Source organism: Benincasa hispida, chromosome 9 (genome assembly GCF_009727055.1).
Source record: "Benincasa hispida cultivar B227 chromosome 9, ASM972705v1, whole genome shotgun sequence".
NCBI lineage: Eukaryota > Viridiplantae > Streptophyta > Magnoliopsida > Cucurbitales > Cucurbitaceae > Benincasa > Benincasa hispida.
Window position 1 is genome coordinate 13552458 of NC_052357.1, and position 60948 is coordinate 13613405.

A 60948-nucleotide genomic window follows, 5' to 3' on the forward strand; every position below is an offset into this window, starting at 1 on the left:
CCCAGCCTTATTCGTATACTATAGACCATTTTGGCTACTTACTGAACTTGATCCACTCTTATGTCTCTACATAAAATTCATGTATTCATATGATAGCCATGGATCTTTAGTTTATTGGATTTAGTCTTTACAAGTCCAACTCACATATTCAACAACAGTTTTATTAAATAAATGTCAATAACATCTTTATTGATAATAGAAAATGTTTAACAAGACGTTAGAGAGAAGGAAAATAGTAAACCCCAGATGTTTTCTCTCGAGCGACGAACCGGATTACCAAAGTCACGCTCTTGAGTCTTACCCTAAGAAGTCGGCCTGGTTACATACAGACCTTATAAATCATTTAAAAATGCAATGTAGCAATATTGAGGAAGATCAAATGATAGAAAGAAGAACATCTGCTGAGGAGTGTCCAGCTTTTGCCAAAGAGTCAGCTAAGTCATTACTTGTCGTAAATGTGATGCACTTGTTTGCCTTGGATTTTACATGTATTCATATGATAACCATGGATTTTACATATATATACAAATATATATATACAAGGTTGAGTAATGAGAGAATAAATATAATAAACTAGGGCATTAGATACCCATTACTTCTCCCACTTGCCCTAGTTCTATCTATTTCGCAGTCCTAGTCCCACTGGATGACCCTCGAACACTTTGACTGAGAGGGCCTTTGCAAATAGATCAGCCAAATTGACTTCAGAGGCAATCTACGTGACAATCACGTCTCCTCGGTGTACGATCTCCCTGATGAGATGATGCTTGTGCTCGATATATTTTCCACGCTTATGGCTTCTAGGTTCTTTTGAGTTAGCAACTGCACCATTATTATCACAATAAAGAGTGATAGGTATATGTATGTTTGGAAAACCTTCAAAATCGGTCAAGAACTTTTTGAACCATACCGCTTCTTTAACTGTTTCACTGGCAGCTACATACTCAGCTTCTATGATAGAATCAGCAATACAACTTTGCTTGATACTCCTCTAAACTATAGCTCCTCCACTTAGAGTGAATACTGACACCGAAGTAGATTTCTTAGAATTTATATCGGACTGAAGTCAGAATCAGTGTATCAAGTAAGGATCTGATCCTTAGCACCATACATGAGCATATAGTCCCGCGTTCTCAGAAGATACTTGAGAATATTTTTAATGGCAGTCCAATGATCATTATTAGGATTGGACTGATATCTGCTGACAATTCCAACTGCATAGCATATTTCGGGACAAGTACACAACATGACATACATTAAACTCGCTACTGCTGATGCATAACCTCAACCTTTTGAGGTGTCTTAGGACACTGTTCCTTAGACAGATGAATTTCATGCCTGAAAAGCAACATAACTTTCTTGGACTCTTGTATTTTATATCAAGACAACATCTTGTCTATATAAGATGCCTAAGACAAGGCTATCATTCTGTTTCTTACGGTTCTAAATGATTCGGATCCCAAGAACATACTGTGCTTCTCCTAAACCCTTCATTTGAAGTTTCGTGTCTAGCCATGTCTTAATGTTAGCTAGAAATTCTGCTTCATTCCCAATGAGTAGAATATTATCAATATATAGAACTAGAAAAGCTATAGTATTGTTGACAATCTTCTTGTACACACAAGGTTCGTCAACATTTTGTTCAGAGCCATAAGATTTGATCACAATATCAAATCTTATGTTCCAGGATCGAGACGCTTGTTTGAGCCCATAAATGGATCTATTAAGCTTGTAAACCTTTTGCTTTTGACCCTGTGCAATAAAACCCTCTGGTTGAGACATATAGATACTCTCTTCAAGATAGCCATTCAAAAAGTTGTCTTGACATCCATTTGCCAAATTTCATATTCATAAAAAGTGACAATGGACAAGAGTATCTTAATAAACTTGATCATGGCAACCAGACAGAAGGTTTCTTCATAGTCTACCCCTTTTCTTTGGGAAAACTCTTTTTCCACGAATCTAGCTTTGTAGGTCTATACCTTACTAGCTTGGTCCCATTTTCTCTTATAGATCCATTTGCAATCAATGGGTTTCACCTCTTCTGGTTGATCTAGAGATCTCAGACTGAATTGAAGTACATTGACTCCATTTCAAGGTCCATGGCTTTTCAATAGTTTTTATCCATATTAGCCACTGCTTGATTAAAAGTCAATGAATCCTCTAAGCCATCATCAGGTATGACGACCTGAGCTTAAATTCAACCCATGTACCAGTCAAGCTATTACACAACCCTCCCACTATGTCGAGGCATTCTCAACTCTTGAGAAGGATATGAAGTACCAGTTCCATTAACAACTCATGTTGAAGAGTCTGCTCGATCAACAACTCTTGTTGATCTATCTGTAGTTTCTTTGGTTATCTCACTTAATACTAGCTTACTGCGAGCTTAATGATTTTTAACGTGGTCTTCCTCTAGAAATGTTGCATTTGTCGACATAAATACTTTATCTTCCTGAGGATCATAAAAATAACCACCTTTTGTCTCTTTGGGATAGCCTACAAATAGGCATACCTTCGAACGGTGTTCCAAATTCTTTGGGTTTTCTACCAATATATGTGTCGGATAGCCCCAAATCCTGAAGTGACACAAACTATCTTTACGTCCTCTACACAACTCAAGGTGTTTCTAAAACACTTTTTAAGGGAACCATGTTTAATATATACACCGCAGTCCCTATTGTGTGACCCCAAAAAAAACATACCAATTAAGCACAACTCATCATAGAATGAACCATGTCTAACAGGGTTCTATTTCTCCTTTCTGCAACACCATTTTGTTGAGGTGTGCCAGGTGCTGTGAGTTGTGACTGAATTCCGTGTTCTATCAAATAGTCTTGGAAAAGTCCATGTACTCACCACCTCGATCTTATCAAAGTGTTTTAATCTTATTACCTAATTGGTTCTCAACCTCTACCTCATATTTCTTGAACTTTTCAAGTGTATCGAACGTATGATGCATTAGGTAAATATGGCCATATCTTGAATAATCATCGATGAAGCTGATAAAATATTCGTACCCTCCTCTCGCTTTAATATTCATCAGACCACAAAGGTCTGAATGTACCAGCTCTAAGGATTCTTTGGCTCTAAGACATTTTCCAGTAAAAGATCTTTTGGTCATCTTACCCTCAAGACAAGATTCAAATGGCGGTAAAGTGTTGTCTTCCAACTGGTTTAGAAGTTCACTCTCAACCAATCTCCCAATCCTATTAAGATTAATATGACCTAGTCTTAGGTGCCAAAGATAGGCATTTGGAGAAATTTTTCATTTCTTATTTTAAGTTTCAGCTGTTTTAAACATCTCTATATTTAAAACGGCTTTTACCTCAGTTGGTTTTAACACATATAGGTTATTCTCTAGATTTACATAACATACTATACCTTTTGAGATAATGAACATTTCATTATATTCAAAAGAAACTTTGTAATTTCGTTCTAGCAAACATGAGATAGAAATTAAATTCCTTTTCATAGAAGGAATGTAATAAACATTTTCAAGTAAAATGTGTCTATCTCCAATAAATAACTTTATATCTCCCACTGCTTTAGCCAAAACAACTTCTCCCATCCCTACCTTAAAAGTTGCTTCGCCTTCTGTAAGTCGTCTCCAGGAACTAGTTTCTTGGGCAAAAGTACATATATGATTAGTTGCTCCTGAATCTATTACTCAGGTTAACTTATCATTTTCCACCAAGCATGTCTCAATGACAAGTAAATCACATTTACTTTGTTGTGATTTCTGGACAATAGCAAAATTAGGAGATAAAGGTCATTCCTCTGTTAAAATATAGTCTAAATCATCAACTACTAGTATATTCGATTTCCAAGTTGATTTACCGTTAAAACTGCTGGAAACGAGTAAATTTAATGAATTCAACATGCTAAAAATAAATAAACAACTAATTAGTGAATTGCTTTTAAACCCAATCAGATTTTAGCAAAGTAATAATGTACCCAAATTTCTTTATTTTATTTGCAACGATATTATAGTGAGTCAGAATAAGTGCTACCGAGGGGCAGTCAAATACTCTTCACTAAAGCAAGACATTCTGGACTAAATACTATCTCCAAAATAACTCATATTTCGATAGTCATTTAGCTATCGTTTTCGGTCAAGAACTTACTAACACTTAGTAATTCTATAATTGTAACCCTCCATTTTCAGATTTCAGAGATTAGCGGCCACAATGATACTATCGAATTGGAGAGTCAAAGTTGGGAAACGACCTAAGAAATCCTCTCCATTTCTGGAGTTTGAGTTGATCCGAATCCTATGTTACCCTTCGAGGAGATAGCCGTGGTTAGCGACTAGGTAATGTCGACTTAAAGATGACAAGCAAGCGCAACATAGGAATCTCATGGTCCAAACTAACAGAAGAGACCGCATGACACATTGACACATATCCTTCACCCACGTATTATGAACTACTTCCCCTATTCACGTTGCTATTGACCCATGCAACCACTGAATGGAGGTCACTTCTAGGGTGACATGAAGCGTTACACAGATCTCACGATGTGAACTCTTAGGGACGTGAGAGCTAAGAACAAAAAATCCTATATGTTATTAATCTCCCACTGAAGTGTTCTATTTGTTTTTGGGTAAATCTTTACTTGAGAATGTTCCAGCTAATTAAACAACCTAAGTCTATGTAAATTTTCCTAGTATAACTCATATACCGGGATTTAACCTATGTTTTCTAAGTGATAAACCAATTTTATTACCTTACAACACTCACGCATGCTCATATAACTAGGGTTATGGACTTAGATGCCAATTTGATCTCCAGGTAGGAGGTGTTCCGTAAACCGTCAACTTAAGTACCCCCAACCTTAGACAAGATCTCCCGGGGTAAGTAAAGAACTCTTGTTTTATAAGTAATCAACCTATTCTAACTCTTAAAAAAGGTGATTGAACTGCATCGGTTAACCGTAGTTTGTAAACATTGTATAAAAAAATTATTAATAATAAAATAACTGTTATTTTGTGAGCCTACACTCAATCCAATAAACTAAGATCCTAGATTATTTTATGTAATTTTAAAAAGTATGTAGAGACATACGGATGGATCCAGGTTAAATAATAACCTAAACGATCTGTAGTAGCAGGATAAGGTAGGGTACCTTATCCTGGTGGCACTATGGATACGACCCACTTTGTAGATATTACAAGTGTTATAAAGTGCTACAAATGATCTGATCTTGATCATTAATGTGGAGACATGTGAGCGGGAGATCCTATACAAAGAGTTTGTATAAGACCAGACCACGAAATGGTTAGTCTCATTATATAACATCGTTAATAGTAGAGACATATATTTCACCAGGACGACCATAGGTGACATGACCCGAATCCCAAGTGAGTTGTGAACTCCTGCTCATAAAGGCAGTCCTTTTATTTATATGGATGAGAGTGACCAGATTGCCAACTCAATAAGCCTACTGTTGGCATACTTTTATATCTTGAAGCATGTGAATAAATATGAATGTGAATGAATGAATCATGAAAGCTTATGTTGCTATAAACTTAATGACATAGAAATGGAATGTAGATAGAATGTCATGCTGTGTTATCGCTTATGCACACTACTTCTAAATGTGTGTTGTTAATGATAGGCTTGTTGTATACGATAGAGTAATGTGTTGTCATAAGATTCCTTGAGCTGAAATCAAGTATAATTCCAATGCAAGTTTCTCAGAGTAATCTGAGGTCGAACAAAGGAATTGTTTTCGTTAATGTGTTACTTTCGTGATATATGCGATCGGTTTTACAATTAATAAAAGATTTGGTTTGTACATGAATTTAAATTGCGGTAAAGTAAAGTTGCTTTAATAAACTAAATTGCGATGAAAATAAACCTAAACTAATGTGATACAAGATAAAAGATACATGGTATATATGATGCTGAGTTCGAAACTAACTGTAAAGTTTATACAAAGGATTGCGATATACGATGGCAAGTCTTTATGGATGAATCAAAAGAAGAAAGAATAATTAGTACAAACGTCGCAAGTTTGTTAATTCATTAAAAAAATAACTAAGGTTCCGCTTTCCCTTGGCGTACACCTCTCGATGATCGACCGCGTTCCCATATCTCTATGGTGAAACAGGAATGAACGTGGTGAACGCAAGGTTGCTTCCATCTCTGGAAGTACTTCTCGCTTTAGTTAACGCATTCTTCCAATCCTCTCTCGATAGGCGGAATAGCATCTTCACTTCTGCTCTCACAGGTGAAGATGTCGTTTTGCATGCCTTGACTAAACATAATTATTTCCTGAACACAGGTTAATTTACTTGCTTAATTCTTGCTAATTAACCATGGGATTAAGAAAACATCATGCAGAAAATGGATTATGGATGAACGAAAATAGACAGAGAAATGATAATGGAAATGATCATAACATTCAATACTAAGATTAAGCGTCTGATACATGGTGTGAATGATAGACTTCAAAGATGAATACAAATGATGATAAAGAGATAGAAACAAATACAAAAGAGTGTCAATGTCTTGACACAGATCTGGACGGTGGTTTTGCTTACCGGCGTGTGAAATGGATGAAGAGAAGAGCTTCCCAATCAGGCTTGCTCGTCTGATAGAGGTGACCTTCGTACAAAGCTTCAATGGCAGGGATCGGAAGGATTCTTTATTCAGAGACTCACCTCTCGGCCTCGTCTCTTAATTCTTCCCCGATCTACTCTAATTAGTCGCTCAACTAGTCTTTCTCTCCGATCAGTATCAATTCTCCTGTATCGAGTATTCTTGTATATCTTTTCAATGGAATTGCATAATCTATTTATAGGCGAAGCTTTGACTCTTTACATTGTGGTCCCCACTTTATTGTTAAGGCAGTCCTGAAATAATGGAATGAATATTCCTTCTGTTATGCAATCAATCCCATCAGAAATGTACAACGGTCAGCTGTACACGTGTCAGAATCCTCCGCAATTGCGTTGCTCTTTACATCTTCGATTGTTTTCCCGCATGCGGTGCTGTTTTTTATTACCACATGTGGTTGAAATTGCGTTGATCACAAAGCTCTTGATCGATTGTCGCATGCGCCGTCATTGCATTGGTCGTCTCTTCATTATTGATTGACGGGCGCAATGCGACATAGATGCGTTGTTCAATTTATCTTTCAGCCATGAACGCATGCTGTGACTTGATTTCCTGCAAAACAGAACTGAAACATTCTTTTCTACCATTGCAATGGTGTCAGTAGGTGTATTGACGACAATTTATAATTCTCGCATTTATTAGCCAATTTTCATACTATCGACGCAACTTTTCTTTCTTTTGGCCACAATATCTAAATAAAACAGTATAAATAACTTGTATTTCTACAAGTTGGCACACCCCCAAATTTAGATATATGCTTGTCCTCAAGCATATCTTCTACTAAGGAAATATTACTCAAGCATAAACTTCTTGGCATACTTTAATGTCTTTTCTTACAGCATGTGAACAAATATGCTTGTGGATGAATGAATCATGCAAGCTCATGTTGCCATAAACTTGATGACAAAGAAATGGAATGTAAATGAAATGTCATGTTGTGTTATCGCTTATGCATACTACTTCTAGATATATGTGTTGTTAGTGATAGGCTTGTAGTATGCGATAGAGTAATGCGTTGTCACAAGTTTCCTTGCGCTGAAACCAAGTATACTTCCAACGCAAGTTTCTCAGAGTAATCCGAGGTCGAACACAGGGATTGTTTTTGTTACTGTGTTACTTTCGTGATATATACGATTGGTTTTACAATTAATAAAAGATTTGGTTTGTACATGAATTTAAATTGCGGTAAAGTAAAGTTGCGTTAATAAACTAAATTGCGATGAAAATAAACCTAAGCTAATGTGATACAAGATACAGGATACATGGTATATATGATGCTGAGTTCGAGACTGATTGTGAAGTCTATACAAAGGATCACGATATGCGATGGCAAGTCTTTATGGATTAATCAAAAGGAAAAAGAAGAATTAGTACAAACGTCGCAAGTTTGTTAATTACATTAAAGATGTAACTAAGGTTCTGCTTTCCCTTGGCATACACCTCTCAATGATCGGTCACGTTCCCATATCTCTATGGTGAAACATGAATGAACTTGGTGAACACAAGGCTGCTTCCATCTCTAGAAGTACTTTTCGCTTTAGTTAACGCATTCTTCCAACCCTCTCTCGATAGGCGGAATAGCATCTTCACTTCTGCTCTCACAGGTGAAGATGTCGTTTAGCATGCCTTGACTAAACATAATTATTTCCTTGACACAGGTTAATTTACTTGCTTAATTCTTTCTAATTACCCATGGGCTTAAGAAAACGTCATGCAGAAAATTGATTATGGGTGAATGAAAATAGACAAAGAAATGATAATGGAAATGATCATAACATTCAATACTAAGATTAAGCGTCTGATACATGGTGTGAATGAAAGACTACGAAGATGAATACAAATGATGATAAAGAGATAGAAACAAATACAGAAGAGTGTCAACGTCTTGACACAGATCTGGACAGTGGTTTTTCTTTCCGACATGTGGAATGGATGAATAGAAGAGCTTCCCTCTCAGGCTTGCTCGTCTAATAGAGGTGACCTTTGTTCAGAGCTTCAACGGCAGGGATCGGAAGGATTCTTTTCCCGAAGACTCACCTCTCGGCCTTGTCTCTTAATTCATCCTAGATCTACTCTGATTAGTCGCTCAACCAGTCTTTCTCTCAGATTAGTATTTACACTTTTTCTCTCGTATCCAGTATATTTGTATATCTTTTCAATGGAATTGCATAAGCTATTTATAACCGAAGCTTTGACTCTTTGCATTGTGGTCCCCACTTTATTGTTAAGGCAGTTCTTGAAATGGTGGAGTGAATATTCCTTCTGTTATGCAATCAATCCCGTAAGAAATGCACAACGGTCAGCTGTACACGCGTCAGATTCCTCTGCAATTGCGTTGCTCTTTACATTTTCGATCGTTTGCCCGCATACGGTGTTGTTTTTTATTACCGCATGCGGTTGAAATTGCGTTGATCGCAAAGCTCTTGATCGATTGTCGCATGCACCGTCATTGCATTGATCGTCTCTTCATTGTTGATTGACGGGCACAATGCGACGTAGATGCGTTGTTTCGTTTATCTTTGATCCATGAACGCATGCGGTGACATGATTTTCTACAAAACAGAACTGAAACATTCTTTTCTACCATCGCAATGGTGTCAGTGGGTGTATTGACAACAATTTATAATTCTCGCATTTCTTAGCCAATTTCCATACTATCGATGCAACTTTTCTTTCTTTTGGCTGCAATATCTAAATAAAACAGTATAAATAACTTGTATTTCTACAAGTTATCACACCCCCAAATTCAGATATATGTTTGTCCTCAAGCATATCTTCTACTAAGGCAATATTACTCAATTCTTATCCTAAATTTTTCGTAGATTGGTTGCTCTGAATGCTCTACCTAGGCAACATTACTTTACAACGCAATTTTCTTTTTTCCTTGATAATTCCTAACAAAGCCCTACTTTATTCTTCTATACAACAAATTTCTACTCAAAAATGCTTTTCTAGTTTTAAAAAGAATGTTTACCTCTTCTTGCAAAAACAACTTGATGTGTCTGGATGCGTTGGTCAAATTTGCGCTGATCATGGTTACACCCTTCGTTTTGGCTTGTTCCCACAGGTGTCATGCGAACGTCCAACTACGGTTGTGTGTCAATCTCAACTTTAACTCTTGAATTTCAACTAAGTATAACTTTTGCTGGTTAGAGGAGTTGTCTCTTCTTTTTTTTTTCTTCTCTATTCTTTTCTCTTTCTATTTTCATATTGCATCGTTCTTGGAAACCCACCTTCATTTTGGCTTGCTCCCACGGGTGTCATACGAACATCCAACTACGAGCAAGCTTCTTTCACGACTTAACTCTTATCAGGTTGGGATTGGTTTAGGATTTCCCTTACACTGACATTGGAATCTTGTATGAAAAAAAATTAATTTTTTTTATAATGATACTGAACACATTTATCTTAATGATCGCATCTGCTCAGACCTTCCCCACCCACAAATTTAGAGATGCGCAAGGCCTTCATTGCGTTGTTTAGACATAATAGACAAACACTTAGACAAAATTTTATAAAGAAGGTTTGAGCAGAATTTTGAAGGATAAAAGATAAAATAGTGCTATAGCCACGAATTAACTAAGTGTTAGTCAAAAAATACAAAGTGTGGGAAATGCTACTAAGTGTATGCATATAACTCATCATGGTAGCGCAATGAATAACGCGAAATAAAATATTAAGAATATCGCAAATAATGACAAAGGATGATAAAGAAGAGGCTAAGGCATAGGGAAAGAATTGCTACTCAGTTGTATTAAAAATTAACTAAGTATACAAGGAATTACAAATAATGCAATACAAAAGTTTTATCATTTACAAAGAATCAAAGAATTAGCTTTTATACAAAGAAAAATAGTGAATGTATTTGATTCAGACGAGTGCACTGTTAAAAATTAACACCACGCTTTCATTAACACAAATGCATATGTGCCGAGGATGGGCAATAACGCACGTATCATCACAACACACCCCTTAACTTAATGCATTTCTAGAGAACGGGCGCATGGTATTTCTACCAACGCAACACTACCTCAACATAGTGCGTTTTCACAAAGGATGGGCTAACAATACATACGAGCACAACACACCCCTCAACGCAATGCATTTGGGTGTAATGGACGCAAAGTGTATGTTGTTAGTACAAGATGCACCCATCATCGTGTTGCATACCAAATTTTATTTTTCCTTTTTAATTCATCACTAATGCAAGTCGAAAAGACTTTGCGGTGTTCATTGTTTTATTCAGTCATTCACAAAAAATTTAAGAACAACTCTACTAATGCATACAAATTAACGAAATCAAACATGACATGAAAATACATAAAGCATTAAAGGCTAATTCTAATAAGCAGTAAATAACGCAATTTAGAAAGCAGTAAATGAAAGCTGTAAAGAAAGCAATTAAACATAGATATAGAGATGTTGATTGAAAGAAGTTTTTCATAGTTACCGCAATAGCATCCCCGCAAGCGGTTAATCCTGCTTGCCTAAGTCGATGGTCTCCATGTGTCGATCCACATCACCCACAAAGGTAGGGCTTAATTCGTTGACCATTGACTTTTAAATGCGTTGCTCCCGTCTTCAGTTGTTAGTTCCACTGCGCCATGAGGAAAGATGGTCTTGATGCAGAATGGTCCAGATCAGCGGGACTTTAACTTCCCTGGAAACAATTGTAAACGCGTGTTAAACAGTAATACCTTTTGACCTTCGACGAATGTCCGGTTATTTATGCAGTCGTCATGCCATTTCTTGCTTTTCTCTTTATAGAGCTTGGCATTTTCGTAGGATTTCATTCACCACTCGACCAGCTGGTTCAATTGCAACTTCCGGACTTTCCCCGCACTTGCTAGATCAAAGTTCAGCTTCTTGCATGCCCACATCGCCTTGTGTTCCAACTCGAGAAGCAAATGACAAGCTTTTCCGAAGACCAGAGCATATGGGGACATGCCGATTGGAGTTTTAAAGGCAGTCTTATATGCCCACAGCGCTTCGTTGAGCTTACGTGACCAATCTCTCCTGGAGGTACTGACTACCTTCTCCAAGATAGTATTGATCTCTCTGTTAGAAATCTCTGCCTGCCCATTAGTTTGTGGGGTGATAAGCAATTGCAACTCTATGGCTGACGTTAAATTTAGTCGACAGGTTGGTGATTATGCGGTTGATGAAATGTGAGCCTTCATCGCTGATTAAAGCCCGGGGCGTCCCATATCGAGCAAAGATATTCTTTTTGAGGAATTTCGCCACCATGGCCGCATTGTTCTTAGCACATGTGATGGCCTCAACCCACTTCGATACATAGTCAACCGCGACCAGGATGTATTAGTGACCTTCTGATGGTGAAAATGGGCCCATAAAGTCGATTCCCCAAACATCAAATAATTCAATCTCCAAGATTGACGTCAAAGGCATTTCATTTCTGCTAGACATGTTCCCCATTCTCTGGCATCTATCGCACTACACAGCATGGGCATGGGCATCCTTAAACAGTGTTGGCCAAAAATAGGCACTCTGTAGGATCTTTGCGGCAGTCGCTGCCCCCCAAATGTCCTCTATCAGGGGACTCATGACAAAGCTCCAGAATGTGCTTGACTTCAAGCTCAGGAACGCATCGACGCAAAATGTGATCAGGTCCAAGTCGATATAAGAAGGGGTTATCCCAGAAATAAAATTTGACGTCATATCTCAGCTTCTTCTTCTGTTGATATGTGTAGTCTTCTAGTATTTGGCTGCAAACGATGAAGTTTACAATGTCCACATTCCAGGGAACATTAACGCATACTGACATCAGCAATTCATCAAGGAATCTTTCTTCAATATCTTTTTCTTTCCTCTGAACCTCGCAATTTTCTAATCTTGATAGATGATCAACAACTTGGTTCTCGGTGCCCTTCCGGTCTTTGATTTCTAGGACAAATTCTTGCAGGAGAAACACCCACCGTATCAATCTCGTTTTCGTATTCTTCTTAGTCATAAGATATTTGATCGAAGAATGATCAGTATACACCACAACGTTTGTCCCGATTAAGTACTGTCGAAATTTCTCCAGTGCAAATACCACCGCGAGCATTTCTTTTTCCGTGGTTGTATAATTCTCTTGCGCATCATTCAATGTTTTGCTAGCGTAATAGATAAGATGCAATACCTTGTCCTTGCGCTGACTCAAAACTACACCCACTGCATATCGGCTAGCATCACACATCAACGCAAACGGTTGTGTCCAATCTGGCGCAATCAGAATGGGTCCAATGATGAGCGTATCTTTCAATATGTGGAATGCTTTAGTGCAAGTATCATCAAAGTCATATTCACGGTCAGCCTCAAGCAGCGCACTTAGGGGCCTTGCGATCTGAGAGAAGTTGTCGATAAATCTTTGATAAAACCCCACATATCCCAGAAAACTCCTAAGCGTTTTCACGTTGACTGGTGGTGGTAGCTTGGAAATTGCGTCGATTTTGGCCTGATCGACTTCCAATCCTGCCTTCGATATTTTGTGACCAAGCACAATTCCTTCTTCAACCATAAAGTGGCATTTCTCCCAGTACAGAACAAGATTAATTTCCACACATCTCTTCAAGACTTTCTCCCGATTAGATAAACAGAAGTCATAAGTATTGCCAAAAACTGAAAAATCATCCATAAATACCTTGACTGACTCCTCCAAGAAATCTGAAAAATACCGCCATCATACATCCTTGGAAAGTACCTGGTGTATTGCAAAGTTCAAACGGCATGCGATGGAATGTAAAGGTGCCAAATGGGCACGTGAAAGTTGTCTTATCTTGATCCTTCGGCGCATTTGCAATTTGGTTGTACCCTGAGTAGCCGTCAAGAAAATAGAAGAATTCATTCCCAGCAAGTCGATCCAGCATCTAATCAATAAACGGGAGTAGAAAGTGGTCCTTTTTAGTGGCCAGATTTAATTTTTGGTAATCCATAATGATTCTCCACCCCGTAGTTGTCCCCATGGGAATTAATTCATTCTTGTCGTTGGTGACGACTGTCATTCCCCCTTTCTTCAGAAAGCACTGCACTGGGCTCACCCAACTACTGTCTGATATAGGGCAAATGACGCATGCATCCAGCCACTTCACTATTTCCTTCTTCACAACCTCCCTCATGGCAGGGTTCAAAAGACGTTGCCGCTCTATAGATCCCATTTTCCCTTCCTCAAAACAAATCTTGTGCATACAATACGAAGGACTGATCCCCCGAATATCCGCCAAGGTCCATCCCAAGGCTTTTGCGTTATTTTTCAGGATTTGGATAAGTGCATCCTCCTTCTTTTTACTCAGTGAGGCAGATATAATAACCAGTGACGTGTTATTGCCTTCTAAATAAGCATATTTTAGGTGCACAGGCAACGGCTTCAACTCTAGCACGGGTGGTTCTTTTAAAGATGGCTTAGTGCATTGCGTTGTTCGTTTAGATAACTTGATCGTTTCAAAATCTGATTCAATTTGAATTGCGGCTCAATTCTCCTCCCACATTGCACCGATTCCATAATCTTCTTCCTCTAACTCTTCTAAGGGCATGTGCCAAGGTTCTTCCTGTACCTCAACATAATGACAATTCTTCATATCACTCGTGTATTTTAACGCATTGAGAACGTTGACTTTAACTTGTTGATCGTCTACCCTGATGGTAAATTCTCCCTTCTTTACATCGATCAAGGCTCGCCCTGTTGCAAGAAATGGATGACCCAAGATGATAGGCACCTCTCTGTCAGGTTCATAATCTAATATGATAAAGTCAGTAGGGAAGATCAACTTATCGACTTGCACGAGTACATCCTCTATTTTGCCCTCGGGATGCATTATTGATCTATCGGCTAACCGCAATGTAATTGTGGTTGGTCTTGCGTTGCCAATATTTAGCTTCTTGAAGATCGACAAGGGCATTAGGTTTATACTCGCCCCCAAATCGCACAGCACATTTCAACCTTCTTTCCCCCTATTGAGCAAGGCAATGTGAAACTCCCGGGATCTTTCATTTTGGTGGGGATGTTGTTTTGAAATAGTGCACTGCATTCATATGTTAATGCAACTGTTTCATTTTCCCCGATCTTTCTTTTGTTAGCAAGTATATCCTTGACGAATTTTACATAGCTCGGCATCTGTTCCAAAGCTTCTATTAAGGGAATATTGATGTGTAGTTGTCGAAGAACTTCCAGGAACCTCTGAAATTGCTTACTTTCATCTTTCTTCTTCAGCCTGGACGGGAAAGGTAGAGGATCCCGCCGTACTTCTTGTGCAGCTGGCTGTTCATTGAGGTCTTGTGTTTGCTGTGTTTAAGTAAATGGAGGTTGCGTTGATTTTGAATTTAAGTCTTGCTAAGATACATCTCTTGTAGAAGTGCTTACTTCTGAACTGGTGATTTCGTCATTAATGGTCGATTGATCATCATTGGTGGTTAAATCTACTGGTCTTGTTATTGAATCTGGTATAGGTGGCATAGAGGTTGTTGTCTTGCCACTTCTTAATGTCACTGCTTGACATTGCTTTTTAACGTGTGGCCCCGATGCTTCCGAACTGCTGGCCAGTGTACTAGGCGTTTTATTCTTAAGTTCAACCGCAAGCTGTTCAACCTGCTCCTCCAACTCTCTAAGGGAGGAAGCTTGTGATTTCCTTATTGCCTCGCTTAGCTCGATATAATGTTTTAACAACGTTTCCAGAGAAGAGGTGTCAGAAAAGAACGATTGGTCATAGGGTTGTATACTTTACAGATTACCTGAACTGTGATCTTGATTAATGAAAATCGGAGGGTTTCCTCGATTCCCCTGATAACTGTTTTGATGATCACTTTGGCTCCCCTGGTTGTGATTCTCGTCCCAACTGAAAGTTAGGTGATTCCGCCAACCAGGGTTGTAGGTGTTGCCGAACGGTTCATTGTAAACAGAGTATACAGATTGCTGATTCCACGGGCAGACTTCCACTGAATGTCCTTCTCCACATTGAACGCAAATCATTGCAGACACGTAAGTTAATGCATTGACTTGCGCTATCCTGGAGAGAGATATCCTTGCCGACTAGCCATAGTCTGAAAGAGGGAGGTAATTGTGGTCATCTGGCCTACCAGGGTGTTTATTGTATCAGTTTGTACAATGGTACCTTCTGCTCTTTCTTACTCCAAACCTCTTTTCTCAAACCCGGTATCTAACCATTCATCTAAATTTCGCGAAATGCGTTCTAAGATGACCTTCGCTTCTGTATACAATTTGTCCATTAATCCACCTGCTGCGAAGGCATCAGCAACTGCTTGTGTTGGTTGATCCAAGCCGTTGTAAAAATTCTCCATCATAATGCAATTAGGAATCCTGATATACGGACAGCTCTTCACTAATTGTCTGAATTGCACTCAGGCGGTGCTCAAAGTTTCATAACCCTTCTGTTCGAAATTCAATACATCCCTCTATATCCTTGTGTTAATGGTTGGAGGGAAGAATCTATTCATGAACCTTTCAACCAACTGTTCCCATGCGCTGATTTCATCTGGCTCCAGTGACTGAGTCCACCTCTTTGCCTCATCCCGTAGTGTATACGGGAAGAGATACAATCTAAGTTTTTCTAGAGTCACACCAGATATGGAGAATGCGCTGCACATGTCTACAAAGCTCATTAAATGAGCATGCGGGTCTTCTTCTTGTAAACCTCCGAATTGCCCCGCATTTTGGATCATTTGCAGCATAATCGGCCTCATCTCAAAGCTTGCATTCTCCTCGACCGTGGGTCTTGAAATTCCAGGCGAAAGTTTATAAAAATTCGGCACCACATAGTTCCCCATTGGAATGTTGCAGTCGGCAGCAAGAAATACAGGGTCTTGCGCTGGCCAATTTTCCCTTTGATTCCCTTCAGATGCCTCTTTATTATTAGCCATGTTTTCTCTCCGCTTAATTCGGTTCTGATGTGCTATTGCGCGAAAGATATACCTGATCTCTGGGTCAGCTTAGAATTTCTGGATCACTCTAGTACTCATAAGCTATCAGACTGCTCTCCGCGATAAACAGCTAGTACAAAGAGATATGTCCTGCAAAATATCACAAATGTACTCAACACTAACTATTACCAATCCCCGGCAACGGTGCCATAAACTTGTTGACATACTTTTATATCTTGAACCATGTGAACAAATATGAATGTGAATGAATGAATCATGCAAGCTCATGTTGCCAAAAACTTGATGACATAGAAATAGAATGTAGATGGAATGTCATGCGGTGTTATCGCTTATGCACAATACTTCTAAATATGCGTTGTTAATGATAGGCTTGTAGTATGCGATAGAGTAATGTGTTGTCAAAAGTTTCCTTGCACTGAAACCAAGTATAATTCCAACGCAAGTTTCTTAGAGTAATCCGAGGTCAAACACAGGGATTGCTTTCGTTAATGTGTTACTTTCGTGATATATGCGACCGGTTTTACAATTAATAAAAGATTTGATTTGTACATGAATTTAAATTGCGGTAAACATAAATTACGTTGATAAAATAAAAGTGCGATAAAAGTAAAGTCCTAAACTATTGTGATACAAGATACAAGATACACGATATACATGATACTGAGTTCGAGACTGACTGTGAAGTTGATACAAAGGATCGTGGTATGCGATGGCAAGTCTTTATGGATGAATCAGAAGGAGAAAGAATAAACGACACAAGTTTGTTAATTGCGTTAAAGATGTAACTAAGGTTCCGCTTTCCCTTGGCGTACACCTCTCAATGATCGGCCGTGTTCCCATATCTCTATGGTGAAATAGGAATGAACGTGGTGAACACAAGGTTGCTTCCATCTCTGGAAGTACTTCTCGCTTTAGTCAATGCATTCTTCCAACCCTCTCTCGATAAGCGAAATAGCATCTTCACTTCTGCTCTCACAGGTGAAGATGCCGTCTAACATGCCTTGACTAAACATAATAATTTCCTTAACACAGGTTAATTTACTTGCTTAATTCTTGCTAATTACCCATGGGATTAAGAAAATGTCATGCAGAAAATGGATTATGGGTGAACAGAAATAGACAGAGAAATGATAATGGAAATGATTATAACATTCAATACTAAGATTAAGCGTCTGATACATGGTGTGAATGATAGATTACGAAGATGAAAACAAATGATGATAAAGAGATAGAAACAAATACAAAAGAGTGTCAATGTCTTGACACAGATCTGGACGGTGGTTTTGCTTGCCCGCGTGTAGAATGGATGAAGAGAAGAGCTTCCCTCTCAGGCTTGCTCGTCTGATAGAGGTGACTTTCATACAGAGCATCAACGGCGGGGATCGGAAGGATTCTTTGTCCAAAGATTCACCTCTCGGCCTCGTCTCTTAATTCTTCCCGGATCTACTCTGATTAGTCGCTCAACCAGTCTCTCTCTCCAATCAGTATCAATTCTCCCATATCGAGTATTCATGTATATCTTTCCAATGGAATTGCAAGAGCTATTTATAGGCGAAGATTCGACTCTTTACATTGTGGTCCCCACTTTATTGTTAAGGCAGTTCTGAAATGGTGGAGTGAATATTCTTTCTGTTACGCAATCAATCCCATCAGAAATGCACAACGGTCAGCTGTACACACGTTAGAATCCTCCGCAATTGCATTGCTCTTTACAACTTCGATTGTTTGCCCGCATGCGGTGTTGTTTTTTATTACCGCATGCGGTTGAAATTGCATTGATCGCAAAGCTCTTGATCGATTGTCAAATGCGCCGTTATTGCATTGGTTGTCTCTTCAATATTGATTAACGGGCGCAATGCGACATAGATGCGTTGTTCAGTTTATCTTTGAGCCATGAACGCATGTGGTGACTTGATTTCCTGCAAAACAGAACTAAAACATTCTTTTCTACCATCGCAATGGTGTCAGTGGGTGTATTGACGACAATTTATAATTCTCGCATTTCTTAGCCAATTTCCATACTACCAACGCAACTTTTCTTTCTTTTGGCCACAATATCTAAATAAAACACTATAAATAACTTGTATTTCTACAAGTTATCACCTACCATTTTAGGGATTCGTCTGATTGGGGAGCTAAGAACATAATTACACAAGACGGAATTCGCTCATTCCCTAATGTCGGGGTAAGTAGATAAATTGCTCTATTAAGGGCTGATTTCGGGGCTTGAACAATGTGGCCACACCCTTTCTTTGTCCGAGAGGGAATTGGTCATGGTTGAACTATGACTTATTGTTAATTAGAGAAGTCAGTGGTACCTAAGGAGTTAAATGTAACTACAGGAGCAAAATCGTATTTTTGGCCTAGCTGTACGTACCAGAATTTTTTAAGGGTCATCGCATTGTTGATTGGTTATATGTAATGGACACAAAAATATATCTATAGTGCAAAATTTGCAGCTGTCGGTCTTTAGTGGAGTGATCGATAGTTAATGAAAGTTGAGTAATTTAATTAAAGAGTTTGATTAATTATCCAAGCACTATTAGAGGTTCAATCTACGGGTCCATAAAGTCCCCTTTGTAGCTCAACAGAGATTTAATATAGAATTAATTTTGGATTAATTTGAAGTGTTCAAATTAATTGAGGAAATTAATTATATATGTAATTTAATTAATTATATGAGATATAATTAATATAATGTATTTGATACATTATAATATAATGAATTTTGAGAGGAATTTGAATATGATTCAAATATTAATTATATGAATGAGATTCATATAATTAAATTTAATATAAATATGATTTATGTTCAAATACCATGCATTGATGACAGATAATAAAACTAATATTGTATTTGATACAATGTAAAACTATAGGTTATATGTTGTATTTGAAATGTATAGTGTACACACACACACATATATATCTGTCTCTTATACACATCTAGATGTGTATAAGAGACAGCCTCACATCACTCATGTATGCTAATAAAACCGGTTACCAATGCTCAATAATTCGACCGTAATCCCCAGATAGGAGGTGTTCCATAGATCGTCAACTTATATACCTACAGCCTTCGACAAGATTATATACCGATTGAGTTTGTAACCCGAGTTTTACAAGTTTAACGACCTATTTTAACTATTAAAACGAGTGATTAACTTACGTGAGCATGCAGTTGTTCTTTGTTATGGATTTTAAATGTCTAACCCAATTTTATAACAGCTTACAAAATTTTAGATATGCTAAACATCCACAACATTCATCAAAGGCATTCAATATTTAATATAATATTTATATTAAATAAAAGAAACCTTGAACATGCATACTATATATTATAACATTTTATAACATACTTTCAATGCATGTAGCATGCTTCCTATGGTGGGTTTTTAAATCTACATGGCATACTTTATGCACATACAAGATTTGTTTAATTATGACATACATCACATGCATGAATAATTAAATACATACTGATATGATTTTAGTTTTTGCATTTTCAAGCAAACAAAAGACTCGCTATTACAAAAATAAATAGCAAGAACTGGCTCCAAAACGCTTTTAGACCGCTCGAATCTCCCCAAACCAGACCCGAACAGCTCGAACCGGACCTCCAAACCTTCAAAAGTGGCTGAACTGGACTGAATTAAGTCAAACCAGACCCTCTTGGCTCGAACCGGTCGGACCGGTTCAGTTTGACCGTCGGTTTGGGTTGAATCGTGCATGTTGGGCTGGGGTAAGCAGCGTTGCAACGCTCTCACCCCCAACGTTGTGTCGCTGCGGGCATTCTTCAATTTTCTGGGCAGCCACGAAGAACAGCATTACAATGCTCAAAGGCAGCGTTTGCAACGCTACCTGTACAGAAGCTCGATTTCAGATTGTAGCAGCTTGACCTTCTTCACTTCTTTCTTCAATTACAACTTAATTTCAACTCTAATGACTCCAAATAAATTATAAACTCATGAGCACACATATAAGCTCATTAATCAAGAACCAATTACAAATTTAATCAAGGAACCAAAGAGAAATTAAATGTCAAATCTCAAAAAACCAATCAGTTCATCATTTTCATATATCTCATGAAAAACACCCACCAAGACAAAATTAAACCAAATTGAATACTTAAATGATGCTCTGATACTAATTGTTAGAGTTGAAAAACAAGCAATGGAAGAAAAACAGATCATTAAGTATTCTAATTTATTAATTTTGGCTCAAATTTAAGCATGCTCATAAAATACAAAGTGAGTTTCAGGACATACCTTAGAAGAACACCTTGAATCACGATTCTCAGCTGCAATTCTTCTCTAAATCAGCTTGTGAACCACCACAAGACCTTCCCTATTGTCCTCTTGGTGCCTTGTATTGAGTTGTGGGACTCAAAATAAGCTAGAATTAAGGGAAAAGAGAGAAAAGGTTTCTAGTTTTCCGGTTGAAAACCTATCTTCAACCTTTGAAGTTTTTCAGCGTAATCCACCCAATTGTATGTTGAATTCCACTCAGATTCTTCCTTATATATTGCATGATCTGTTAGAGTTGATGCCCTAAAGTCTCATGTCCTGTAGTTTGTAAACAGTTTGAACGAACGCTTGTGATGTATAATATATGACATTTTACTCCACTTTTTGATTTTGCTCATCTAAATGTTTTATTTGCTTTATCATAAACAAATCAGCTAAAATCTCTGGTTATCTTTATGTAACTTAAGCATGTATGTGGTGACATACAAGTGGATCATATCTTAAGGAATAACCAAAATGATCTGTAGTATATGGATATAGGAGGGAAACTTTATCCTGGTAATACTACAGATGCGGCGCGCTTTGTGGAATAGTTACAAGTGTTATGACTTGTCACAGATAGTCTGATCCTGATCATTCGTGTAGGGGACATGCGAGCGGGGGTGTCCTATACAAAGAGTTTGTATAAGACATGACCACAAAGTGTTAACGTCTCCTTATATAACACCGTTCATGACAAAGACTTCACTTCACTAGGATGACCATAGGTAACATGACCTCAATCCTGAATGAGTTGGGAACTTTTACCATTGAGGGCGGTCTTTTGATTTGCATGGGTGCGATGGCCAGTTTGCTGACTCAAACCTACCACTTTGGGGATTCGTCTGATTTGAGAGTTAGGAACTCAGCTACACAGGGGCAAGTAGATAGATAGATCCCTTAAGGGCTGATTCTAGGGCTTGAACAATGTGGCACCACACACCTTCTCTTGGCCTAAGAGGTGTTCACACATAGCTGGAATATGTTGTATTATTCATTAGAGGAATCAGTGGTACTTAAGGAGTGAGATGTAACTACAGGGGTAAAACGGTAATTTGGCTATGCTGTACTTACGAGCATCTGATAAGGGTTATGTACTCATGATTGGTTATATTCGATGGACACAGAAATATATCTGTGGTAAGAAGAGTTCAGCTATCGGTCTTTAGTGGAATGCCTGGCAGTTAACGGATGGTGGATCTCGTGGCTAAAGAGTTTAGTCAGCTATTCACGTACCATTGGAGCTTCGAGCCATAGGTCCATAAGGTCCCTTTGGTAGCTTGGATAAAAGTTGAAAATCAGTTTTTGGGTCAGTTTGAAATGTTCAAATTGACAAGAGGGAGTTCGATTATATATGATACAATTCGATTGGTTAATTATATATGAGATAATTGACTAAATGTATGAGATACATTATTTTGGAGGAAATTGGATATAAATATGATTTATATCAAGTAGAGGAGAAAACACTATAGTTGATATATGATATCAAACTATAGGTTAAGAATATAATATGGTTATATTCATTATTTAATTAATTAAGCAGTTATGAGATAATTGGTCGAGTTTTTCTCCGAATTCGTACGAAAGTGGGAAGTTCGATTCAGTTCTTGTAACTGAAGAATAAAATGAAAATAGTTTTCATTTTGCAAGAGATCCGAAAAATCAATCACGGTGTGAAAGTATACGATCGCTTATCGTTGAGAGCCTATACGACAGTGGCTGTCTTCCTAAACGATCGCACCCACGCGTATTAAAAGATCGCCCGCGATTTCTAAATGATCACTTACGTTTTCTATATGATTGCTTAGTGCGCCGAGTGGAACTAAACGATCACTTACCATTTGATAGATGGTCGCTTAGCTATACTTACATGATCGTGTACCCCGACCTAAACAACAAGCACCCGACTATACGATAGTCATCCCTTTCTCCCACTTGCTTGTTCATTTTACACGATCACTTTTCCTCCTTCGCTCTACCAATTCCATCAAAGTCCACCCTTTGGATTCTCACTCCGAGAATACTGAGGGCTTCGAGTAGAGATGTCCACGGGGTGGGGCGAGGCTAGGGATGTCATTTCCCATCCCCGTCCCCGCTCCCCATTTCATTCCGCTCTCCGTGAAATTCTCCACAGGGATCGGGACGGGGATTCCCCACAGGAAATTTGCGGGGATCGGTTACCCACAGGGAATTTTTCCCCGTTACCTTTTTTTTTGTTGAAAAAGCCAATTATTTCAATCACTAATATGAACAAATTTTAATTAAATAATTAACTTTAATCACTAATTGTTTATTATGGTTAGTTTTATATATGAATATTTGAATTTAAAGATAAATTACTAAAATTTTAGCCTAAAAAAGCTAATTAATTCTTTTAGTAAGAAAGAAATAATGTAAATCAAGTTATTCACATATATAATCTAAATTTAAACTATTCATTATGTTTTTCAATAAATAATCAAATTTGAATTAAAATGTAATATTTATATAGTAATAAAATAACATAACATTAGATATATATATTAAATAAATATGTAAAAGCTAATCGGGGCGGGAATGGGGTGAGGCTGGGGCCAGAGACGGGGAATGCATCCCGTCCCTCCCCCGTTTTAGCTCACAGGGAATTTTTTCCCACACTCCCTCCCCCATTCCCTGTCTAGTTGGGGATGCGGGGCGAGGCCCCGTGGAGAAATTGGACATCTCTAGCTTCGAGCGGTGGTGTCATCCCGGTTGCTTCTTATTCGTGCGCTACTGATCACGACCGTGGTGCTGCTAGGTGACTGCTTGCTAGACGAGTAAGAACAAAAGGATTTGTTGCGTTGGACCGATTTTTTGTGAAGACATCTTCAACTGGTACGTCTCTCGGTCTCTTGTATTTTGTTAAGCATGCCAGTAATTAGTGTAATGCATATTTGTATGTTATAATGTATTCTGTGGTAATTCTGTCACAATGAAATCGGAAAGATCCGCTTCCGCTGATAGCCATTCTTGCTTAAGAGTTCCTTCATCATGCAAGAAGAAATGTTGCATGTATTGCAGCTCATGCTTAGATTTGGCTGAAAATTGTGAAGTTGGATTGTGTATAAGCAAGTTGGAAATGAAAGTGGGAAAATCCTAACTTTTCCAATTTCCAATTTTCTTCTTCTTTTCCTTTTAATTTGAAATTTCTCAAATTAAAACATAATTTCATTTTTTAATTCAATAATTAAAACTGAATTGAATTTAATTTACAAAATTAATTTAAAAATTAATTTTTCAATAAAATTAATATAATAATTAATTAAATAATTAATTAATTTAATATTTGATATTAAATTAATTCAATTAATTTAATATTTGATATTAAATTAATTTAACAATAATTCCACCATCATGAATCCCTATTCATGAATTTAATATTTAAATCATATTTAAATATTTAAATCATATTTAAATATTTAAATCATATTTAAATATTAATCGATTCCCCAATTTCGTTTAATTCCAAAATTAAACGCGTAATTATATCTCTTATAATTACTGATTCGCTTAATTCTAATTCGAACGTTTCAAATCAACTTATCACATTACTCCAAGGCTAATCCATTTACGTAGTAGGGGGACCTCGTGGACCTACAGATCATGGGCTCCAACGATCCGAGATTAATTGGCTAAACTCTTTACACCAAATTAACCCTCGTTCGTTAATTACTGGGTCACTCCACTAAAGCCCATAGTTGCACTCCCATCACTGTAGATATATTATGTCCACTCGATATAACCATGATTAGTAAGTTAACCCTTCACATGTTGTTCGTAATAACGATTAAGTCAAATGTCTGTTTTACCTCCGAGATTACCTCTTGTTCCTTAAGTCCCTCTAATCCTCTAATGAACAATTGGTTTGTGATCCGATCAACAAACCAAGTCCCTCTCAAGCCAATGAGAGGGTGAGGCCCCTTGTTCAAGACCCATAATCAACATTTAAGGTAACTATTGGGAATGTCCTAGAACTCGCAGTTCGTAAATTTTATGTTAAATATTCTATTTATCAATAACATATTATTGAGTATTTTATTCAATAAAGTTGTTGATTTTGCTTCTATTATGAAAATCCAATAAACATATCCATGGCTATAGTATGAATACTTTAGTTCTATGTGGTGACATAAACAGATTAAGTTAATAGTATATAGCCTAAATGGTCTATAAGTATATGGATGAAATTGGGTATCTCATCCTTGTAACATTATTGGATGCAGCTCATTTTGTATAGGTAATACAAATGACATGATCCACAGATCATTTATGTAGAGACATGTGAGTGGTGGCATCTTATGTAATGAGTTTGCTTATAAACGGTCACGAAATAGTCACTTTTCTTTATAACGACCGTTCACTGTTACAACTGACTATTTCATACTTAAGTAACCTAGGATAACTCGATCTTAATCCTGACCTAGTTATGAACTCCTGTTTATTCGAGATTAGCTTTTGATCTGCGTGGGTAAGAGTAGTCCAACAGCACTATTCAATAAGCCTTCCATTTTGGGGATAAGACCGGATGAATAGCTGGGGACGTAACCCTACAAGATGGAATTCACTCCTACCCATTTTAGGGTTAGCAGATAAGTTGTTCCCTTAAGTGTTGATTAAAGGTCTTGAACAATCAGGACCCCGCCTTCTCATAGTAGAGAAGGACATGATTCACAAGTAGTATTTTGAATCAAATTGTTCATTGGAGGGTTAGTAGGGACTTAAGGAAAAGGATGTATTTACAGGGGTAAAATGGTGATTTTGACTTGGCTGTAATTACGAACAACTTGTGAAGGATCGACTTACTGATTATGATTTATATGGACAGAAATATATCTACTGTGAGGAGAGTGTAACTATCGAGCTATAGTGGTGTATTTTGATAGTTAACGAATAGTAATTAATTCGGTTAAAGAGTTTTAACAAATTAATTACAGGTCGTTGGAGCTCTTGATCTGTAAGTCCATTAGGTTCCTCTACTAGCTCAATAAATTGAAATATCAAATTGAATATTGATGTATGAAATTCGGGTTATGAATTTGAAATGTTCAAATTCAATTCTAGGGTTTTCGATTGATTGTATATGATATAATTTTAAATGTTTAATTTAATTGAAATTAAACGAAATTGGAAAATCAATTAATATTTAAATTATGATTTAAATATAAAATTGATTTATTGGTGATATTGATATTTTATTAATTTAATATTTAGATATTAAATTAATATTATTTTAATTTAAAAGTTAATTAAAAACATTGAAAACTGGTTTTAATAAAATTAATTATTTTAAATTAATTTTATAAAATTAATTTAAATAAAATGATTTTTTAAAATCATTTTAGGTTAATGGGTTTTTCCAATTTTAGGAAAAACCTACTAACATGTTTGATGGAATATCATCAAATTTCAATTGATTTTGGTGATGATCTTCAAGCTGGAGCTGCCCACCATGCAATCCTATACATTTGCATGTTATTTATCTATATATTGAAGCTCCATGCATGAAGATCAGAGAGAATGCTGAAATATATTTTCTGAATTGATAACCTGAAAACCCTACTCTCGTTCTTCATCAATTCAACTTGTTCAAGTGTTTCCACCACACATTCTAGCTTGAGCACAATAGAGAAGATTTCAGTGGTAGCCCTCTCGGTGATTCAAGCTTTATCTTGGTGTTTTTCAACTGATTTCGTGGAGGAATCTTCAAAGGTAATATGTATTTCAAACCCTCTTTTGAACATCATATCAACAATATGCTTAAAACTCAAATTAAATGTAGTTTAAGTGCTTATTGATTTTGTAGTCTTTCGTTGCATGATATTTTATCCCTTCAGGAACAACCTCTCTACTATCCCTAAAATCGGGTAGGAGTGAATTCCATCTTACACCCTATGTCCTCAGCTATCTACCTGGCCTTACCCCTGAAATGGAGGTTTATTGAGTCGGCGTTGTTTAGCTAACTCTCACCTATGCAAATCTAAGGATAGTCCCGAATAAACAAGAGTTCATAGTTAGCTCAGGATTAAGGTCAAGTTATCTAATTCATCACTTTGAAATAGTCAATCTTAAACAGTAAACAGCGTTATAAAGTAAGAGTGACTGATTTCGTGGTCCGGTCTTATACAAACCCATTGCACAGTACGCCCCCACTCCTCATGTCCTAACATGTACGAATTAGAATCACATCACATGTAGCACTTTACAACTCCTTATAACAACTACAAAGTGAGCCACATCCAATAGTGTTACCAGGATAAGGCACCCAACCTCATTCATATACTATAGATCATTTTGACTATTAACTCGAACTTGATCCACTTTTATGTCTCCACATAAGGTTCAAGTACTCAGTAATAGTCATGGGTCTTTGTAGTTTATTGGATTTATTTCTAAAACGAAATAAGCAATACATATTTTCAATAACAACTTATTGAATTTTCATAAATAAGTTTTATTGTTTACAAACCATTAGTTTTAGGACATAAAACCCAGCAAGTTCAAGTTGGGTGTGGTGAAGCTGACGACTTCATTAGAAAAAAGCTAGGTGTGGTGAAACTGACGATGAGACTTCTTGAAGTATTTAAGCTCAAAAAGACAATTATTTAGGGTCAACAAGTAATTTCAAGGTTTTAAAATCTCGTACTTATTATAGTTACCAATTTTGTTGATCTTTGTAAGTTGACTGTAGCTCATGGAGGGACAAATAATTATATACTTTTTTTGAAGTGAAAGAGTTAATTGTTGTGTTTATTGAAAGTTGTGTATACAAATATCTTATTACTTTTATTATATCCATATAAATATTTGTTAGTCAACCTTCTTCAATGTCAATCGGTGCCAATATCTTGGTTTTTGGCTGACATTATAGTTTAGTTTTGTACTAGTGATAACAGGTTTATATATTAAATTGAATATTATTTTTCTAATTAATGAAATACTTTTACCAACACTTACATATATTGCAAAAGATATTTGCAATGACCATTGATCCACATTTAGCAACAATATGTTGCAAAAAACTTAACTTTTAGAGACAAATGTTTAATATCACTGTATAACACAAATAGTGACAAAACATGTGTTGCTAAAAGTACATTTTTAGTAACGTGTTAGCGTTAGTAAAAATCACGTTTTAACGATGCACAATGAGTATGTCACTGGAACTTTCGACTACATATCTACCGCAACATTCACAGCGACACGCCTCTGCGCATTGATAATACTTTTAGAACTTTTTTTTTTTTGCTTTTATTAACGTGTTTTACTCGTCACTGAAAGCTATTTTTCTTGTAGTGATTGGACAACTAAATGTATATGGACTAGAATTGAACAGACTTCAAAGGATAAAAACCAAAATGGAAAATTAGCTTAATACTTTTATCAAGCCCATTTCTCTATAAAACTCTATCTTGAGGTATCTTTGTATAAATTGTTACCCAAGTCTCAAGTGTCATTTTAAGTTAATCGAGCATAACTCAGTGAATAAAGAAATCAATTACTAGTTCAAAAGTTGATTGTTCAACCTCAACTTCTACAATTGATGAAATTGAATGTAAAATTGAAATTACAAGTTAAAACTCATAACTTCTTTGAAATTAACTACGGAAAATTTGAAAAATATTAATGTTTATACAACTTGTCACAATAAAACTAAAAAGAAAAAGCTCTTTAACTAAAAGTTTGAAGCCAAAGTTAGCTTAGTCTCCAACACTAATTGACATGACTTTCATCTCTTAAGTTGAAATTTCGATCTACTCGTGGATCCAGAAATTTTGTTGACAAGAGACTTTATATAATTTGGTAAAAATAAATGTAATAACTAGGACTTAAATTTAGGTCTAGAGAAAATTGCAAGGTAGATTTATTATTGGTTTAGCTAATAATTTTGTTACTATGCCAGATTTTTATATATATATTATATAAAAAGTATAAAGTTTGTTTGATCTATCCCTATACTTAAACCAAAAATAAATAAATAAATAAAAGATAATTCCGAAAATGTTGGGGACAAAAAAAAAACCACTTGAGTACGTAAAATGGGAGTAGGGGGATTTTTACTGTTTCGGTAAAAGAAAAATCCGAAGCGTCGTCTACGCTTTTTAGACGATTTGCAAAAGGTCAGTGGGTCCCACCCAACATATCCTTCGTAATAAAAACCTTCTTCTTCGTCTTGTCCTCTACCAAGTTGGACAGTTTCTTTTGTTTGATTTTACGTCTCTATAAAGATTTCATGGGGAATCTCATTTTTATTTTTAATTTTTTTATTTGATGTCGATGAATTTTCAATTTAAATAGTGATGTCCATTTAATTTACGTGGAGAATCTTCGATTACATAAAGAATTGAAGAGAGGTTATAGAGAAATTTTTCTCTGTTGACCCCATTTTTCTCTCCATTCCTTTTGGTTATATCTATATATATAATTCTAAAGGATTATTTTATTTGAAGTTTTATAGATATTTGAGAATAAAAAATGTCTTACTCGATGATTGTGTTTGATTATGTAAAAAAAATTATTAGAATTCTATGAAAAAATTTATATTCATATTTAATTTATGGAATTAAGTATGACATTCTTATATATTAATGAAACAATAAATATAATTCAATATATCGACAAAAATTAATTAATTAAGAAACAACTAGTATTTTTTATTATAAATCTTTGAAAAATGAATAAATTATAAATAAAATAAAAATTAAGAAAAATCTTATAAATAAAAAAAATCCTAAAAATATTTATACATTATAGCAAAAAGTATCAATTGATGGAATAAAAACAACATGCACAATGAAAGTAATTGATCAAAAAACGCTCTAATTACAATAAAAAACAGGATTAAGCATGCAAAAGAGTTAGAAATACAACCTTTGTAGTTTCCATAAAAACTTCCTCTCCGTGAGCAATTGGCACCACCAGGAAAATCCTCCCTATTGTTTGGTTGAAGAACACGGTTGTGGGACCGAATTTTTAGTGAAAGATATGGAATTTCATTAATTAATTTGGAGAGTAAAAGAGAATTTTGTGAAAAAAATATGTTAATAAAACAAGGAAGCATGAGGCTTTTTCATTTGGAAAAATAAATCTATTTATAAACCAAATCACATGAAAAATTCTTATTGGTCTCCACCTCAAACTCCATTAACATAGAAAAAATAAGTTTAAACTTAACATGAGCCACTTCATAAAAATTAATTAGTGAAAAAATCTTACAGAATATTTTTAAATATTTTTTATATTTAAAAATGTCCAAAAAAAATTAGGTCATTCATATATTAATGAATTTCATATTACTTATACTTTAATACTAAGTTAGTATCAGTAAATATAAATTTAATTTAAGTTCAATTATTTAATATACGGAAAGATATTTTAATAAATAATATATTATATAAAAAAAATAAAAAAGAGAGAAAAATGATAGGTTAATAAAAAAAAAATACTGATAAAAAATTTTAAATTATGATATATTAATAATCAACGAAGTAATAAAAATTAATCACAAATAATAAATAATCAATTGATCATAAATAATAAAAAAGTAATTAATTATGATAATTGAAAATTGAAGTTCTGTATTAACTTGATTCAGCTAATCTTAATTAACTAATTAAATATATTTATGATATTGATTATTGTGTACTATGATTTTTATTGACCATAATATAAAATTAATTTTTACACCACGATTTTTATTGACGACAGTGTATAATTCATTTTTATACGATGATTTTTATTAACTATGGTAAATTGTTACTTTTACACTATAATTTTTATTGATTGAAGTGTATAATTAATTTTTAAACCATGATTCTTATTAACTATGGTGGATTGTTACTTTTACACTATGATTTTTATTGACTGTGGTACAAAATTAATTATTACACAATAATTTTTATTAATTGTGATACAAAGTTTATTTTTATATTATACAATACATATATATATATATATTGCTATAGTGTAAAGTTAATTTTTACTCCATGGTTTTTATCGAATGTAGCGCAAATTTAGTCATTACATCATAGTTTGTATTGACCATGATGCAAATTTAATTTTTACACTATAGTTTTTCTTGACCATGGTGCAAAATTACATTTTACACCATGGTTTTTTTGAGATCGTGGTGCAAAGTTAATTTTTACAACATCACTTTATTGTTGTTGTGCAAAGTTAATTATTGTACCATGATTTTTATTGAGCATGGTGGAAAGTTAATTTTTACATCAGTTTTTATTGACCATGGTGTAAAGTTAGTTTTTACACCATTGTTTTTAAAACCTTGTAGTCTATAACATATCTTTCAACCACGATTTTTAATTTGTGTAGTCTCTGGATGGTGTATTCATTTTAGACCACGGTTACTTCAATCTCTACAACATTAGATCATTATTTTTTTAAAAAAGAAAAAAGAAAAAAAAAACATAGTCTTATGTCTAAATAAAAGTGTAGTGTAATTAAATTTTATAGCAGTTTGTAACATTGAATTAAGTATATATTTTAACGAAGTATTTTTTAATTAGTCTAGTTAAATAATTAATTGCACTGTTTTTGGTAAATTAATGTTGAATAGTTTTAGTTAAGTAAATATACTCAAAATAAAAAGTGAATGCTAGAGAAAACTCATCATTTTGTAAAAGCATGAAATACTTACCATCCATGAGAAAAGAGGATGTTTAGGAATATATGATTCTCAAATCCAACCCAGAAATAGGGTATGAAACAAGGGCATTCACAAACCCTTATTAATTTTCAACTAAATGTGTGTTTTGAATATATTTTCAAGTGTTTAATATAAAAAGTAAGTTATTTTGAAGAGAGAAAAAATTCACGTGTTGTTGTGGGTACCATTGCACTCCACAGACTAACTCCACTCACCACATACCAGTGTGCAATTCCGACCAACTTTAGCTATCACCATTGTCGTCACCAGCCGCCTCAACTCTGACAATTATTATTTTAAATTATTAAGCTCGTAATATTTATAACCGTCCTTTATAGTAATTTGATATTAATAAAAACACTTTTAATGTATAACAAACTAAACAAACTTGTAATAAAGAACACTTTCGAGAAAGATTGAGTTTTTTTAAACAATTTTTATCAATAGTGTTTAAATGAAAATGACGGTGATAAACATTTTTTTTTTAAGTTAACCCAAATAGATCATTAGAATAAACACTCTTTATCCGTGAGTGAGTTGTAATATTTAAGTTTAAAAAATTACAATGTGTAATATTTAAATTTTAACTTTTAAAAATAATGGAGATTTTAACGTAGAATAATATTGTTTTTATTATAAAATTTTATGTAAGTGATATTTGTATTGAAAACGATCCATTTAAAGAAAAAAAAAATTCGAAATTTTTATTTGATCGAAAATAATTAAAAATCTACTGAATTTTTTTTTAAAAGATAGGAATTTGATCTTTAGTTCAATTTGATCTTTAGTTCAGCCCTGGACATCTCTAACTATGTAGATAGATTTATATTGTTATAATCAATTGAATTATACAAAGTTAAATACTTTAGTTAAATGGTAAATTTGATTCTTTGAGACAAGGTTGTACTTTGTGTACTCTGTTCAGATATAGTTTCAATTTGTCGTCTATAGCTTTGCACATAGTTTCAATCTTTATATTTAACTGTATTAAACTTTGGTTTACTTTAACAATTCAATAATTAAGGACTAACCTCGAAGAACTAATTTTAAAACAATAGAGATTTTTTTTGTTGGTTAAAAAAATATTCAACAGACACAAAATCTTTCATTTTGGTATCTACTTGAGTCTTTAATTTCAGTAGTTAATATTTTCACTATTAATTATAAGAATCCTAAATTAAATACAAAATAAAAAAAAATAAGGAGAATACTAAAAACTTAAATGTATCTATATTTACATATAAACTTATTGATAAAAAAAAAAGGTAAATATCAATTTATATCCCTAAACTTTGAGAGTTATATCAAATTTAAATCTTAAATTAATAATTGTATCAATTTAAACCCATACTTTAGGGTTAAATTTTAAATATAATCCTAATAAATATTCTAAATCGAGTCACTTATATCAATTTATTGGTTTTTTGTTTTTATTTTTGAAATTTAAGCTCATCTTACACACATTTCTTACATGATTTACATATTTTTTTAGTACAATAGTTGGATTCTTAGCCAAATTCAAAAAACAAAAACAACATTTTGAAAGCTACATTTTTTAGTTATCAAAATTTGGCTTGGTTTTTAAAAACATTTGTGAAAAGTAGATAACAAATGAAGAAATTTGGAGGTGGAAATAATGTCCATAAGCTTAATTTTCAAAAATAAAATGGTTACCAAACGTGACCTAAATATTTTGATGTTATTTTTCAAACTAAATCGGAAGAAATATATAAATTGATACATTTATAGAAGTTTAAGGTTTAAATTAATATATCTGTGAAAGTTTAGAGTTTAAATCGATACAATTATTAGATTGAGGTTTAAATTGATACAACTCTTAAAGTTGTCTAAATTGATACGATTATTAGTTTAAAATTTAAATTGACACAACTTCTAAAGTTAAAGGGTATAAATTGATATTCACAAAATAATAATAATAATAAATTAATTAATTAATTAATTAAATTAAATATCCACGTGTGAATGGAAGTCTTTTAAAACATAAGAACTAAAAATACAAAATTTAAAGTAACCTTTAAACCATTTCATCTTAAAAGAAAAAAAAAAAATACTATTTTCATATATAAAAAGATGAATCAAAATATTTATAAATATAGTAAAATATCGTTATCTATTAGTGATAGAAACTGAAAACAGATTACTATCACCAATCACTGATAGATACTGATAGATGTTTATCAATGTTTATCACTGTTAGATTGTGATATTTTGCTATATTTAAAAATATTTTCAGTAATTTTTCATTTAAAACATTATTTCTAAAAAGAAAAACTCTTCCCATAATTTTTCTGTAAATTATATTTTAATTTATAAACTTGTATACATCCTATTTTAATAAATATTTCTAAAAATATTTTTTGAATTCGAATCAATTTAATACATATAATTAAAGCCTATCTTTTTAGTACAATAAAAATAGAACTTCAAATCACAAATCTCTCCATGGCTAACATTTGTCCATCAAACTCAATTCATTAATAGGTAGAATAATAAGTAATTAATTTATAAAAATAGAAGTAATAACATGATTATGAGAAACTAATCCCCAACATTAGCGGGGTTGACCCAACCAAATTACAGAACCTGTCTTTGGAATAATTGCCTTTTTTTTCCTTTAAATTTTTATTTTTGTAAAATTGTTGACCACCTTTTTCCCAATCTCTGAAATAAGCAAATAATAAAATTGGCTTTTAATATAATAATTATAAAGAGAAAAGAAAATTAAATTAAATTAAAAAAAAAAAAGGAAAAAGAATTAATTCGTTGCTTGGGAGCAAGGTTTTGTAGTGGTCCCTCTTGCCTAACAAATGTTACTCTTTTTTTTGCCCCCTTTCACATGGAAATATGATTATGACTATGACTCATTTTTCACTGATTCTACACACTGCTCCACAAAATCCAATTTGTTTTTATTTTTCTCTCTTCCAAATATTTAAAAATCACAACTCTCCATTTATTACATATTTTAATTTTTAAAATTGTTATAAGTGATGGAGATCTGATATGGCGTTTATATAGACTAACACAACGTTGATGTAGGGACCATCGATGATTTTTTTTTTATTGCTTGGTAAATTACAGAGGAAAAAAAAAAATCCTAAGCGTGTTAGAAAAATATTTAAAGATATTTGGGGCAAGAAGTTGGTTATTATACTTTTAGATTATAATAATTGAGTTTTAATAGTTTGTGTTTGGCGTGTAAAGTTATTTTAATTCGGATTATAACAATACGTGTTTGAGGTGTAAACTATTTTAGTTTGAAAAGAAAGTGATAAACACCGTAGCCAAGAATACAAAAATGATGAATGTAAAATTGTAAAAACTGTAGTAAATGAGGATTTTGAAATAGTATTTACTGTAGCTAATTGAAGGTTTTAAAATAGTATTTACTGCACCAAGATATGGTTATTATAATCTTTGCCCCATATGTCCCCTTAGAGATTCTTAACATGGTATATCGAATAGACGAGGTGTACTTTAAATGATCATATAGAAAGTCTTGCATATTTATAATGGTAATACTTTTATTGCAACTTGATGTCTTGAACGGATAGAATTGGAAATCACGTCGTAAAATGTATATGTTTTGGGTAGATATTCGGTCAAAGTGTTGAGAGATATGTCACAATCTGTTAAGTTAACTTTTGAGTCTAATGGTTAACATAATGTAACCAACATATTGTCTTTATATATTGACTGTTACTTGTTGGTTTTGGGAAACCCCTCGCTTCTACAATAGGAATAAGCAGAAAAATAATAAAAAAAATTTAAAAGAAAGCAATAAAATAGAAAACATAAGAATTAACATAGAAAAACTCAGATTTGAAGGAAAAACTATGAACCAAAAAAATCTCATTACGTGAAGAATTATTACAATTACATAGAAATCTCTTCCCGACTCCAATTATAAAAGCACTCTCTAAAAGCTTTTGATTACTCACATATTTTTCTCCACTCTCGAACTAGAGATACATAAAGGAATTCAATCAAAGTTAACACACTTAAGCTTAATGTGTTTCAACTTGGATAATTTGAAACCAATGATATATGCTTTTTTTTTTTATAGTGTCTAGACTCTAACTTTTTTGAAGTTTTTCAATATGAGATGACTGTATTTCTGATATTTTGTCAAAAATCAATATTTGGGTTTGATTTTAAAGTGAAGGGAAGGGACAGGGCTCTTGGGTTTGCTTAACATTTCGCTTAGAAGGCCTCTTAGGGGTAATGATGATGTTGAGCCGATATCTCATAATTTTGACACACCAAATATCTATTTATATGTAAAGAAAAAAAAAATGTTCTTAGGCTTACTTAGCTTAGGGAGTCAATTTCAATATTAAACTTGTAACAGAAATTTCAAACATGGTTGTATATATAATAAAATATAGGCATAGCTAGTGATTAGGACATCCACATCTACTTTCTATTTATTTAGGAAGTTCCTCACATCTCTTGTAATTTTAAAAACCCTAAAAAAAAAAAAAGTACTTAACCCAACAAAACAATAAGCATAAAAAAAAACATTAATGTCTAATCAACAAGGAACACTCCCAACGCCAACGACAAATATTTGAAATAATAATAAAAATTCAACTAGGTTGTCATTATCAATTTCAACATTTCTCTAAATCCAAAATTCACTTTGACAAATGTTGAAACATCAATCCTAACATCTAGCCTTTTCGTCCTAGAATTGGCCTAGTGGTGGCCATGCATGAGTACAATAAATGTCTTCTTGCCTAAAGTGAGTAAGTTTAATTACAAGTAATTACCTAAAATTTAATATCTTATCCATTTTTTTTAGACTAAAATGTTATATGATTATATAAGTTGTCGTGTAAAATCAAGCGAGGTGTCACATGCAAAATAAACAACTGTCAATATTAAATTTAACTAGTTGAAGTAATTAAATGGAAAAGTTAAGGCCCTATTTGGTATCCATTTTAATTTTTTATTTTGAAAATTAAGCCTACAGACATTATTTTCATCTTCAAATTTATTCATTTATTGTTTATTTTTCACTGATGTTTTAAAAAAACCAAGCCAAATTTTGATAACTAAAAAAAAGTAGCTTTCAAAAAGTTATTTTATTTTTGGAAATTGTCTAAGAATTCAATCATTGTACTCAAGAAAGATGCAAACCATTATAGGAAATGTAGATGATATAGACTTAGTTTTTAAAAACAAAAACAAAAAACCAAATGGTTACCAAACGGGGTCTAGAAGAATTGAAGTCATGTTTATCCCAAGCAAAAACGTAATCTATTACTAGTATTTTGAAAAGTGGATTACAGTTGATTATGTTTGTTGTTGTTTACTTGTGTTCTGTAATCGTAATGAATTGGGGCTCTTTCAAATTCATAATCAAAACTTACAATTTGATTGATGAACTATGGGTGCTCAATCAGGTTGTGTTTGAAAAATATGTAGAACTAACTTACCACTACTGTTTCCATTACATTTACCATTACTGTTACTATAATATAATATCAGAAGTATGAATCTATCACATTTAATGTTACCATTACTATTATCCTTACTATTGGGGTCAAATAGTACTAGTAACAATAAATGTGATAAATTTATAATTTTAGATGAACGTAATAAAAAACAATCTATTCACGTTTGCGATTCAAGTCAATTACGATTGATCTATAGATGGAATCACATCCCGATTACACCGATTTTCACATAAAATGTGGCCTAAAACTTGCTGAATAACAATAAAAAATTGCACACCTCTAATTGGATGATGAAACATGAAAAATACAAAAATCCCAGCTAGAAACGATTCCCAAAAAAAGATTGTAAGAATGAATAAAATAGTAAGATTCTGGGAAAGGAAGGAAGGAAGGAAGGAAGGGCATAGGGTTATTGGGAGAAGACACAAACAAAGCAAAGCAAAGCAAAGCTAGGTACAACCAGACAAGGCAGTTGTTTTTTGGTACTGTCAACTACTTGGACTTTTAGACCACAAAATTTCAAACACACACACAAATTTTCATTAAACAAATGCAAAAATCTTATCCTGCCTTCCTTTTTTTTTTTTTTTTTTGCACTTTAAAGCTGTCTTCTTTGTTATTTTACCCATATTGTGTGCAGAATACATACATATCCACACAAGGAAATTAATTAAATAAAAATATTATTTCTTGAATGTTGTTTTTGGATTTGATAGGCCAAGAACTAGCCAGAGAAAGAAGAAATTTTATTTTCCAAAAATAAAAAGAGTAAGAAAAAAAACTAGAGAGAGAAGAGATCACAAGAAGGATCAGATTCAGAATCAGAAGAATCAGACACTTTAGAACATTTGTTTTTGGTAATAAGTAAAATTTCAAAGCATCACTGTAAGGTAACACACCATTTGTACGGTCTATGTTGTACTAATGCCTTTGTCTTTATCTTTCTGTTTTTACTACAAGTTTGTTATCATATGATGCATATTTAATTCATATATATTTGTTTAAACATATGTTTGAACTTTTATGGTACATTGCTTTAAAAAAAAAAAAAACTTTTATGGTACTTAGATACATACATAATACTTTCAATAGTTTACTATAAATTGGTAAGTTAATAAATACTTTTAATCTCTTAACTTCTATGAAAGTAATAACGTAGTTTTGGAAGCTTAGTTGTTTATGATTTAATCTACGCTTTCATATTTATTATAATTTAGTAGTCTATATTAATATGTTATTTACAATGTGTAACGATTTAGTTTTTATTCTAAATAATATTAGTGTGGTTTAATGGAAACTTTCACATAGATAGATAGGTAATAGGTTGATTATAGAGAAAAAAAATATTTATGAACTACACAAACTAAATCATCGTATAGTAAAAATTTGATATATAATTTTGACTAGACTTATCAATACAGTAAGAATTAAATTGAAAAAATATTAGTCATTGAACTTTGATATTTTTTCAAAAAAATTGGTTACATACCAAAGTTCAATAACTAACTTTTTACAAATTTGTTAGTACATGAACTAAATTGTTACTAATGAAAATTAAATAATCAAAGTTTTTTTTTTTTTAACATTGTATTAACTCGTTCAATACCTTCTAATTTTTTTTTAGTTCAATCAAGGAGATAATATTTGAATGTCCTGATATCCAAGGAGGTAAGTAAGTATCTTGATAAGTTGAACTATGTTTATATGAACAAAATTTTATTTCTCAAGGAAAATTCAAAATTCGGATCTCAAAAAAGAGAAAAATGCGGCTTACCCGTTGAACTATTGTGCTCATATTGGCATATTGACGCATTGTTTAAAACTCATGTGTTCTAATACTACATATGTATATAGACATAAAAACAACCTTAAAGTTGTAAGGACTTATGAGGGATTAAATAAAGAGTAAGTTTAGAAACAAAACTTTAGTTTATTTTATTTTTTGGTCTGATGTTGGCTGTCCTGTCTCTCAGTCTCACCTCAGCTGAGCTCCACCAGCTGTTGCAATGGCTTTACTCTTCCTTTCTTTTTTTTGCTTGTATCTATTTTCATGCATTCTCTTGAATCATAAAAAAGTAAACATTTAAAAAAAAAAATCTCACATGACAACTTACGATGTAACATTTGCGTGGATTACATAAAAATAGGTAGAGTCCGAAATGTATCCAAATATTTTTTTTACATGCCATTTTCTTAGAAAAATATCATTTTTTTCCCTTCATGGTTCCTTGGGATATTCCTAATCTCTGTAACATGCTCTCTGCCAACTAGAATAGCTTCTGCTTCCATGAAAAAAAGTCTAAAAAATGGTAATTTTTTATTTTAATGCAAGAAAAAGAAAAAGGAAATAAAAAACATTGGTGATATCTCAAGTTCCCAAGGGAGACAATAAAGAAGAGAGAGAGAAAACTCGAAGGAAATTATTTGATTATTTTTCTACTTTTTTATTTCTATAGTTATATCTTCATTGAATTTATATATTATTTCCACTAAAATTCTACAGTATAATTCACGTCAATATCTCTCTCTCTTTATCTATGTTTTTCTTTTGTCAATTTTATTTTATTTTTCTTGAATAGTGTTTCTGACATAAAAACATGTTTGGCCAGCAAGAAAATAAAATAAGATAAAATGAGGCCAAGAACATAGAGTGGACCACCCTTTTGTTAATTTATTTTTCCGAGAAAATTATAATTTTTTTCTCTCTTTAGTTTATCGAAATAAATAGAAGTAAAAAGGAAAAAAAGAAACTTCAAAATACCCATTTGCCATTTGAAGAAGATTTCAAAGCCCATCAACTAGCTTAAAAACCTTCACTTGCACAGAGATGGAAAAAATGGATTATAGCCAGAAAACAAATTGAAGAACAGAGAAAGAAAGGGAACACAAAACCATACCCCCATTTCCTTTCATTTTCATCTCTCTCTGCTAAAACTCTGCCAGTAATCAAGAGTTTTGGGGAGAGAGAATCAGAAGAAAAAAAAAAAAGGAGTTTTAGAGAGAGAGTTTAAGGTCCATCCTCCATTTCTCAAGCTTCCATTCTACTTCATTTCTCAAGCTCTTATTGTTTGTTTGTTTGTTAAGTTTTAGGAGAAGAAGCCTTTTTTCTGTTTTCTACATTTTTTGTTCTTTTTTTGCTGTGTTTTTTTTTTTTTGAATATTATGAAGATTCTAATGAATACTGGGATCTGTACCTGTTTATTTTTTTGTTCATTTGTCTGCATTTATCTGATTCTTAGGATTCTCTAACATCTTTTATACTCGTCTGTCTACATTTGTCTAATTCCTCAGATTTTTCCTCTGTCAGAGTGTGAAGAGGTTTCTTGGGGGAGTTTCTGTTTGGCTATCCAGAAAGAAAAATCATAGGATTTTGCCTTGTTTTTTCATTTTTGGAGACTAAAGAAGCTAAATGTAAGTTTGTCATTTGGTTTTGTGTAATGTTAATGTTTGTTTTTTGTTTTTGTTTTTAAGTCTTCGAGTGTTTTAGGGCCTGTTTCCTATTTCATTAGAATGAAAATTTCAAATCTGCAATTTGCTTAGCTTTCTCACCTTTTCCCCTAAGTTTTCTTAGCAACCAAACAGATTGTTCTGGATGAGTTCATTCTATGGAAGGATAATCACATTTTGCTTGAAATTTCCAAAGCCTTGGCAATGTAGGTTTTAAGTTCATTTCATTTTTCCTTTTGTTTGATATGTTCTTTCTTTTGGTATTTTTGCAGTTAGTTTTGCAAATTCTACTGTTGACTGCTGCTTAAGATGAATGAAGATAGACAAATGGAAGTACATTATATCGACACCGGGTTTCCTTACACAGTTACGGAGAGCTTCATGGATTTCTTTGAAGGGCTTCACCAACATCAAGTACCTGCTTATGGCAATGCTGTACCATTGCTCGATCAGGTAATGAAGCGGCCGTGAAAAGCTGATATAATTTGTTTGTCAGTTGAGAAAATAGTAATATTGGAAACGTATGATAATTTGTTTCTCAGGGAAATGCTTACTGGTCAATGAATATGCAATGTTACAAATTTGGAGTATCTGATCATGGGAATACTTATTATGGCCATTCGGAGGAAAGTCACCATTTACCACCTTCAATGGATGTTGGTGAAAGGGAATGGGAGTATCCTACTTCAGTGGCGAATGTCGAAATTCCCGAACCAACATATGCTCCATCAGTGGAGGAGGATGTTGTAGATGCTCATTCTATACCAGAAGAATGTAAGTGTGACAAATCTGATTGTGACAAATCTGATTCTGAGTCTGTTTATTCCATACTTTTGAATACTATCATCGAGCTTGTTGTTATCACATTGATGAGTTGAATTGTTGAAAATGTTTGAGAAACACAAAAATAGTGGATATTATCAGCATTTTTTTACTTGTTTTCCTGTTTTGTAGGTGATTTAAGCCATCAGGAGGAGACCAGTACTTCTCAAGTATGTCTCCTTGATTCCACAATATGCGTCCTTTTCTGTTATGACCATCATCTACTTAATACCTTTTATGAACTGTGGCTTAATCGAAAAGTTATTCGGGACTGTTTTAAGTTATTCGTTAAATAATGAATTATAGTACAAATCTTATTATCGTCAAAGGTTGTAGAATGTTCAGATGTTATCATTCTGAAGTTATATGGGTGATGAATTTCTTTTCACCTCAAGTTTTAGTTTTTCATGTCAAAATGTTTCTCTTTATGATCAATTTATTGCCCGACCAAATTTCGTTGCTTTTGCTCTATGAGAATAGGTACTACTTTGGTTTAGGGCTCATTGAATCCATCTTCTTTTGTTCGTCTCTTCAGGTTACATGGCAAGATGAGATTGATCCTGACCACATGACCTATGAGGTATGCTTTCAACTCTTTCATTTAGAAGCCAGATTTGTTTAAGAAGTTGTTTTAAGAAATGTTCTGTAGATCTGCAATTGATTGCCCTATAGAAGTTGAGGTTGTTGTACACTTGAAACCGATGATTTACCAAGCACGTGATTATTTTTGCTTTAAAGAGAAGGTTTTAGCTCAATTATCAACAAGCCCCTAGTTTCTTATGGCCATATTATCTATGGTTGGTTGTCAAATAAATGGGATTCATAGAAGTTTACTGTGTCAAAAGAAGAGACAAAGGGACTGTCTTTAGCCATGACTGTGTGGATCGTCTTTGACAGGAACTGTTGGACTTAGGTGAATCAGTTGGAACTGAAAGTCGGGGTCTTTCTGAAGAACAAATAAGTTTGCTTCCGACTGCGCGATTCAAATTAACGAGCTTTTTCTCGAGAAAAAAGCCCGAGGAGAGGTACAATTTTTACTTAAGTTGCATTTGAGTTATCTTGCACTATGTTAGTGCACTTGGTGGATATATAAGGACATTCCTGTCAATTTAGACAACAGTTTCTACGAATCGAGATGTACGACATTGTCATAACACAATTGATGCTTGTTTCTGATGTGCCTACTCTAAAGTCATATGGATCCATATTTCTGTCATAGTACAGGAGTTAATACAGTCTAATGAATCCATTCACCTTGGTTTCTTCTGTTTTTAAGTGTAGCAATGTCGAACTTGAACCTCTTAACAAATCTTACAAATAAGACAGTTATATGAGATGCACTCTTTTGGGTATGATCATGCTATTGAAGTTGCATCTCAAGTTGCTGACTATAGGTCTTGGTACAAGTAGGTGTTAACATCTCGGTACCTTCCCGGTACGGTGTTTATCCTTGGAATCTTTCTTCAATATTTGATTGTACTTGCTTTCTTTGGACCGCAGATGTGTGATTTGCCAAATGAGGTACAAGAGAGGGGACAAACAAATAAAATTACCCTGCAAGCATTTTTACCACAACAAATGCATAACCAAATGGCTGACCATCAACAAAGTTAGTTGTTTTCTTGGCTTTCTCATGTCTTTATACTTCCACAATTTCTGATCTAACTTGATATTTTATCTCGCCACATCATCTTCGTGTTTATCAGATATGTCCGATCTGCAACATCGAGGTGTTCGGAGATGGAAGCATGAATGCATCAGGAAACGATAACCGACAGTAGATTTTGGAAGCTCTAACATTTTGTTCCTCATTCATCTTTTCCCATTTTTGCCTTCTCACTTTCATTTCTTTCCCCCATTTTGTACATCTCTACTTAACTAAGTGAATTAAGTTCTCTAATCCTTAATCTCTCTCTCCCCACATTTGCCCTATGCTCACAGAAAGAAAAGTGTACCCCTCTTTTAACTTGTCAACTGCGTAGCCTGAAGATTGAAGTCTAGTTATTTTCTTAGATTAAGATTAGCTTATTTTGTAGTCATTTTTCGGATTGAGGGTCGTGTCAAACTGCATTGAATGAGGATGTTCGTAGGTTGGGGTGAGTTAGATTAGGTTAATATAGACGTCTTGGATCTAATCTAATTGTTCAAGTTACATATTTGTTCAATCTAAGTGACTTTTGTTAGTAATAGACCATGAATTCATTTGGTCATTTATTTCAAGTTTTGTAAAAGAAATAGTGAGTGATAATTTTTTAATTTTAATAATTAATTTATTTTCTGTATTTTATTTCATTTTATCTGGAAATTATTAGAGAATAAAATTAAGCTAGAAGGCTGTATTTATACACATGCGCATAAGTAGTTTCATTTCATAATAAACTTGATTTGTTTATAGCTACTTGAAGAACACATCACTTTCTTCTATTCCTTATTCGGCTAAATCATATTATCAACAAATATGTAAATGGAAGATTTGAACTTCAAAATAAAGGTTAAAATACTATTTTGGTCTCCATACTTTAGAGGTTTCTTTGATTTTAGTCTCTCATGTTCAAATATCTACTTGTCTCTATACTTTCTTTCAATAAACATTAAATCTAGTCCTTTGAACTTTTTTCTTTTTAAAAATTGGCTAATTAATAGTAATAATTTTAATGCAAGTAAATATGGTATGTATTTCATTTTTCCGAAGTTGTGAAAATTCTAAAAGATCACAAATTTCTTTATTCTAATAGATCACAATTTTTTTTTATAAAAAAAACAACACTAAACTAGCAATAAAGACTAAATTTAATATTTGAAAGTACGAGAACTAAAATTGAACATTTAAAAGTATATAGACTTGAAATTAAACAAACTCCAAAGTATAATGATCAAAATGATATTTAAATTGAAAAAGTATATATCAATTATCACTTAGCTATATTCATGTAGCTTCTAACATAATACAATTAATTTAATTGAAAACTTTGAACAATAGTCCAATAATAGAAATCAAAATTTTGATTTAAGCTCCAATTATAAACTCACACCAAAAAAGAAACGGACCCTCAATTATAAATTTACTTTTGGGATTTTTACATAAAAACCTATTTTTGACTATATATTTTCATAAACATGTTTAAATTTGATTTTTTTAAAAAAAAGTCTTTTAGTATTATTTCTGGACCGTGTTACCCTTTTATATACATATATATATATATGTATATATATGTGTGTATATATATGTGTGTATGTATATATATATGTATCTATTCAAAGCTACTTTAATGAATGGAGAGAAAAAATACATATATTATAAAGAGAGAGAATGCATTTTTATTTTTGTTTTTTATTTTTCACTTTTTTTAAAAAAATGTATTTATTGAAATTTTATTTTCTATTTACGTAGGTTTTCACATATCAATTTATTTTTTTTTTGTTTTTTTTTACGAATTATTAGTTATTTTAAATATACTTTAGAACATTTTGATGAATTCATGATTATTTTAAATATACCTTAGAACATCTTTTTTAGGTATTTGAAAATATTCTAATTAATATATGAAATATACTACAGTTTATAAATTAGAGAATAACTCAATGCTTAACATAAATCACAGTATAAACCAATATATAAAATATATCACAATATATAAATTTTCATAAATTTCATTTACACCACAATATATATATATCATAAACAATAAATCTAAATAAACAAAAAATACTCGTTTATATCAAATAAACGAATACATATATCATAGTATATATCAAATTTCCTACGAAAGCTAAAAAAAAAAGTTATATATATATAAAATAGGAAACAATAAAGTCCATCTTCATCTTTTCTTCTTCTTCAACCATGGTTGCTACGGATCTCTCCCCCCGTCGTCGTCAACTGGATNAGTCCATCTTCATCTTTTCTTCTTCTTCAACCATGGTTGCTACGGATCTCTCCCCCCGTCGTCGTCAACTGGATTTGCTCGCCCCACTGTTTTGTCGACCGATATGTTCAACCCATCACCGTCGATTCGCCCCATGCCATCTGCGTCATCTATTTGTCCCAATCATTCGTGTCATCACATGCCAAGCCATCAATTCGCCCCATGCCGTCATCTATCGCCTGCAACTCACACAGTCGGAAGGAGAAAAGAGAGGGAGAGGGAGGAGAAGAGAGAGATAAGAGGAAGAAATGGATGAAATTATGGGAGAGAGAATATATGCATGGATATAGGCCAATATGTTTTTTTTTTTTTTTTTTTTAAAGTGAAATGTTCAAGATATTAACTTAATATATATAGGTCTTTTACATATAAATCTCTTTATTTATTTATTTTTTTAAATTTCCCATGAAATCGGCAAAAAAACAAAGTTTATGGGCCAAGCCCAACCGGCCCAAATAGTTAAAAGCCCAATAACCTGACAATTTTATTTATAATTAAATAATAAAATAAAAAAAAAACCCCTCCAACGGTCAGAACCAGCAAGCTGCCCACAAAAACGTTCACAAAAAACGTAGAGAATTCTCCAGCACAACGGTCACTTCTTCTTCTTCTTCATCTTCTTCTTCTTCTTCAGAGCTCCTCCACTCTCCATCTTCTCAAGACCAATAATGGAACCAGCAAAAGTCGACTGGAAAAATGTTCAGTGGAGATTCGTAGAGGACGAATTGTACGAGCACATTAACGCCCCCAAATGGGTTGATTTCACCGCGATCCACGACTCTGTGGATGATGAGGCCTGGTTTTGTCGACCCGGTGAGATTCCCTTTTCGCTCGATCGATCTCTATTCTTGAATTTCAAACTCTTTTCTGTGAGTTCTTTTGGTTTTTAGTTAATGATGTTTTTGTTTTCTTTTGGTTCTGTGTAGATTGTAAGCATCCAAAGACGGCTGAAGAGTTACTTCGAGTAACTCCTTCGAAGGTATCGATTTATCTCTCTCTTTCTCTCTCTTGTTCTTTGATTTCGTACTGTTTGATTGGATCAAACGGAAAGAATGTCAAGATTTTGCAGATTTGGTTGGAATTTCTGATTTGAGCTGAGTTGAGCTAATCTGATCAAATTAGGGCACACAAGTTTCTTCTTCTTCTTTTTCTTCTTCTTCTTTGCCTTGAATGTTCTTTTCTCCTAAATTTACTGCTTGTTCTTTTCTGGAAGCTTACAAGCCCGGGTTATAGCACTGATACTCTTCAATCCAGTGATCGGGTAGGAAGGTACTGTAATTTATCATAACAGTTTCAGTTTTAGCAACTTTCATAGTTGGATTTTCTTCATTCCAAATAGATCTGGGGGTTTTTCTTATTTCTTTTTTTGGGGTTAATTCAGAGATGGAAGGTTGAAGAGAAGAGGGCCTCCACAATCCTCAAACAAAGAGAATCAGAATCCCAATTCTTCAACGCCTCAAAGCCACACAGTCAAAGCCACTAAGGCAGAGATCAAATCAAGCGCTGAGAAGAAGCCATTGATGGATGATGGGCAACGGAAGAACAATAATGGGGCACCATCCCTGAAAAGCACACTTTCAGCAAGGAACTTATTTGCAGGGCGAGATATTCTGAACCAAATTACAGAGTTTTGTAATGAGATAAAGAGAATGGCGATTAGGGTAAGGGAGAGAGAGAATGTTAAGCAATCAGCTGTGGAGAATGGTGTTGAGGGTGAGAAGAAATGTGTAGAGAAGGAGGTTTCGTCGAAGGATTTGAATAACCTTGAAAAGAAGGAGAAAGAGAGGAAGCCATTTGGTGAACTCAGTATAAAGAAATCTGATGGATCAATCAGTAATAGTGTAAAGCAAAAGGAAAGGATCAATATGTGAGTAATTTGTTTTCAATCTTCTTGTTTTTAGACTTTTGGTTCAGTTTATGCAGTGTGCCTGACTTGCTATGTTATTGTATATGTGTGTCTGTGAATCATGTGCCTAATAAGAAAGTACCATTTTGGTTTTAAACCTATGTCAGACTATGTTTTGTTGTGTTAGCCAATGATGGAGTTTATACAAAATTTAATGCAGCAAAACTGTGGCAAACAGCGAAAATGTCCTGATTCCTCTGGACTTGGAGAAAGTATGGCACAAAAGAGAGGACAATGCGCTGCAAATCCGAACCAATCCACCTTCTCCTCAATGCTTTTCCAATGTACGTGCACCGAACAAAATCCCTGCTTCAAAATCGTCAAGATCTAGAATAAAGGTATGCAATGCAACCATGAGTTATTATTATGGCTCCTCAAACTTCTCTGTCTGATTGATCATGTGTGTTTTCTATTAGGAGAAGGAAACCATTGTAGAAATGGAGGAGGTAAAGGAGGTGACAAAAGGGGTTTTTTCTGAGAGAGTTAAAGCCATTACTTCTGCTGTTGGTGAAAAAGAAGCAAGAGCATTGGATGTTCTTTGGTTTCTCAAGCCTTGCACTCTTTCCAACTAAGAAGTCTATGAAGACTTGAGCTAAAGGCATTCGTTCAGATTATTCTTTCATTCTTTTTGTGTTGTTCTCTGTGTCTTTATAACCACCGTGTCTTATAAGCTACAGACTAATGGGGGGAGTTCCTTGTTGATAAGATAGCATTTTTAGCAACGAAACAAATTTTCTTGAATTGAGTTTCAATGAACAGCAAAATTATTCTTTTTACAATATAATAACATTGTTTAGAGGAAGCTGTGTATGGACTTTTCCCTTGATTTGCTGCTGGAAATGTTGCGTCTCTATTTGTATATGATTTTGGTGTTGGATTTCATATGATTTTGATCTTGGTTTGCCTCTCAATTATGAATATTAGAGGCCACCTGTGGTTTAAGAGCATACCTTTGAAATTCTTGATCAAGAAGTTGGAGGTAAGTCTTTTCAACTTTACATGTTGAATTAAAAAAAAGTGAGAATATTGAATAAGACATTTTTGGTAATAAAGTGTTTATGTGTAGAAGATAAATCCAATGACTACTTTTTACATTTTAGTTTTCTGTTTTAAATCATTTATGTAATTGATCTCTACAACTATTAAAAGAGAAGAATCAGAAGATATTTAAATAGACATAAACTAAAATTTCTGTTGATCTGAAAAATTTCTTCAAGCTTTTTATCTTCTTGTAGATTTAGACTTTTTATTGGTCGAACCACGTAAACTCTTGTGTTCTTCTTCCTTTCCTTCTTCTTTTCCATTTCATGCAAGTTAAAAAAACAAACCTCTCAATTAAAGAAGTGAGAAAGAGAGAATTAGTTTGAAGCTTAGAGAGTAGAGAGAGAAAGGGAGAACTCACAAAGTGATTCTTTTGCTTCTGTTTCCACGTGTCTAGCTGAAGTCTCTGCATCGTGGTCTCTTTTCCTCCTTTTCATTCTACCAACCCATTTCAATTTTGGGTTATTTGCTTCTTGCGCTTCTTTGTTTTAGAATACACTCATTGTTTTAGGCCTCATATAAGAAAATCTGCAATCACAACCCAACAAAAGCGGTATAAGAGACATCTTTGACATCAAGAAAGTAAATCTTAGAGGATCAAGATTCAGAACCTTACCTGATATGGCAGTGGCAAGAATGGAGATTGAAAAATTCGATGGAAAGGGTGATTTTGCCTTTTGGAAGGCCAGAATCAGAGTCTTACTCAGTTAGCAAAAGGCTCACAAGGTCCTCATTGATCCATCAGAGCTCCCAGAATCTATGACTGCACAAGAAAAAAAGAAGACATGGAATTGACAGCATATGTGTTGGGGTTGATGCCCTAAATCTCATGGGTTTCATAGTTTGTAAATTATTTGTACACGAATTATTTATTTAATAAAATAAAAATTATTTTATTTAACATTTAGTTTGCATTAACTCAAATCCAATAAATTAAGATCCAAGGTTATTTAATGTAACTTAAATATGTAAGTGGTTGACATACAAGTGGATTGTGTTTGAGTAATAACCTGAATGGTCAGTCATATATGGATAAGGCTGAATCCTTATCCTAGTGACACTATGGATACGACTCACTTTGTAATTGTTACAACTCTTGTAAAGTATTACAAATGATATGATCCTGATCATTCATGTAGAGACATGTGAGTGGGGTATCTTGTACAAAAAGTTTGTATAAGACCGAACCACGAAATGATTAGACTCTCTTTATAACACTGTTACTTGAAGAGACTTACATTTCACGAGGATGACTATAGGTTACTTAACCTTAATCCTGAGTGAGTTGTGAGCTCTTGCCAGTCCTTTGAACTGTATGGGTGAGAGTAGCCAGATTCGCCGACTTAATATGCCTACCATGTTAGGGATTTGTCCTAATTAAATATTTATATTAAGAAGTTCAAGAATTAATTTTTAGAAAAGAAGTCCTAATTAAATCAAGAAAACTTATTTTTTGCAACCTATCTTATTATTATGCAATAATGCCAACTAACAAGATTCTAATAGAATCAAGGCATCAACTCTTTTTCCGTTAATTTCTATTCAAACTCATCACAAGAATATTCAAGAATGCAGAAAATTCAAGAAAATTACACAAAAGATCTCAAGAATTTGAACCTAGACTAAAGATTTCCCAAGAAAGTTACTTACCTAGCCATAAATTGAGATGTCTTGAAGGAATCCATTAAAAAATTGATGCAATATATGAAGCAATTCACAAAAAGACTTGTGAATTTTATAAGAAATCTCTCAAAACAAACAAATTTCGAGGGTTTTTCTCTCAGAATTTTGATCCAAAATTCTCTCTATCAAAAAATAATATCTTCTCTCCTTTTGAAAACTGGAAAAATCGAAGCATATATCTGATGAGGGTTACAACGTTGCGACCCTACGATGACGCTCACTACGACGCTGGCTTGCGCGAGGCGCGTGCCCATTTTATTTTTTTTATTTTTATCAATTTCTGGAGCATTGCAATGTTGGGTATAGCGTTGCGACACTGCCCTGTTTTGTAGTATTTTGGTGCATTCTATCTTTTAGCGTTGAGCTAGCATTGGACCTAGTTATGGAGAGAGAGCGTTGCGACGCTCTGCGTGGTGTTGAAGTGTGTAAATTTGTTTCTTTTGAGTGGTAGAATGGTAGTTTGCGTTTTTTCTTCTTCTAAGTTGATTCTTTTGACTTCATTAAGCTTGAAACTTCTCGTAACGACTCCAAAAGTGTCGGAATTAGATTTTACCTACAAAATAGACATTTTAAGCAAATAATTAAGATAAAATTGAGGGAATTAACATAGAAATCATAACTCTTTTCAAGACCTATCAAAATACCACCAACTTAGCTCTTGGTCTTCTCGAGCAAGTTAAAAACTAGAAATATGCATTCATTCAAGCAAAAGATGAATTTGTTTATTGTTTATTGAGACTATTCAAAACTTTCATTCAATTTTTCGAATTGTTTATATGCTCAATTGTCTTACACAAAAATATGATTCTCATCTCTTTTCTCAACAATTAAGAAAGTAATGATATAAACACCCATTTAGAAATTTAAATTTTGTTAACAAAACGTTGAAAGGGAAATTATTTCAAATGGTAAAACTATTGAAAATATTTACAAGATATAGCAAAATGTTATAAATATCAATTATAGACGTTGATAGACACTGATAGAAGATAGACACTGATAGACTTCTATCAGTGTCTATCAATGTTACTAATAGACACTGATAGAAATCCATTAGTATCTATCATTGATAGTCCTAAATTTTTGTTATATTTTGTAAATATTTTGGTTCATTTTTCTATATTTAAAAACATCCCAAGTTGAAACTTCTTTTTGAAGAGAAAATGTCTTTTTCTTGCAAAGTCATAAAAGAAAAGACTACAAAGTTTTAATTTATTTAAAGGCTAAAACTAGTGGAAAGGTAACAGTCTAACTCTCAATTCCTCTTTGCCCTACACTGGCTCGGTTATCGATCTAAGATATACCTAAATTGCATGGGAGAAGGGCAATTCTAAGGCAAGGGTGCTTTTCTCAGTTAAAACTTCGTAAAGTCACAACACCAAGGGGCAGCATTGCGATGCTACGACTCCTTCGCGTTGCGCCTTGCCTCGCAACGTTGTAACACTACAATTGCAGCATTGCGGCATTGAAAGGCAAAATGCCCCTCTTTTATGTGTTTTTTACTCCGAACTTACCCCAGACTCCTCCATTTTTCCCAATCTCTTAAACAACATTTTCCCTTTTGATTGACATGGACTTATAAACTCAAAGCAAGAATTAAAATGCCTAAAAAATACAATGGACCCTTATATTTTAATCACATTAAAAGTAATCTAAGTGCCAAAATTGAAGATGTCCAGTCTTGCAAATCTTCATTCAAAATGCAGATTTAAAACTCCACCTTTAATATAATTTTTACTTAAAAAATATGAAGAACGAAGATGCAAGAAATTGACTCTAATACCAATTGAAGGAATTGAATCCTGAGCGGAAGTGTGTGAATGTCTCTTATTTCAATTTTTTGATTTAAATGAAACAAAATCAGCATAGAAAATGGAACCAAACAGGGGATAAATATGTAATAAACCAACATGCTAATTGAAGAGTAAGAAAGGGGAAGAAGAATATCACATACCTTCTTGATTCCCTAACTCTTCGTGATTTCCTCGTCGTCTTCTTCGGAACGATTCTCTAAAGAACAATGGACACAATCGTAAGTGAGACCTCATTATTCTCTTAGGAATCCAAGGGTAGAAGAGTGGTCTCTACACCTACGATGAGGAAGAAGAATAGAGAATATGGAGAAGGGAAATTTTGAGAGGAGATTAATTTGGAGGCTAGAGTTTCACTTCACCAAATGAATCCCTTACCCTAATTTGGGAAAAATAACAAATTTATACGGAGACCTCCTCTATAACTTTCCAAGATTACCCTTAGGACTAATTTAATTAAATAACAATTATTTAATTAATTAGCCCATTAAGTAAATAATCATATTAAATCTAATTTAATATATACATTTTATTAATTAATAAACATCATATGTTTATTTGCCTCCACTTCTCAAAATTAATTAATTAATTCTTTATGAATCAAATTCATAAGAATTTAATACCTGAATTCTATTCAAATATTTCTCTCTTAATTATAGATCAGGTCTATAACTAACCATATCATATTAATCTCATTAATATGTTATTCCATCAATTGATTTGAACAATTCAAATTATTCATCTTTTTCTTTAGTGAGCTAACAATAGGACCTTATGGACATACAAATTAGAAGTTCTAATGATATGAGATTAGTTAATTAAACTCTTTAATTAAATTAATCAGTATTCATTAACTGTCGGGCACTCCACTAAAGACTGATAGCTATACTTTTCGCACTATAGATATATTTATGTATCCACAGATATAACCAATAACATCAATTGGGTCAAATTACCATTTTACCCTTGGGTTACCTCTATATTCTTAAGTACCAGTGCTCATCTAATAAACAACCTATTTATGGTCAAATCAATAAACAAAAACTCCACTTAGGCTAAGGAGAGGGTAAGACCCTTTGTTCAAGTCCCGAAGACACCACTTAAGGGAACACTCATCTACTTATCCTGAAGTTGAGAAGAAGTATTCCATTTTATATTGTTATGTTCCCAGTTCCTCACTCGGTCTTGTCCCCAACATGGTAGCCTTATTGAGTCGGCAAACTTGCCACTCTCACCCATATAAATCAAAGGACAATTCCTTGTAAACAGAAGTTCATAATACACTCAGGATTAAGACCAAGTTGCCTAGGTCATCCAATTGAAATATAAACCAAACTAGTTAGCGGCGTTACATCTAGTGGTTACTATTTCACGGTCCGATCTTATGCAAACTCATTGCATAGGTTACCCCAACTCGCGTGTCACCTACACGAATGTGTTGGATCATTGCGTTTGTATCAAATACAAAGTGAGTCGTATCCATAGTGTCACCAAGATAAGGTACCCAACCTTATTCCTATACCATAGACCCTTTAGGTTGTTTCTTAAACATTGATCCCTATATGTCTCCACATACAGTTCAAGACTCATAAGACATCCTTGAATGTCAGTTTATTGACTTTAGGGTTATTAAGACAAAATAGAATACAACACAATCAATAACATTTATTCAATTAACATTGATACCTCTTTATTGATGACGATCAATTGATAACATTTACTAACTACGAGTTTTAGGGCATAAAATCGAACATATGACCGTTGGACAAAGGCCAATGACAAGGCCCGTGTCTATATCTTGGCAAGTTTTCTTGACGTTCTTACCAAAAAATACCAAGGCCATGATCACTGCATGTCAGATCATAAACTCCCTCTAGGAGATGTTTGGACAACCGTCCTCTCAAATCCGGCACGAGGCCCTCAAATACGTTTATGATGCACACATGAAGGAAGGCCAGTTAGTGAGAGAACATGTTCTTGATCTCGATCTGATGGTATAATTCAATGTTGTCGAGATGAACGACACGGACATCGACGAGCAAACTCAGGTGTCCTTTATTTTGGATCTCTTCTGAAGAGTTTCCTCCAATTTAATAGTAATGCGGTTATGAATAAAATAGAGTACACTATGACTACCCTCCTGAATGAGTTACAGACTTATCAGACTCTTATGAAATGTAAAGGATCGATAGAATGAGAAATAAATGTTGCTCATTCCAAGAAGTTCCACAAGGGTTCATCCTCTGGAAATAAGTTTGTTTCTTCATCTTTTGGTTATAAAAAGATCTAGAAAAATAAAGGAGGAAGGGGAAGACTCTCGTTGCTGGAAAAGGCAAGAGTAGGGTCAAGGTGCCCGACAAGAGCAAGTCCTTCCAATGCAATGTGGATAGTCACTGGAAACACAATTGCCCCAAGTACCTTGCCGAGAAGAAGAAAGATAAAGAAGGTAAATATGATTTACTGGTTCTAGAAACTTGTTTAGTGGAAAATAACCATAATGCTTGGACACTTGATTCGGGAGTCACTAATCATGTCTGTGAAGGGAAAACTATCGAAGGTTTTACATAGTGAAAAGCGGGGATTGATCCCAATTTTGTATTTTACAGAATTTACAAAGTTATAGAATTAAGAAGAAGAGATTATGTATTAAAATTAAATTTACAACATGCTTTTCAAAAGGGAAAGGAGAAGAAAGACTTACCTTTGAAGAACAAATTCTTCACAAACTCCCTCGAACAGATCACGATCTCTTCTTCCAATTGGGACACCACCACAAATTGAACCTTCTGTATTCTTTAGGGTTAAGAATTGGCAGGAGTTGTGGGCTTTGCTTTTGATTTGGAAGAGGGAATGAGAGGATTTTTCAGAGAACCTTTCTCTGAGATTTTTCTGTAAAGAACAGCTCTTCCAAGAATCCAAGGAGAAAAATGAAGAATGACCACTCATTCCACAACTCCCACACACTACACGTATGGACTAAGAGAATTAGGGAGAGGAGTTGTAACTCGCTCCCTTTAATTAAAATAATATTAATTTAATTTAAAATAAATTAATAATAATTATAATTATACATATAATAACAACCTTATTATATGTATATTAACTATATGTTATATCCCATATAACACATAATCTATAGTTACATATTATATCAAATACAATATAACCTATAGATTTATTTTCTCTCAACCATACATGACATTTAATAAATCACATTTATACTAAATTCACTTATACGAATCTCATCCATATAATTTGAATCATATTCAAATTTCTCTTATATTACCTTATATCATAATGTATCAAATATATTATATTAATTATATCACATATATAATTAATTTAATTAATTATATCACATGTAATTAATTTTCTCAATTAATTTGAGCACTTCAAATTAATCTAAAATTAATTTTCAATTAAATTCTTGTTGAGTTACAAAGGGGACCTTATGGACCTAGATTGAAGCTCTAATGATACTTGGATAATGAATTAAACTTTTTAATTAAATTACCCAACTTCCATTAACTGTCGATCATTCCACTAAAGACCGAGAGCTGCACTTTTTGCACTACAAATATATTTCTTTGTCCATTGGATATAACCAATCAACAGTACGATGATCCTTCACAAATTCCTCGTAAGTACAACTAGGTCAAAATTTTCGTTTTGCTAATATAGTTACATCTAACTCTTTAAGTATCACTAATTTCTTTAATTAACAATAAGTCATAGTCCAATTATGATCAAGTTCTTCTGGGGCCAGGAGAGGGTGTGGCCACTATGTTCAAGCCCCGAAATCAGCTCTTAACAGAGAAATTTATCTAGTTACCCCAACATTAGGGAATGAATGAATTTTTTATTATGTAGTTGTGCTCCCAACTCTCCAGTCAGACGAATCCCCAAAATGGTAGACTTATTGAGTTGGCAATCTGGCCACTCACACCCATACAAATCAAAGAACCGCCTTCATGAGCAGGAGTTCATAACTCACTCAGAATTCAGGTTATGTCACCTATGGTCATCCTAGTAAAATGTAAGTCTTTATTATTAATGATGTTATATAACGAGACTAATCATTTCGTGGTCTAATCTTATATAAACTCTTTGTATAGGATACCTACGCTCACATGTCTCCATATGAATGATCAGAATCAGATCATTTATAGCATTTTAAAACACTTGTAGCACCTACAAAGTGGGTCATGTCCGTAGTGTCCCCAGGATCTAGGATAAGGTACCCAATCTTATCCATCTACTACAGACTGTTTAGGTTATTATTTAAACAAGATCCACTTGTATGTCTCTACATACTTGTTTAAATTACATAAAATAATCTAGGATCTTTAGTTTATTGGATTGAGTGTATACTTATAAAATAACAATTATTTATTGATAACAAACTTTTTATACAATGTTTACAAACTATAAGAATACAAGAGATTTAGGACACCAATCCCAACGGTATGTTCTTCTTTACAGGGAATTAGTTCCTTTCAGCAACTCGATGAGGGTAAAATGATGCTCAAGGTTGGAATGAGAGACGCCATTTCAACTCGTGCAGTGGGAGCTACTAAGTTGTTTTTTAAGAAATAAATACTTAATTTTGGAATATTTGTATATAGTTCACAAAATTAAGAGGAACCTTGTATCTATTTCTTGTTTAATTGAACAATCTTATTTAGTTTATTTTCCATCTAATGAAGCATTCATTATGAAAAATGGTGTGATGATTTATTCAGAAAAATTAGAAAATGACTTATATATGTTAAGACCAACTGAAGCAAAAGCAATTTTAAATCATGAGATGTTTAAAATTTAAAATACTCAAACAAAAAGGTAAAGAACTTCTCCAAGTAACAATAACACATATCTTTAGCATTTGAGATTAGGTAACATAAATCTCGATAGAATCGTGAGATTGGTAAAGAATGGATATTTAAGTAGGTTAGAAGATGATTCATTACCTCCATGTGAATCCCGTCTTGAAGGAAAAATGACTAAAAGACCTTTTAGCAAAAAAGGTTATAGAGCCAAAGAGTCCTTAGAGCTCATACATTCAGAGATCTTTGTGGTCCAATGAATGTAAAAACTCGAGGAGGGTACAAATACTTCATCTTTTTCATAGATTATTACTCGAGGTATGGTTACTTATACCTAATGGAACATAGTTTGAAGGCCTTGAAAAATTCAAGGAGTATAAGGTTGAAGTTGAAAACTTGTTAGGTAAAACGATTAAAATATTTCAATTAGATCAGGGTGGAGAGTACATGGATTTAGAATTCCAAGACTATATGATAGAACATGGAGTCCAATCCCAACTTTTAGCACTTGGTATACCTCAGTAGAACGGTGTATCAGAAATGTAAAATAAAACCTTGTTAGGCATGGCTCATTCTATGATAAACTATGCCCAATTGCTTAGCTCGTTTTGAGGATATGTAATGGAGATACAACTCATATCTTGAATAATGTCCTCTCGAAGAGTGTTTCTGAAACAACTTTCGAGTTATGGAGGGGATGTAAACCTAGTTTACGTTACTTTCGAATCTGGGGTTGTCCTGCACATGTGCTAGTGACAAATCCCAAGAATTGGAACCTCGTTCAAGGTTATGCCAATTTTTTGGTTACCCTAAAGAACGAGAGGTGGTCTGTTCTATAATCCTCAAGAATACAAGGTGTTTGTATCGACAAACGCTACATTCTTGGAGGAAGATAATATGAGAGATTATAAACCACGAAGAAAATTAGTATTAAATGAAGCTACTGAAGAATCAACAAGGGTTGTTGATACAGTTGGTCCTTCATTAAAAGTTAATGAAGAAGTCAACACTTCAAGTCAGTCTCATCCTTCTCAATATTTGAGAGTGCCTTGGCGCAGTGGGAGGGTTATGTCACAACCTGACCATTACTTGGGTTTAACTGAAACTCAAGTTATCATACCAGATGATGGTATTGAGGATCCATTGTCCTGTAAGCAACGAATGTCGTAGATAAGGACCAATGGGTCAAAGCTATGGACTTATGAGATATGGAAAATGGATGTCAAGATTGCCTTTCTGAATGATAATCTTGAAGAGAGCATTTTTATGTCTCAGCCCGAGGGGTTCGTAACCTAAGGTCAGGAGCAAAAAGTTTACAAACTGAAATGATTCATTTACATGTTGAAACAGGTGTCCAGATATTGAAACATTAGATTTGATACTTTCATCAAAATTTTGATTAAAACCATAAGATTTGATACTGCAATCAAATCTTATGGTTTTGATCAAAATATTGATGAACCTTCTGACTACAAGAAAAATCATCAATGCTAAAGTATCTTTCTTAGTACTTTATGTGGACGATATCCTACTAATTGGAAATGATGTAGAGTACCTTACTGATATTAAAAAATGGCTAGCAGCCCAATTCCAAATGAAAGATTTAGGAGAGACACAATATGTCATTAGGATCCAAATTATTAGGGATTGCAAGAATAGAATGTTGACTCTGTCTCAAGCAACTTATAGCGACAACATGTTGACTCAACATTCGATGCAGAACTCTAAGATGAGTTTATTACCTTTCAGGCATGGAGTTCACTTGTCTAAGGAACAGTGTCCTAAGACACCTCAAGAAGTTGAGGATATGAGACGTATTCCCTATGCCTCAACTGTGGGCAACTTAGTGTATGCTATGCTTTGCACTAGGCTAGACATTTGTTATGCAATGGGAATAGTCAATAGCTATCAGTCCAATCCAGGGTTCAACCACTGGATGCGGTTAAGAACATTCTCAAGTATCTTAGGTATTGGGTTTTGTGCCCTAAAATTCGTAGATAGTAAATATAACATTTGACCGATCATTAATAAAATGTTATCGATATTTATTACAATAAATAGTTATTGCTTATCTTGTATTTATCTTGCCTAAATAACCTAATCCAATAAACTAACATCCTAGATTGTTGTATGAGTTTTAAACTGTATGTGGAGACGTACGGGGATCAGTGTTCAAGATACAACCTAAAGGGTTTATAATATATGGATAAGACTGGGTACCTTATCCTGGTGACACTATGGATACCACCCACTTTATATTTGATACAAATGCAATGATCTAATGCATTCTGTAGGGGACATGCGAGTGGGGTATCCTATGCAATGAGTTTACATAAGATCAGATCACGAAAAAGTAACCACTAAATGTAACTCTGTTAGCTAGTCAGGTTTCTATTTCACTAAGATGACCTGGGCAACTTAATCTTAATCCCGAGTGAGTTATGGACTCCTATTCATAAAGGATTGTCCTTTGATTTGTATGGATGAGAGTGGCCAGTTCATCTACTCAATAAGCCTACCATTTTGAGGACAAGATCGAGTGGGGAGTTGAAAACATATTTTCACGAGATGGAATTCACTCATTCCCAACTTTAGGTAAAGTAGATGAGTGTTCTCTTAAGTGGTGTCTCTGAAACTTGAACAAAGGGCCCTACTATCTCACTGGTTCAAGAGGGGTTTCTATTTGATGGTTGGACCATAAACAGGATGTAGAGGTAACCTAGGGGTAAAACAGTAATTTGACCCAACTAGTGTTACGAACACTCGTGAAGGACGAACTTGCTGTTATTGGTCAATATCCATGGACACAGAAATATATCCGCAATTAGAAGAGTGTAACTGTAGGTCTATAGTGGAGTGTACCCACAGTTAACGGACATTGATTAACTTGGTTAATGAGTTTAGCCAATTAATCCCATATTATTGGAGCTTCTGATCTGTATGTTCATTAGGTCCTACTGGTAGCTCATAATAAAGGGTATTGAGGTAGTTAAAGTAATTTGAAATGTTCACATTTACTAAGGGAAAGAATATAATATATGGTGATACATTATAATACAAAGTTTATATTTTAATTAAACTTTATAATATAAATTTATTTTGAATTTGATTCAAAAATCAATTTAATAGGAGAATTAAATATTTGAAGAAGTTCAAATATTAAATTTAATATGAATAGAATTCATATTAAAACTATAAGTTAAAATTAATGCGCATTAGATGCACATTAAAATTATAGGTAATATGAGAGAAAAATAATTGAATGTGATTCAATTATAAGGTTAAATTAAATATGTGATATTTAATTTAATGATCAATTAATTATTTAATTTCATTAATTGAATTTAAACTACAGGTTATGAGAGGGGGATGCATTGGAATATGATTCTAATGCACATTTAATTAAATATGAGATATTTAATTATTATTAATTAATCTGATTTAATTTATTTTTTAAATTAATTAAATTTATTATTATTTAATAAAACTTGATTTAATTTATTAATTATATAAATAATGAATTTAAATAAATTAGTTATAGCAAACTCCCCAATGTGGGGAGTTATATGGGAGTGGGTTAGAGATTTTCTCCCTAACTCCCTCCTTTAATTCCCTCAATAGATCCCACCTCATTCTACCTCACTAGCTCAAGGAGAATACTGGTGAAACCATTTTAGTGGTGTTCATTTTTTTGCAGTAGAGGAACCAAGATCGTAGATCCAAAAAGTTGGTGAAGCCTTTCAAAGTCATCAACAAGAGTAAGGGTTTCTAGATTTTATTTCCTTTGTTAATTTTTTATTAAAATTTGAAAATGGTCTAAAATTTTTCTGCTACACTTGGGATTTTAACCCAGCATTAGAAGCATGAGAGACTATAATATGGTGTATAGAGCTAAGGAATTGATCCTTACGAGATACACCGACCCCGATTTTCAAATTGACAAGGATTCTAGGAAATCCATGTCATGATCAATGTTTACCCTGAATGGGGGAGTCGTAGTATGACATAGCATCAAACAAGGATACATTGCAGACTCCACTATGGAGGTTGAATATGTAGCTGTTTGTGAAACAACAAAGGAAGCAATTTGACTCAAAAAGTTCCTAAGTGATTTGGAAGTGGTTCCAAACATCGACTTGCCTATCACCTTATACTGTGACAACAGTGGGGCAATAGCCAACCTTAAAGAGTCTCGTAGCCACAAACGAGGAAAACACATTGAGAGGAAGTATCACCTGATATGGGAGATTGTGCAACAAGGAGATGTGATGTCACAAAGTTCGCTTCAGAGCACACCATTGCCAATCTATTTACGAAGTCTCTCTTGGTTAAAGTGTTCGAGAGTCATCTAAAGAGTCTAGATCTACGAGACATGTACATTGTATGATATAGGAAAATTGAGAGATGTCTAATAGTATATGGATGTTCTAGTTTATTGTATTTATTTATCATTCCCGCTGTTTGGGTTATTGATATTATGTACATCCCACTAACTAGATTTTTAGTTCAAGTAAGAGCT

At 33.7% G+C, this 60948-nt stretch overlaps 2 protein-coding genes across 4 annotated transcripts; both read left to right on the forward strand.

Moving 5' to 3' along the window:
* Positions 1–39750: 39750 nt before the first annotated feature.
* Positions 39751–43470, forward strand: LOC120086604 (E3 ubiquitin-protein ligase BIG BROTHER). 3 transcript variants are annotated; one of them, XM_039043334.1, is made up of 9 exons: positions 39751–39982; positions 40262–40381; positions 40690–40870; positions 40960–41191; positions 41372–41409; positions 41775–41819; positions 42137–42264; positions 42740–42848; positions 42946–43470. In XM_039043334.1, exons 3-9 carry the CDS (start codon positions 40727–40729, stop codon positions 43018–43020), a joined length of 771 nt encoding a protein of 256 aa, XP_038899262.1. In that variant the 5' UTR covers positions 39751–39982; positions 40262–40381; positions 40690–40726; the 3' UTR covers positions 43021–43470. The 3 variants fall into 3 exon arrangements, with proteins under 3 accessions (XP_038899262.1, XP_038899263.1, XP_038899264.1); XM_039043335.1 differs by having other exon boundaries at positions 40278–40381; XM_039043336.1 differs by lacking the exon at positions 40262–40381.
* Positions 43471–45702: 2232 nt separating this feature from the next.
* On the forward strand, positions 45703–47892 carry LOC120085449. The gene is made up of 6 exons (XM_039041406.1): positions 45703–45978; positions 46092–46144; positions 46379–46434; positions 46547–47032; positions 47232–47409; positions 47488–47892. The coding sequence occupies exons 1-6, from the start codon at positions 45834–45836 to the stop codon at positions 47641–47643; spliced, it is 1074 nt and encodes a 357-aa protein (XP_038897334.1). The 5' UTR covers positions 45703–45833; the 3' UTR covers positions 47644–47892.
* The last annotated feature ends 13056 nt before the right edge of the window (positions 47893–60948 follow it).

Bases quoted from the DNA above. Each gene is read 5' to 3' on its own strand.
- LOC120086604 (XM_039043334.1), top strand. From the start codon at position 40,727: ATGAATGAAGATAGACAAATGGAAGTACATTATATCGACACCGGGTTT. The intron at 40,871-40,959 runs GTAATGAAGCGG...TTTGTTTCTCAG, and splicing joins CTGTACCATTGCTCGATCAG to GGAAATGCTTACTGGTCAAT. The intron at 42,849-42,945 runs GTTAGTTGTTTT...CGTGTTTATCAG, and splicing joins AATGGCTGACCATCAACAAA to ATATGTCCGATCTGCAACAT.
- LOC120085449 (XM_039041406.1), top strand. From the start codon at position 45,834: ATGGAACCAGCAAAAGTCGACTGGAAAAATGTTCAGTGGAGATTCGTA. The intron at 46,435-46,546 runs GTACTGTAATTT...GGGTTAATTCAG, and splicing joins TCCAGTGATCGGGTAGGAAG to AGATGGAAGGTTGAAGAGAA. The intron at 47,033-47,231 runs GTGAGTAATTTG...AATTTAATGCAG, and splicing joins CAAAAGGAAAGGATCAATAT to CAAAACTGTGGCAAACAGCG.